Here is a 61,202-nt window from a genome sequence, read left to right as displayed (position 1 = left end):
AATCATTTCTCTGTACTGTGGAATTGGCTCTTCTCTGGGTTCTCCATTTCTTTGAATAATATTATCATTATGCCTGAGACTAAGATTCAAAATCCAAACATCACTTTGACGCTGTCTTTCCTCACCTACATTAAATGGGATAGGAACCAATGAAAATACTGACCCCTAAGTGCCTCTGCCAACACCTTTCTCTGTTTCCTTCCACCTGTAGTCTCACACTTCGGATCCAAGAAATCACATCCTTGCAGCATAACAATGTCCCCCTAATAAACATCATGCCTTTGTTTCACTCTCTATCTGGAGTACGGCCAATATTTTTAAATGGCAAATCTAAAACTGGCACTGTTCTGATAAGAAATATTGAACGCTCCCTCCTTACCCAAGGGTAAATCCAAACTCACTAGCCTAGAAAGAAGGGCCCTCTAGGATCAGTACTAAATCAATATTTCTGACCTCAATTCTCAAAATTTCCTCACTTATACCTCAAATGCCCAGGTTGTTCTACCTGTTGTTACTCAAACATGAACTACAACTCCCCAAGAACCAGAGATGCCCAGAATGTGTGAGCATACAAACGCAATCCATCTTCCAGGGCCCAGGTTCAAGGCTGCCTTCCTCCGTGAAAACTTGACTGGTCACTGCCAGAGGAAGTAACCTCTCTCCTCTCCCACCATTCCTGCTGCTATAGGCCAACATCTTCCTGGGCACCTGTTTCTCTGCCTGTTCTCTAGCATACCTTCCTGTCGTGCAGCTGGAACAATCCCTACAGAACTGTGAACCCTACCTTTCTTCCTGACTCACCTGCTCCAAGAACTCCACTCTGACTCAGTCATTGGTTTAGCCCCACTGTGCCCAGTGCAAGGCCTGGCACCAGAGATACATTCAGTAAGTCACAGATCCCTTCCAGGCTTTTATTCTCCTTGCTGTAAATTAGAGATGCTAAGAAACTCTGCTAATGAGGTTGTGAAGATTCAAGAGTGAACCGCTGTGCAAACTCTTAAGATGTAAAGCTTTACAGCCTCTGAGTTCTAAACCCTCACCTGCAGCCTTCAATCTGCTTTGTTCCTCCGCCAGCCTCTGGATGCCTCTATCCTTTCTTCTCAGGATGCACTTTTTCTCTCTTCTGTATTCAGAGAATCTATTTGTTTTCCTTATCCGAAAGCTCTCCCTAAACATTTCTGTTTGCCTGTGGGTGCATTATGCAGACAGCCTCGGTTTTGAATCTTTTAGCACGAAATAGGGTCTTGCAAAGAGCTTCCAAAGGAGCCAGTGTTTTTACAACCCTTACACCAGTTTATGCTCAGCAAAGTTTGGGGGTGCTTATTGACACCAAGGCATCTGCCTCCAAACTACAGCCGGATGAGATACCCCTGCTGAGACAATAATGTCGGAAGCAGAGAGCCTGGCAGGGAGGCAGAGAACAAGTGTACCACATGGAAAATGTAGAACTGGTAAATGACAAAGGTGAAAAACAATGCAAGGAAAAGCAAACAAACAAACAAAAAACCTGACTCCAATTAGAGCCAGCCTTTCCTTCTTCAGATTATGATGTTGTAAACTCAAGACTTCTTAGCTGGGGCTGAGTGTCTTAGGGCCAGAGTCTGGAGTGTCTGCTCTTCCAATGTACCTACCTGAGAACACTCTATGCACGGAGGTGCAGAGGAAGGAAGAGCGGAAGTGGGGGCCCTGTGTGCTCTGCTCATAGCCCCCCATTATCTCTGCCAACTCCCTGGCCTGCGCAATATAAGGCTGCATCCAAGAAGCCTCTTGAGTATTTATCAGCTCAAGAGCTCATGAACTGCTGGGAATATAGAGCAGCTACAGTGTTCCACCCTCTCTGACTTAATATTTCATTGCTCATGGGAATATGCAGGAGTAAGAATGATCAGAACGGGAAGGGACCTGCGAGAATGTTGTGTCTAATCCCTCATTTTATGGAAGAGGTCACTGTAGTCTAGAAAGGAAAAGGGACATCCCAGAACATTTATATTAGCTTGTTAGTGGCAAGATATTTAAACCTAGGTCTTCTATTATTGTAGGCAAGAACCTCTCCGATACCTAGTCTTTGTCTGAGACTAACTGGGCTGAAAATGCATCAGCTTGTCGTGTACCTGTCACGCCGCATGACTTAGTGTGTCACCTGATTTACTTCGAGTCACCCTGAGAGTCATGAAAAAGGTTGGGAAATCACCCAAGCCCTGGTCAAGAGGCATGGATTTATTTGAACTCTCTGTCTGTTGTTCCTTTTTCAGAAGTATTTTTTTTTTTTTAGTTTTCTCAAATGAAAAAAAGATACTGTATTTTCATTTATAACAAAGTCTCAATCCCTACCCTAAAGGTCTGTGGTGTGAGGTGTATGTTAACAAAGTATCTGTAATTCATTCCTGTAGCATTAGGCATGAATTTGTTCATGGTAAGGTATAGAAGAGTAAGTATGAAAATTCATAGTCTCGTTTGCAAGACTCCTAAGGAGTAGCTCAGTGAACACAGTGAGAATAGATGCAAGGAGGGTTTTTAGGGCAGAACAAAGGGCGGGAATTGGAATATTCTAGGACAGTCAGAGGAGATTTCCAGGTACATGGACTATCACTCTTGATTCTCAAAGAATGAGCAAAGGTCACTGAAGTGAATGCAGTAGGACGAATGTCCCCCCCTGCAAAGATGTCCATGTTTGGGACTGCTAAGTATGTGCCTTTCCTGGCAAGAGGGACTTTGAAGATGAAATTCAAGCGATGGGTCTTAAAGATCTTTTTTTTCCATTTGGATCATCCAGGTGGCCTCAATCTACTCACACGAGCCCTGAAAAGCACAGAACTTTCTCAGACTGGAATCAGAAACATGCAGCAGCAGGAGACGTCAGAGAGGTTTAGAGCATGGGAGCCACTCAACCCACCACTAGTGGAGGGAACCAAATGAAAAGGCAGAGAAATAATGGGGACGGCTTTTCGGAGCGAACATCAGTCCCTGGCTACCAACCAGCAAAGAAAATGAAACTTGAGTGCCACGTGCACAAGGAACTGAATTCAACCAAGAACTGAAGTGGGCCTGGAGGCAGGTTATCCCCCAGAGCCTTCGTGAAGAAATGCCCTGCCAGAACCTTGATTTCAGCCTTCGGAGACCCTAAACATCTAGGGTATCAGGAATTCTGACCTACAGAAAGGTGAGATAAGAGATATTTGTTGTTTTCAGCTGCTACGTTTGTGATAATGTTATAGGAGCAACAGAAAATCAACACAGTGAGCCTCAGGCAGAAGGGAGAGGAAAGGGAAAGAACAAAGAAGGGTCATTGCTGGCAGATGAGGAAACCCGAACGCAAGTGCGAGGGCGTAGAAGGAAATACTGGAGGAGGAGAATGGGTGTGGAATGAGCAGAATTGTGTGGCTCTGTCTTCAAAAGGGTAAAAGGTCGAGTAACCCCAACAGGACCCAGATCCAATTCACTAATCGCTCCTATACCCTCCTCTCCTCCAATCTTGTAGGTGCAGAAGGTTCTCCACACACCAGCACCCACGTGAAACATGGCTTCTCTTTCGGTCCCCTAAAGTGTGTATCTTGGCATCTGCTGGCAGCAGCTCAAGCAGACACACAGACTGGATGGACACTGGACCCACTTCTAGCCTGAAACAGGTGGGTGACCCTACTCTCGCTTAAAGGAACTAGGTGGAATTCATTCCATAGTTCTACAGGAATGGAATATGAAACCAATAAGACTACACGAACAGTGGAGGCTGCATCCCAGGAAGAGGTTAGAGAAGCCAAGAGCTCAGATCAGATGTGTCTGATGATCTGGACACCCAGAGTCCTGCAATGGTGAGAGTATGGCTGGAACCACGGTTCTCATCAGTGAACTAGGGACAGAGTCTCAGCTTTATCTCCGTGTTGGCAAATTACAGATACAGGCAGAGCCATGAATTTTCTCTTTAATGGGATGAATGGAGGAAGACTGTCACCAGCAATTCGCTGATCCTCTTTTAGACCGGACATCTGTGTGAGGCCAGGAGCAGGATACTGAGCATCCCAATTTATCGAATGTGATGTGGAAAATAGCAGCCCGGAAGTTCCCAGGCACATAAATGAGCCAAATTGTTGCTTCAAAGTCCTTCAGACTTAGAGAAGCAAGAAAAAGTACTGTCACGGAAAGGATATTGTCCACTATTAGGGCAGTAACTGCCTTGTGTCATATTTGTAGCAGAATCCAAATCATTCAACGCCAACATTCTTTCAAAAAATATTTAAGTACCTATTAAAGATCAGGCAGAGTACTTGCATTCTATTGAAATTGCTCTGGGTAAACACCGTAGTATATACAGTCTGAGCAGTGTCAATACATATGTATATACGGTACATCTGTGGCCTGTTTGAAACTTTTATTTACAACTCATTTTTTGGTCACTGTGGTCAGATCTCTAGTGCCTACGCTATTTAGATAATAAACACTAATACATGAGTTCATCTTAGCCACCAGCTCAGATCTCGGGTATAACCTGGCCCCTTCCTCTGTACCCCCACCCCCATCCAGGGCTTGCATCTGCTTTATGGAGAGTGTCGCATAGATAAATGGGGCTCAGGCGGTTGAACGTTTACGTTTCAATGATTACATGATTCGGTGATGTTTAAAAACCGTACGATTCATGTATAAAATGCATAGCATAACGTTCAGTTTTAGGTGTTCAATTCAGTGTTCTTGCGGACATTTGCAAAGTTGTGCAACGGTCACCAATCTCTAATTCCAGAACGTTTTTGTCAGTCTCAATGAAACACCACTCCCATTAGCATTCACCCCCGTCTTCATGTACTCCAGGCCCTGAGAAGAACCACTTTACTCTCTGCGTTTGTGGACGTGCCTGTTCCGAACCGTCCCTATAAATGTCATAATGAAAAACATGGCTTATTGTGTCGGTCTTATCTCACTTATAATGTTTTCAAGATTCATTATATATCCATACTTCATGCCTGAGATAATGTTCCATGGCATAAATACATCGGACTTTGTTTTTTTTTTTGTCTTTTTTGTTGTTGTTGTTGTTATTGTTGCTATTTCTTGGGCCGCTCCCGCGGCGTATGGAGGTTCCCAGGCTAGGGGTTGAATCGGAGCTGTAGCCACCGGCCTACGCCAGAGCCACAGCAACTCGGGATCCGAGCCGCGTCTGCAACCTACACCACAGCTACGGCAACGCCGGATCGTTAACCCACTGAGCAAGGGCAGGGACCGAACCCGCAACCTCATGGTTCCTAGTCGGATTCGTTAACCACTGCGCCACGACAGGAACTCCGGACTTTGTTTGTTTATTAATCCGTTGGTTACTATCGCTACTGTTCTCTTTTTTTTTTTTTTTTGCTCTTAGAAATAAGGCTTCCTGAAGTATTTTACACAGGCTTTTGTGTGAAAATACGTTTTTAGGTTTTTTAGGATATTTACCTAGGAGTGAAATTGCTGGGACTTTTGATACCTCTAAGTAGAACTATATGAAGAACAACTGAACTGTTTTCCAAAGTAGCTTTACCTATTTGCATTCCCACCAGCAATGCATAAGGATTCCAATATTTTTACATCTTTCCTAAAATTGGTTATTGTCTATTTTTTCTTTTGTTTTTGTTTATAACCTTTCTAGCAAGTACAGAGTGGTATCTCATTTGATTTACACTTTCCAAAACACTAATAAATGGAACGTCTTTTTTCTTCTCTTTCTTTTGTCTTTTTGCCTTTTCTAGGGCTGCACCTGCAGCATATGGAGGTTCCCAGGCCAGGGGTCAAATCAGAGCTGTAGCCACCGGCCTACACCACAGCCACAGCAACGCGGGATCCGCGCCAAGTCTTTGACTGACACCACAGCTCACGGCAACGCCGGATCCTTAACCCACAGAGCAAGGCCATGGATCGAATCTGCAACCTCATGGCTCCTAGTCGGATTCATTAACTACTGAGCCACAGCGGGAACTCCTGAACATCTTTTTGTGGGTTTTTTGGCTATTTGTGTATTTCTTTCTTTTTGTAGAAATTTCTCTCCAAATCACTTGTCCATTTTTAATTTATTTGTCTTCTTGTTGTTGAGCTGTAAGAGCTTTTTATGTATTTTTGGATATAAAATGATCAGATATATGATTTGCACATATTTTCTGCCGTTCTGTGGGTTGTCTTTTCACTTCTTGACCCTGTCCCTAGAAGTGAAAAATGTTTATTATTTGTAAAGTCCAATTTCAACTTATCTATTTTTTCCTTTTGATCCCTTGTGATTGTGGTGTGTCATATCACAAGACCGTGGTCTAACACAGGGACCCAAAAATTTATACCTAAGCATTTTTTTTCCTAAAGGTGTTACAGATTTTTTTTTAACATTTATATGTTTGACTCATATTGAGTTAATTTTTGTATATAGTTTGAGAGGGATGTCCAATTTCAGTCTTTAGTATGTGCGTATCCAATTATCTCTGCTTCTGTCAAATCCCCAGAGCAGGTCCCCTGGGTTTTCATATCAGAGTATCACAGAGAGCTGATAAATAACCACACTTACCTGGTCCATTGACCCAACGAGGCTGAAACCCAGAGCTAAACTGGAGACATTCGCTGAGCACAAAACTGAGAGCAGATCGGACATTTCAGGTGGAACACTGAGAATCTCTCCCTCTCTAAAGGATACCCATGTAACCTGTACAGAACTGCAACTTCCATGTCTCAAAGCCAGACATTACATCCAAGGGCACTTCACCTGGACAAACCTGCTGTTCCACCGCACACCGGCCCACGTAACCTCGCACCCACAGAGGACACATCAGAGGGCTCCAGCCTCAACGCGCTCAACTCGGGATGCGTGTCAGCCACACAGGTACGTCCTTGAAATCGGGTTTCCCAAAAGACGATGTTCAGAGAAAGAAAATCTTGCTGATACCCATTCTTCCTGGTCCTAACATCCACAGGCGCTCCGAGTAGCAGCTTGATGCCGTAACTGGTTTGAAACCATCCTTTGTGAGCACAAGAGGCTGGTGAGTACAGAGGAGAAGAGAAGAGAGTGACGCCAGCTCTCAACCACACAAGCGTCTTCCCTTTAGTCTGGGGCCATCTGTGAGAGTCTCCAGGAAAGTCAGAGGGGCTTTCCACTTTCACCTGTCTCTTTGGGGGCCAGATAATGATCAGAAAATTGGTAACTGTACTGTACGAATACATACTGACACTAGGACACCTTGAAAGAAAAAAGACAGGAATTAAAGTGTTGGCCCTGTAAAGAGACAGTGAGGTGAGGGGAAAACGTTGAATCCACGGACGGGAGGCCTAAGTTCAGCTGTGACAGCACATGCTTTGTGACTTGAATTTACATCATTTCATTCCTCTGAACCTGGATTTCCTTTTGCTAAGACAGAGGCAGAACAATTAGTGCATCTCATGCCGCTCTGTGGCCGTGGGACCAAGTGATTTAAAAAGTGGGAAGAATGTTATTTGGGGTGTCCAAATTTTTAATCCCATGTCTTTGTATTCTGTCTCATCTACGGAAAATTAAGTCACATTTTCCATTTCCAATTTATAACTGAGAAAATTGAGTCTCAAAAAGTCGTGGGATTTATCCAGTGCTAAACAGTGAACAGGAAGAAAAGCTGAGGCTACAATTCCTCAACTGTTGCTTTTTATAAATTGAGACTTCCCAGACAAAGGAAAGGATTTTCTCAAGGTCGTAACAACACTCTTGTGACAGACTCGGAACTAAAGTTCAGAAATCCAGGTATGCTACAGAGGATTCTTTTAGGTGGACAATGTTCCTGCATTCTACAACAAAAGAACACACTCTTCCGGGATGCCCACTGTTGGAGCTCAAGGCCACCCCGCTCCCTCCCTCAATCTCCCCCTATCCGCTGTGATCTGGTCTATAGGCGCAACCATTATACTGGTGGGAACACTGGATTCTGAGCCGGCTTGGCCATCGTTAGGAAAGCGCTGTCTCCCCAACCAGCATGCCCGATGCATCTCTTGCTTTCTTCCGTTGCACCTGCATGTGTGCCCAAAACACTGTAGACATTCAATTCTGGGGAATTTGAGTATACTCAGGTTGCCTAACCTCTTTATAGGCACTTCAGGAGAGACATAGAAATAAGTCATTGGGCGTATATTCGGGCAGTTGGCTTACAAACACAGAGTAAGTAAAAAAAAGCATTATAGCACAGAGGCAAGAGGTCAATACTATGTTACTAAGAGTGATCAGGATTGAGTCTCTTAGGAAATACTGATCAAACTTTCCAGGTCCAGGCACAGTCAGCTTGTGTGGAGGCTGCAATTTTATAAAGACATCGTTCAGCTCAATAGGATTTTGGAACAACAACAAAATTTAAAAAAAAAAAAACAGAAAGAAAACTAAGACCTAGGTTAGAGAGGAAAGGCTTCTGGAAGGCAGAGTCACTTGCCCAGATGTTTGAAAACTAGAGAGAAAGGAAATAAAGGGGGAAGGCTCCTTGGGCAAATAGGATATCATAGACTTGGAAAAAAAAAGAAAAGAGGCAAGAAGTGTCCCCAGACTTACACGAGGGACAGAAGATGAGGGAATGATGTACAGAAGGTCGTGAGAGGAGAGTCGGGAAGGTCAGACAGCACTCAGATTCTCAGCTTATATTCTGAGCTTGATGCCTGAACACAGAACTCAAAATAAGACCGATGAGGATGGGCAGTAGCAGAAGGGGGAGCAAGCACATTAGATGTGGTAGAGCATTTTAAGCAAGTGGATAACAAAGTTTTTCCCCCAGCCTCAGAAAGATGGCTTCACAGACAGCCCGGGATCTTATGTGAAGGAAGCCAGTCTCTCTGTCGCAGGACAGGTGACCCCCCCGCAGCCCTTGGACACAGCCCTCTGTTTGCCGAGCACCATGCCAGCTTCCAACAGCAGTGAGCCCGGGCTCCCGGCCGCCCTCCGCCTGACGGGGGTCCCAGGGCTGGAGTGGGCCCACCCCTGGATCGCCCTCCCCTTCTGTGCTTTGTATCTGGTGGCGCTGGCTGGGAACGCCGCCCTCGTCCTGGTCATAGTGACGGACAGGGCCCTGCACGCCCCCATGTACCTCTTCCTTTGCCTTCTCTCGCTCACCGACGTGGCTCTCAGCTCCACCACTGTGCCCAAGACGCTGGCCATTCTGTGGCTGCAAGCGGGCGAGATGTCCTCTGCTGGGTGCCTGGCCCAGATGTTCTGTGTCCATTCTATCTACGCTCTCGAGTCCTCGGTGCTTCTCGCCATGGCCTTTGACCGCTATGTGGCTGTCTGCCACCCACTGAGATACACGACCATTCTCAACCACGCCGTCATAGGCAGAATTGGCCTTTTGGGGATATGCCGGAGTATAACTGTTGTCTCCCCTTTAATCTTCTTGCTGAGGCGACTGCCATACTGTGGTCACCGTGTCATGGCACACACCTACTGTGAGCACATGGGCATTGCTCGACTGGCCTGTGCCGACATCACTGTCAATATTGTCTATGGCCTGACCATGGCCCTTCTGGCTGTGGGTCTGGATTCCATCCTCATTGCCGTCTCCTATGGCTTCATCCTCCGTGCTGTCTTCTGCCTTCCATCCCGTGATGCCCAGCACAAGGCTCTGAGTACCTGTGGCTCCCACCTGGGGGTCATCGCGGCCTTCTACGTGCCTGCCTTCTTCTCCTTCCTCACCCATCGCTTTGGCCAACACCAGGTCCCCAGGCATGTGCACATCCTTCTGGCTAATCTCTATGTGCTGGTCCCTCCTGTGCTCAACCCCATCATCTATGGGGCCAGGACCACGGAGATTCGGAGTCGACTTCTTAGACTGCCTCGTTTGTGGAAGATCTCCGCCTGATTTCTTGCAGAGGTTGGAGGTGGGAAATGAAGATACATGGGAAGGATAATTGTCTAGATAAAGTTACATAAATGAAAGCCTATGATGTGAGAGAGATGGTATGACATGGGAGGAAGTGCTTGAAGGAACAAGACTGGTCGGATAAATTGGACTTTTCAGAGACACATTGAATACGCTCCTTGAGCAGCTCCTAAGTGCTCAGGACAGGGCAGGCTTTTTCTTCTGTTATCTCAGAAGGGGCTGTTACTTGCCAAGAAGCTACACAGTCTTGTTCTGGAGTGGATCCTGCAGCTCATGGTGGGTTATTCTAATGGGAGGTCATTTGAAGTGAAAACCAAACCAAACCAAAATGGAACCTTTGGAGTGAATTTGAAACTGAAATCCAGATCTGTGGACGGTGGTTCAGTGCACAAGATAAAATCAGCCTTGTTTTGAAGGCTTGCTCCCCTGCTCACGGATTTTGTGTTTCGAGCGTGTTACTGAACATTTCTTTGTCTATTTTAGTGAATTGTAAAATGAAGACAATGATTATATCTAGCGTTGGGGGTTATGTTGAGAATGCAATAAATTACTGAATGTATGTAGAAAACAGTGCATGAAACGTAAAATACCCAATAAATTAAAATCCAAAGTTATGTAACCTCTCTAAACTTTTGCATTTCAGTTTTATAACTTATCTAAGATGATTTTGCGTTATCTTACTTCACATAATGGTTGAAACTATATTATATAAGCACTCCGTTTAAGTTAGACTGTACTTGGGATATGATTAGTGCTCCATCGGTATTTTTTTAGCATCCCTTTCTACTCCTCTACTTTTGTGGTTCAGTTGCTTTTCATCTTAAATGTATCCCTGCTGGCATTCCCCTTTGGTGCGGTGGGTTCAGAACCCTGCATTGTCATTACAGCAGCTTGGGTCATGGCTGTGGCACGGGTTCAATCCCTGGCCCATGGAACTTCCACATGCCATGGGTACGGCCAAAAAAAAAAAGTATCATTCATTGAAGATTTAGAGAAACCTCTTTGTTTAGAACCCAAGATCCCTTCTGCATGGTCCCTTGATTACTTCCATTACTAAGTGTATTTTTTAACGTTTATCCTACTTGGAATCTCTTGAGCTTCTTGGGTCTACAAATAAAAGTTTTCATCAGATTTGGACAGTTTTTGGATGTATTTCTTCAAGTAGTCTTTCTTCTTCTTCCTCTCTCCTCTCCACCTGAGACTTCCATGCATGTAATACTGGTATCCTTCATGCTGTCTCAAAGGTCTCTCCAGCTCTATTCAGTTCCTTGTATCCTTCTTCCTTTGTTACTCAGTCCGGATAATCTCCATTGACCAATCTGCAAATTTGCTCTTTTTTTCTTTTTGTCTTGTCAAAAATACTGTTGAGGAGTTCCCGCTGTGGCACAGTGGTTAATGAATCCAACTAGGTAGGAACCATGAGGTTGCGGGTTCCATCCCTGGCCTTGCTCAGTGGGTTAAGAATCCGGCGTTGCCGTGAGCTGTGGTGTAGGTTGCAGACACGGCTCGGATCCCGTGTTGCTGTGGCTCTGGCGTAGGCCGGTGGCTACAGCTCCGATTCGACTCCTAGCCTGGGAACCTCCATATGCTGCAGGAGCGGCCCCAGAAAAGGCAAAAAAAAAGACCAAAAAAAAATACTGTTGAGCCTTTATCATGAAATTTTATTTCAGCTATTATACTTTTTAACTCCATAATTTATATGTAATTTTTATAAATAAGTTCTGTTTTACAGAGTCCACCAACTCAAATGCTAATTTCATCCAGATTAACTCTCACAAACATACCTAGAAAAGTGTTTAGCCAACTATGCAGAATCCTGTGATCCAACCAGGTTGACATAAAATTAACCATCACACTAACTAAACCAAAAACATAGGTATCTTTCTGCATATATTGCTCTTATTAATTCCCTATATCCATGTAAGTAGTTACCAGATCCTAAACACTCTGCAAATATATCAGGGGGCAAACATGTTTGAAAAGGAACTTGAGGAGTTCCCGTCGTGGCGCAGTGGTTAACGAATCCGACTAGGAACCATGAGGTTGCGGGTTCGGTCCCTGCCCTTGCTCAGTGGGTTAACGATCCGGTGTTGCCGTGAGCTGTGGTGTAGGTTGCAGACGCGGCTCGGATCCCGCGTTGCTGTGGCTCTGGTGTAGGCCGGTGGCTACAGCTCCGATTGGACCCCTAGCCTGGGAACCTCCATATGCCGAGGGAGCGGCCCAAGAAATAGCAACAACAACAACAACAACAACAACAACAAAAAAGGAACTTGAGGGGGGTTATAGAGGGAAGTAACCATAGCAAGCAGAGTAATTGCTGGGTAAAGCTAAGGTTTAAGGCCATGGGGATTACATTATGTTAATCTGTGGATATTTATGATTTTTATCAAGAGTATGTGTTATTCCAAATTTACATGTCAAAGCCCTAACCTCCAATATAACGATATTTGTAGACAGGATTTTTAGGAGGTACATAAGATTAAATGAGGTCATAGCGGTGGAGCCCTGAGTTGACATGGTCAGTGTGTCCTTATCAAAAGAGACCTCAGGAGTTCCCGTCGTGGCCCAGCAGAAAAGAATCTGACTAGTAACCATGAGGATGCAGGTTTGATCCCTGGCCTTGCTCAGTGGGTCAAGGACCTATCGGCTTTGCCATGAGCTGTGGTGTAGGTCACAGAGGTGGGTCACATCGGGATTGCTGTGGCTGTGGTGTAGGCAAGCGGCTACAGCTCCACATCGACCCCTATGTTGTGGGGGCTGGGCCCTAAAAAACAAAACAAAGGAAAAAAGAGAGAGAGACATGGGAGAAACTCTTTCTGTCCCTGCAAAGGAGGAAAGGTCAAATGATGACAGAAGTGTTTTCTGCAAGCCAGGAAGAAAGCTCTCACTAAAATTATATCCTATGAAATCTAGAGCTTGGAAAGTCCAAGCTCCAGAAGTATGAGAAACTGTGGCTATTGTTTAAGCCACTCAACATATGGAATTTTGTCTTGGCAGCCTTATTCTATTAATATAATATTCAACAGTAGGTGAGATAGGACCCTAGGAGCTAGGTAGTAAGATTTATCCAGGCTGGGATCCAAAGAGCTCCTACAAAGGAATAACAAAGTCTAAATAACCATATAAACAACCTGGGCAGGAAGAAATCCGTTTTTATCATTCTTGCCTTGTCAGGATATGACCACAAACACTGTTGTAAAAAGTCTGCGATCTTAAGAAGTTTTTTATGTTGCAATTCTCATCGGGCCCATTGCTTCTCCTAGGCTACAAGCAAAGGGACAATTCCAGTTTCTGATTCAATGGATCAAAACTGGATGGGGGTGAACATGCTACAATATATTCAGAAGCGGAAATATAATATTGTACCTATGAAACATATTGTGTTATAAGTCAGTGAATTCAATTTAAAAAGCAAAATTTTGACATTGAGCTATTGTTATAGGAAATAAAATAATTCCAATATATATAAATATCATTGTTACAAGAATAAAAGTTATCACAAGATATTCAAGCAAAAATATGTGTGGGACAATGGAGAAACTTCAAGGAGATAAGGCAGTATGTTAAATTTCTGACAGTCAGGAAAAATTTGCTCACTTATTTTTACATAAATAATGATGCGCTGAAAATTCTAGCACATAAAGAGATTCCATAGGATACATTTTAAATTGCCATGTGGGAATCTGATTATTAAATATCAATAGCCATGATGCTGGAAATTGCACCCATTTCTATTCTTTAAACTTTTAATGATCATTTTTAGATGTCAACTTAAAGCTTTAAAGGGGCGTGTGATGTTTAGAAAATTCTTCTAGAAAATCCCCACGGGAAAATTTTGAAGACTGTAAGTGTGAAGTAATTAGAGAGAGATGTCTTACAAGGACAGAGAGAGTACAGTGCTCTGAAGTCACGCGGGTGACGTTAATGCGTCCTGGAAGGGGCTTTGATGGAAGTAACCCTTGAGGCAAGAGCTTGATGGCTGGTTGGTGTCGAGGGGTCCTAGGGGATCCACCTGCAGAACCGATGTCCTTTCCTGCCAGGACTGGTTTCCTGGGCACACGCCCTGGGCAACTGCACAGCATTCGTGCTCGGAAGGGCCTCCTGCTTTCCGTGGTATTTCGCTATCATCGTAACAAAATTCTTGATCATTTTTTGTTTGAACTTGTGTTTTGCAGTGACGTCTGACGGTCCAGTGACGTGTGCACATGTCCACCGCCATGACTCGCTGCCCCATTCGCATGAAGGTCCCGCCACGCCTCGTGAGCACAGGGTGCTTGTGGGCTTACAGTGGGTGGGAGCTCAAGAAGACACAGAGAAATAAAGCGAAGAAGAGAGAGTGACGAGACCAGAAAAAAGTAAGAACTGAGGAGAGAGGGTAAATACTGAACAGCAGTCCCTGGGTGTTCACTTTCCATCCTTTTTTGAAAAGGCGTGAAGGGAAACTTCCCTTCTTATTTCTCCCTCATTTTGTCCACCCTCCCCCTCTTTCTCTGTCTCCAGATGTGCACCAGAGATCAAATCCCTAGAGGAGGCCAGTCTGGTTTTCACACCTGAGCATCATAGGGAGAATCAATAAATAACCTTGCTTCCCAAGCCCATTGACCAGAGGAGTCTGGAACAACAAGCTGAGCTGAAGACATTTCCTGAGCCTGGAAAACTGAGATCAGATAAAACATCAGCGCTTTCAGCCCAGAGTACACATTCAGACCCGTGAGCTGGCAGTCCACCGCTCTGTCCATACAGCCTCACACTCACAGCACACGTGCTCAGAGAACTCCAGCCTCAGCGTGTTCCACCTGCAAATGCATGCCTACCACAAGGTACGTTCCTTTTCTTTCTTTTTTTTTTTTTGTCTTTTCGCCTTTTTTTCTAGGGCCACACATGTGGCATATGGAGGTTCCCAGGCTAGGGGTCGAATCGGAGCTGTAGCCACCGACCTACACCACAGCCACAGCAACGCGAGATCCGAGCTGTGTCTGCGACCTACACCGCAGCTCACAGCAATGCTGGATCTTTAACCCACTGAGCGAGGCCAGGGATGGAACCCACAATCTCGTGATTCCTAGTCGGATTCATTAACCCCTGAGCCACGACAGGAACTCCATATGTGGATTTTCATTGCTCAGATCCCTCTCCCCCTTCCCCCAGTTATTTAAATGTCAAACGTAGGCTGCTAGGAGAGGGTGTTTGTAATCCCAGTGAGGCTTCGACAGCAAAAATAGATTCTCTTTCCGGGACGTCTTTACTGTTAACAACCTCAGGACCCTAGATTTCACCCCTTAATCTGCCTCTACTAAATGCTTGGCATTCCGATCTAACCGTAGCATTTAGCCATCACACGGGTGGCTGTGCAAGACTCTGGCTGGTTTTGCTACGGTAGGAAGTGCTGACCTGACTCCCCAGCTGGCATGTCTGATACCGCGCGTGCTTTCCTCTGTTACACCCTCTTGAATACTCCATCACTGTAGATATTCAATCTTGAGTTCGCTGAGAATATCCACATGGCCTAGCTTTTTCCGGGCTCTTCAGGTGAGATGTACACAGAAGTTTTGGGGTGTATATCTGGGAAGTTACATTATGAGAACACGCACGCAATACAATGAATATGTTATTATACGGTCAAGTTAAGAAGTCGATGGTATGTTATGAAGCGTCATCAGAACTGAGTCTTTAGTGAACATTGATCAAAATGACGAGGTACAGAGACAGTCGTGGTCAGTGGGGAAGTGAAATAGCCACACAGTCTCCGCCAATGAGGTTTTTGTATAGTAGGGGGAAATGGGGAGAAAAATGAAGGATCACTATGGACCTGAAAAGGGAAAAGGCTTCTGGCAGACAGGGAAACTTTCACTGATGCTTTAAAAATAGACATGGGGGAGTTCCCGTGGTGGCGCAGTGGTTAACAAACCTGACTAGGAACCATGAGGTTACGGGTTCGGTCCCTGCCCTTGCTCAGTGGGTTAACGATCCGGTGTTGCCGTGAGCTGTGGTGTAGGTTGCAGACACGGCTCGGATCCCGTGTTGCTGTGGCTCTGGCATAGGCCAGTGGCTACAGCTCCGATTCAACCCCTAGCCTGGAAACCTCCATATGCCGCGGGAGCGGCCCAAGAAATAGCAAAAAGACAAAAAAAAAAATAGACATGGGGAAAAGAAAGAAAACTCCATGGGCTTAGGAAAAGGCCTGAATGAAGAAAGAAAGACAAGGACTCACCCTCCCTGGGGGTTAACTAAAGGTTAGTGAATTATGGGCAGAATGTGTAACAGATAACTCTTGAAGCATCCGATTGGACAGATGCTTAAATACTTAGCTTGGTGCTTGGAACACAGAACTCAAAATAAGACTGATGAGGATGGGCAGTAGCAGAAGGGGGAGCAAGCACATTAGATGTGGTAGAGCATTTTAAACAAGTGGATAACAAAGTTTTTCCCCCAGCCTCAGAAAGATGGCTTCACAGACAGCCCGGGATCTTATGTGAAGGAAGCCAGTCTCTCTGTCGCAGGACAGGTGACCCCCCCGCAGCCCTTGGACACAGCCCTCTGTTTGCCGAGCACCATGCCAGCTTCCAACAGCAGTGAGCCCGGGCTCCCGGCCGCCCTCCGCCTGACGGGGGTCCCAGGGCTGGAGTGGGCCCACCCCTGGATCGCCCTCCCCTTCTGTGCTTTGTATCTGGTGGCGCTGGCTGGGAACGCCGCCCTCGTCCTGGTCATAGTGACGGACAGGGCCCTGCACGCCCCCATGTACCTCTTCCTTTGCCTTCTCTCGCTCACCGACGTGGCTCTCAGCTCCACCACTGTGCCCAAGACGCTGGCCATTCTGTGGCTGCAAGCGGGCGAGATGTCCTCTGCTGGGTGCCTGGCCCAGATGTTCTGTGTCCATTCTATCTACGCTCTCGAGTCCTCGGTGCTTCTCGCCATGGCCTTTGACCGCTATGTGGCTGTCTGCCACCCACTGAGATACACGACCATTCTCAACCACGCCGTCATAGGCAGAATTGGCCTTTTGGGGATATGCCGGAGTGTGGCCATCGTCTCCCCTTTCATCCTCTTGCTGAGGCGACTGCCATACTGTGGTCACCGTGTCATGGCACACACCTACTGTGAGCACATGGGCATTGCTCGACTGGCCTGTGCCGACATCACTGTCAATATTGTCTATGGGCTGACTGTGGCTCTTCTGGCCATGGGTCTGGATTCCATCCTCATTGCCGTCTCCTATGGCTTCATCCTCCGTGCTGTCTTCTGCCTTCCATCCCGTGATGCCCAGCACAAGGCTCTGAGTACCTGTGGCTCCCACCTGGGGGTCATCGCGGCCTTCTACGTGCCTGCCTTCTTCTCCTTCCTCACCCATCGCTTTGGCCAACACCGGGTCCCCAGGCATGTGCACATCCTTCTGGCTAATCTCTATGTGCTGGTCCCTCCTGTGCTCAACCCCATCATCTATGGGGCCAGGACCACGGAGATTCGGAGTCGACTTCCAAGATTGCTTCACTTGGGGAAAATTTTGGTATGAATTCTGATCTGAGGTTGGAAATGAGAAAAACAAATATGGATTCGTTTTCATGAGTGGAGTTTCCTCTTATGAGAGGAATGTGTTTCCTTGGGAGGACTAGAAGGATACGGAAAGGTCAGAGACCCTGGCATTACCAATAAGCACATTGAATATACCTTATTTCTGAGGCTCCTTGAGCAATTCTGAACAGCCCAGAAAGATGATATTTTTACTCCTGGAAATAATTTTCAAAGAGCAATAACTGTACCTTCAGTAAACTTCACTGGCTATGATACTGCCAACGCACAAAGCTCCTAATATAGTAAAAACCAAGTCAGTGACTGTTACTGAAAGGAGTCTGGGTGCCACGGTGGGAACGGCCTTCCGCGAGTGCAGGTAGCAGAGGACAAGAACACCAGAAGTACATCTAGTCTGAATCCAGGACTTTGGGCAGTGATAAAAGCACAAGGTCTAAGGTCAGAGCACCTGGGTTCGAATCCCGGTTCCTCCACTTCCTAGTTTTTGGAGCATTGAGAATGTTCCTAATCCATCTCTGCCTCAGTTTGGCCAGTTGCTAAATGGAGGTGTAACGTTAATGTCTAACTCTTAACATTGTGGTGGGAAAAAAAAATCATTGAGTGTAGACAAGAGAAGACCCTCCCTGACATGAAAATGCTGAGTCAGTAAGGATGAGAAAGCTGCGCGCTCTCTAAACATCGTTAGCCAAGGCGAAACAGATTTGGGATTGTTTTATATGACATTCTACAGGGTTACTGTGACAACAGTGTTATATAACAACTTTAAAGTATGTGGACAGTCCTTGGGATATGAGTAGGGCTGATTAAAAGTCTCTTTTTCTCAAAATCAGCAGCCAAGGGGAAGGTATAGCACAAGACTCTTACTCTCCATAGTTCTTCTTGCTGACCAAAGTTCAGCTTGCACATATCACACGTAGCAGACAAACGGAAGATGTTGCAGCCCCGGCTGCAAACTCTACTTCTTAAAGCTCTTTTAGGAATTTTGGGGGGCTCTCTTATCATCCTAAAGCTAGAATGCAATAGTTCCCAGAGAAAGAAAGTCATTTGTAGAAGCCAGTAGCTGCTATCAAACTGGAGGTAGTAGGGTTTGGCCCCCAGGAATACAGCTAATAAGACTGACAAGGTCTCTTACTCCACGGAGATATCTGCCCACTGACCCTGCAGGATGGAGGAGGGTAAAGCATTTTTCTTTCTTTTCTTTTCTTTTTTTTTTTTTTGTCTTTTCTAGAGCCGCTCCTGCGGCATATGGTGGTCCTACTGCAGAGCACAGGGAACTATATCCAATCTCCTGGAACAGACCCTGATGGAAGAGAATAGAAAAAAAAAAAAATAGAGAGATAGATAGGTAACTGAGTCATTTTGCTGTACAGCAGAAATTTGCACAGCATTTTAAAGCAACTATACTTAAATGAAAATGTTTTAAAAAAGAATTTGCCTACAGTTGCAGGCAAATTATGATACACCATGGTGAGGAGTTCCCGTCATGGCTCAGTGGTTAAGGAATCTGACTAGGAACCATAAGGTTGCCATGGGAGCGGCCCTAGAAAAGACAAAATAAATAAAAAACCATAGTGAGATCACAGGTATGTGTATACATTCAAACCCACATATACTCTGTAGTGTCAACTACAAATCCCTATTCTGGACATAGGATATCTGAAGAATAAATGTATCCGAGAAGTTTTGTTAAAAAGCCCGTGTTCATTAGCACCTAATTAGCACCCAATAATTATATCAATTTTGAGATGGCAGCTCTGCATTTTGAGAAAATCTCACATCAGCTTCTTCCGTAAGCCTTTGTAAATGAAGATTGACAGGAAAAATTAAAAACACACCCAAAATACCACTAGAGTAGAATGTTTTCCAATAATTTATACCAGAGGTTCAGCTCTTCAAAAGGGATTTTATTATGTACTCACTGTGTACTACAGGATGCTAAGATGTAGAATTGCCAACCTCTTAAGAAAGATCTTTTTTGTATTTTCAAATAAGTTAAGGAGGAGGGGATTAAGATGGCAGAATAGAAGGACTGGAGCTCCACTTCTCTCCTAAAATCAACAAAATTCACAACTAAAGGCTGAGCACTCTTCACCCAAATGGACCAGAAACCTTAAAAAAGATACCCTACTCCAGAAGAAAAAGAGGAGGCCACATCAAGAGGTAGGAGGGCCGATTTTGTGATATAAACAACCCCATACCTCCTGGGTGGGAAGCCCCACAGACTGGAAAGTAACTGGTTCACAGAGACTCACCTACAGGAGTGAGAGTTCTGAGCCCCACATCAAACCCTCACGTGCGGGGATCTGGCCCTGGGAGAAAGAGCCCCTGGGGCATCTGGCATTGAAGGCCAGTGGGGCTTGTGCACAGGAGTGCCACAGGACTGGGGGACGTGGAGACCCCATTCTTAAAAGGCGCACACAGACTTTCATGTGCACTGGGTCCCAGGGCAAAGCAAAGTCTCCACAGGAATGTGGGTCAAACCTGACTGCAGTTCTTGGAGGACATCCTGGGAAAACAGGGGTGTACGCGGTTTGTTGTGAGGGAGGGACATGGAAGGCAAAGCTCTCGGGAATATTCAGCAGCTGCCTTTCTCTGGAGGGGGCCACGTGGGGAAAATCTGGCCCCACCCGTCAGCCAGCTGCTGAGAAGCCCCAGGGCAAACAACAATCCAGGTGGGATCACAGCCCTGCCCCTCAGGAAACCAGCTGCCTAAAGACCCCTCAGGCACACAGCTGCCTCTAATCCCATGCGGAGACTAAGCCCCACCCAGCAGAGGGGTTAGAATCAGCTCCTCCTACCAGGGGGCAGGCATCAGCCCCTCCCATCAGGAAGCCTACAGCAAGCCCCCCTACCGACGTCAGCCACATGGGGGGCAGACACCACAGGGAAGAGAAGCTACAACTCTATTGTCTGTAAAAAGGTCAAGTAAAAAGGTCAAATAAGAAGTACAACAATAAAATAGCATCACTGCCAATTTGTTTGTTTGTTTTTTGTGTTTTTTTGGTCTTTTTGTCTGTTCTATGGCCACACCTGTGGCACATGGAGGTTCCCAGGCTAGGGGTCAAATCAGAACTGTAGCCGCCAGCCTACACCACAGCCACAGCAATGTGGGATCCGAGCCGCGTCTGCGATGCACACCACAGCTCACAGCAACGCTGGATCCTTAACCCACTGAGCGAGGCCAGGGATCAAACCCGCAACCCCATGGTTTCTAGTCAGATTCGTTAACCACTGTGCCACGATGGGAAGTCCCGGATGGTTTTTTTTAAAAAACGGGGGTCAGTGTATCAAGTTCCATAGATAAATTTTGGAAGATTAGGAATGAGCAACGATTTTGAGAAAGCTTCCACTCTGGACTGGGGACACGTCTCCGACTGCAGGGGATGGTGAAACACGGCCCCTGGGAGGGGAGGCAGACACTGCAAAGAAACTCAGAGACAAAAGGAAATATTAAATTCTGTAGCTGATAAGGCAGCAGAGTCCCACATTTTGCAGCATGAAGAAACGCCTGCATAGGAGCAGAGGATGGAGCTTCCGAAGTAGCAGAAGTCACCCACCTGAGAGCAGGACCCTGGCGTGGGTCGCTAGCAAAGGAAGAGCCCTGAAAGGGAAGTTAAACTTATCTTTTCTGCAATATCAAGAGACTGGACCTCAAGAAGAAAAACATGGTCAGACAGGGAGTGGCATTCTAAGACTCCAAAGAAACTCACGGCTTCCCAGGGCAGCAAAAGCCAGGGTTCCTTCACCCCAGAGTTGTACCAGGGGTGGGCTCTAGTGACGATAGAAGAATTGCTAGGGAACCGGGCTGCCAACTGGGCAGGAATCAAGATACTACAAAAACAAACAAAACAAAAATACTCTATTTCCCTACCTCTTGTTCACATTTGGAAAATACTCTGAGATTATGGGTGTGAGAATGGGTGAACCCAGACCCAAGACCATGGAACAGGATCAATCCCCGCCCCCCCACCAAACAACATTCTCTGTGCCCACCTGCCCCCCAAAGGGACACACCACGCACAAGACCCAAGCAATCTTTTTTAATGCAGAACAGGCTTGGGCTGTGAGAGGCGGCTCTGCGAGGGTGCACGTGATCTGCGCAGGAGGCATTCCCAAAATAAGCTCCTCCCCTTCCTCCCCTCCCCCTTCCTCTCCTCCCTGCCCTCCAGGGGTTGGTGCCTTGTGGGCATCAGCTGGGGGGCCCTAGGCCTCTGGTACCCCCAGCAGCCTCTCAACGGCAGCATGGATGTCTCCGCCTGCGGCCACGAGGGCCTGAAGATTGGCATCACGGTTGGCAAAACCCATGGCCTTCAGATGCTCCAGTTCTTGCTGGTAGGGCCCTTCAGTGAGGGGGCGTGAGGACGGGGTGGACTGGGAGCAGGCACTGGCCAGAGCGTGGAGGAGCTGGAGAACGGCCAAGGTGGGCTGCCCTCTAGGACCCTGCCCTCCGGCCCTGGGTTCAGAAGCGCTTGTAGCCCCACGTGGCCTGCCGGGACCCCATAAACAAGGTCCCAACCCGGGCACCTCCTGGGACAGTATCTGCAGGCCCTTTTCTATCTGTATCAATGCCTGCAGTGCCCGTGGGTTGGTGAGTATGGGAAGGGGTGGCATCTGATGTCGAAGGGGGCTGTCCGGGGCCAGCTGCTGGAGCAATGCTGGGTTCCGCTGCAGGACGTGGAAGGCTCTGCGCAAGGCAGTGGGGGGCGGGCTCAGCTGACTGGCGGGAGGGGCTTTCTCGATGGGCCGCTGGCTCCCCTGGGCCGAGTACAAGTCTGACGCTCCGCTCCTGCATCCGGAACTGGCCTGGTTTGACACCAGGCCCCTGGCCTGGGCAGCTACGCCTGCACTGACTTCCTGTGCCAACGGCCTGGCAGGTGCAGAGGCTGTGGTGTTAGCAACGCTGTGAGGACTGGCTCCCCCTCCGCAAGCCTCTGAACCTGGGCTGTGGCCTTTGGAAGCGACCAGTGGGGCCAGAGTGGAGAGCATGAGGTGCTGGATGTCAGAGCAGACCAGGTGCATGGCATTGTCACCACCTGGCACTGCCTTCAAGGCCTCCAGCCCCTGCCTGTCTGCTGGCAGGGCTTCCTGTTGCTGGGCCGGCTCCTGCCGGTCTCCCAGGGCTTTCAGAACTGGCCCCGGTTTCTGTACTGGCCTCGAAGACGCAGGGACAGGGCCGGCATTGGCTGGTTTCTCATTGGCCAGGCCTTGGACCATAGGGTCTTCCAAGAGATGCCCCGCAGACTCAGGCATAGCCGTCAGGAGCTGAGCCAGCTGGCCAAGGAAGTTGGCCAGGTCGGGAGAGCTCCGGGCCAGGCGGCACAGCCTCTCCCAGGGGGACGGTTCGGCACGGGGAGCGCAGCAGAGGGTGGGGCCCGGCAGGGTGCCAGGAGCGGGCAGAGTCCCTCTCCCATGGGTCCTCACCACCAAGTGGACCGTCGTGCCATCGAGGATGCCTCGCTGGCTCAGTAGATCTTGGTCCCGGAGGATCTTTCCGGAGAAGATGAGCACCAGTCTGTCCGCGTCACACTGAAGGCGGTTGGAGATCTGTTTCTTAAAGTGGCGGATGCTGCTATTTTCTGCCAGCATGAATTCCTGGCAGTCTTGTGGGCTCTTGACAGACACTCTGATGATGCGTGATCGTGGCTCCCGTCCAGACACCAGCCGACTGTCCCCGGCTTCTTCCCCAGCCCGTGCCATCTTTCCTGGAGAGCAGACAGCAGGCCGGGCTCCCTAGGACCTGAAGAAGCCTAGATGCAGCGCCGAGCACCCCAAGCGCAGGGACCGGTAGATGTCCAGTGATGGCCTGTCACCCACGTCCTGTGGACGCTGCCTCCCAGCGTAGCCCTGCAGCCACCTGGCTCTCGTGGGGTTGGCAGCTGCCCTTCTCCAGCAGATGATGTCAGCGATGAGGTCACAGTTGGGAGGCAGACTCGAGTGGGGGAAGGGCAGGGTCTGTACCACTTGCCTGAGGTGGCCTTTTTTAAGATTTTTTTTTCTTTTTAGGACCACTCCCGCAGCATACGGAAGTTTCCAGGCAGAGCTGCAGCTGCCTGACCGCCTCACAGCCACGGCAACGCCAGATCCGAGTCCAGTCTGCAACCTAGGCCACCGCTCATGGCAACACCAGACCCTTAACTCACTGAGAGGCCAAGGATCAAACTCTCATCTTCATGGATACCAGTTGGGTTCGTTTCCGTTGAGCCACGATGGGAACTCTGACTCTCTTTAAGATTTGATTTATTTTTATTTAGTTAGTTTGTCTTTTTGCCTTTTCTAGGGCCGCTCCTGCAGCATATGAAGGTTCCCAGGCTAGGGGCTGAATCAGAGCTGTAGCCGCCAGCCTACACCACAGCCACAGCAACGTGGGATCCGAGCCACATCTGACCTACACCACAGCTCACGGCAATGCCGATCCTTAACCCACTGAGCAAGGGCAGGGATTGAACCCACAACCTTATGGTTCCTAGTCGGATTCATTAACCACTGAGCCACGATGGGAACTCCTAAAATTTGATTTAAATAAGAATTGAAAAATAAATGCATCTGTCTAGAAATAAGCTTTGCACCAGGCTATTACACCATTGAAAATCATACCACTTCCACCAAGGACCTGGCGTAGAGCAGAGACCTGTACCCGATATGCTGTGATAATTGATGTGGGAAAGGAATCCGAAAGGGACTGTGTTGTGTACGTGTGTAACTGCATCCCTTTCTTGTGCAGCAGAAATTATCACAGCATCGTAAATTAAATATACTTCAATAAAACTTAAAACTGGGAAAAAAAAAAAGAAACCGCTTTGTACAGGAGGAGAAATTTTACTTAAAAGATATGCATGTCCAATCAGATAGTATCATATACTCTAAATCAAGGGTTGGCAAACATTAGCCTCCAGGGGCCCAATCCAGCCTCCTTCCTGTTTTTGTAAATAAAGTTTTATTAGGACCTAGGGAAAAAAAGAAAATCATACCTCTTGAGTTTGACTGATGAATACGGCTCAGCAGAAAAGCTTCTAATGGAAGAATTAGCTCATGCTAGTCACCCATCTTCTGCTAAATTGTGGACCAATCATGGCCCAGTCAAGGCCTCAAGTTACTATTTCCATATGAAAGAATAGAGACGCGTAACTGGTCCAGCAGCCTCACTGGGGTCTTGAGGCAGCTTGGGTCTCTGAGGCTCTCCAGGCGGGTAACTTACCTACCTGGTTCTGAGAAATACAGCATCATCTGTGCCAGGACCTTGGAAACGACGTTGCTCCCCGAGTGAGAAACTGCGATCTGAGTTCCCAGAGGGTCAGAGCTGAGCCAAGAAAAACTAATAAAGAAATATCAATTTGGCTTTAGGTCTTTTTGACTTCAATATTAGATTTAAGGTGTATTTGCAGAGGGGAATGGCCACTTGGCAGGGAGATTATCTCTAAAAGCAGATAAAAAATCGTGACGCCCCAGAGCACTGCTTTGACGGCTCCAAGCAGATGAAGCCCAAGGGTAAAGTCTGGCTTACCCCTGACATAATTACATTTTTTTTTTTACTGCGAAGAATACATCAGGCTGGCTTAGACTTTTGCCGTCGAATACGTGAGCCATTTTTCTGATTCAAGAATTTCAAAGGACTGTGAAAGTAGGATGTGGTTGCCTAGGATGCCACCTCCAGAATATTCTGCCAGATGTGGCAACATGAACATCTAGGTCCTTCTACAGCTACATGGTTTGTGGTAGGTTAATATGTGTTCTTAAATTCCAGTGAGTTTGAATGAATGTCTTCCACGTCTGACCGCTATCGAGACCCTGAGTTCAAAAGCCCTTTCATCCTCCTGGCTGGCCAGCAGCCAGCAGCTTTGTGGGCCTCTTCTGGTAATGTCCAGGCTTCAGGACAACCTCTGTGGTGCAAACACTAGTAGCAGGACCAGTTCCCACTGGGGAGTCCATTTGGGTTGCCCACAGATGACTCAAATATTCAAATGATTGTTTCTGGCTTTTGCTTGGCTAGCATAGCCAGTACATCGAAGTGGAGCAGAGGCTGAAGGGCATTCCAAGCAGCAATGGTCCAGAATCACCTTTGCCTGTCTATGGTTCCAGGCATTTTTCCCCTCCTAGGCTTTGAGATGAACCATCCTTGCCATCTTCTCCCCTACAGGCGCTACTGTCAGTGCCTAAATGTTACCTGCCCAAGCGCATGGCCTTTCCCAGTCTGTTTATACACCTGTGTCTGAAGGCGGGAGTCCTGACCACTCAGGCCACTGAGTTCTTCAGCAAAAGAACCATGCTTTACCCATCATTTGCATATTTTATATTGTACGCATATTCCTTTTATAAAGTGCAACAATCTATTTACTATTTATTTAATCCATTTAAACTTTACCATTTAGGGGAAAAAAGGAGCTGGGAGTCTCTAGGGTCAAATAGCCCTGGTTTAAATTCCACAGTCACTATTTCATAAACTTTGACAAGCCATTTACCATTTTAAGACTTTTTAAAAAATCATATTTAATATGTTAGTTTTTCACAGATTTGTTGTCAAGGTTCAAGGAGATAATATTTATGTATATATGTTTTTCTTCTTTTTTTCTTTTTATGGCCGCACCTGTGGCATATGGAAGTTCCTGCGCCAGGGGTCAAATCGGAGAGCAGCTGAGACCTACACCACATCCACAGCCACTGGGGATGCGAGCCTTGTCTGTGACCTACACCACAGCCTGCAGCAAAACCAGATCCTTAATTCCCTGAGTGAGACCAGGGATCAAACCCACATCCTCACAGAGGCAACATCAGGTCCTTAAACCACTGAGTCACAAGAGGAATTCCAGAAATAATACCTACAAAATTCAATCCACAATACGTGGCACAGAGCAGACACTTATTAAATATTGCATGTTATATAAATACTGCTGTCAAAGCCAAATTTGGCGCATTCAGATTGGATTGGAAGGTGCAAAGAACAGATGGGCCTGTCAGGGTGGACCAAATGCCTAGAAACATATTCAACAGCAGATAACAGAGGCAACTCCAAGCACCCTGGTGAAGGAGGCGTGGTATCCAGAAAAGCCCTGTCAGACCTAGGGCTCCAAACAGATGCAGGAAAACCCAGACTGTATGTATTTGACCTGAAGTTTACTGCATTTAAGACCTAACTTCTAGAAAATATTTTGCATTCCCATATTTTGCACAGAGAGTGGTTCAAGTTTTCCCATCTTCATTACATTTTCATTAGATGTATCAAACTGTATGAAAAGATTTCAGGATCCTAGGAACCATGAGGTTGCAGGTTCGATCCCTGGCCTTGCTCAGTGGGTTGAGGATCCGGCATTGCCGTGAGCTGTGGTACAGGTTGTAGACGCGGCTTGGATCCTGCGTTGCTGTGGCTGTGGCATAGGCTGGTGGCTACAGCTCCGATTCGACCCCTAGCCTGGGAATCTCCATATGCCATGGAAGCGGCCCTAGAAAAGGCGAAAAGACACACACACACACATAAATAAAAAAAGGTCAGGATCTTATGCAGTTTCAGTGTTTGTCAGAATTTTGCTTCAGAAAAACCTGATGATAGTTTAATTTTTTTTTAACATGGAATTGCTCTCTGGAAGAAGCTGGCTCTTGGGGGACTAAGCTAACTGATGCAGCACTGCTATAAGGACCCCCACGCAATGAGAAGTGCCTACTTCTGCCCAGCTGGCGAGCTGTGTTTCCCTTCCTGAATACTCTGAGTAGATCTGTGTCAAGTGTGGCTTAGAATAATATGTTTAATTAAGCCTGAGAAGCTCCCCTGAAGGGCGTAGCAAGGGCTGTCTTTAGAAGAGCACCTTTAGGAGTTTCCATCGTGGCTCAGTGGTTAACGAATCCAACTAGGAAGCATGAGGTTGCGGGTTCGATCCCTGGCCTCGCTCAGTGGGTTAAAGATCTAGTTGCCGTGAGCTGTGGTGGAGGTCACAGACGGGGCTTGGATCTGGTGTTGCTGTGCAGAGGCTACAGCTCCGATTAGACCACTAGCCTGGGAATCTCCATATGCCACAGGTGTGACCCTAGAAAAGACAAAAAAAAAAAAAAAAGGCACCGTTAGAATAAACCCCAAACTCCTTGTCTAGCTACAGAGCCTTCCCTGGTTGGATTCTCACTTGTTTCCTTGACTTTCTGACCTTGATGTTCCCCTTTCCTACAAAACTTGGCCACACTGGCCTCCCTGCTGTATCTGGAACGGGCCAAGCACCTTCCCAAACTTGAGGTCATTGCATCAGCTGATGCCTAAACCTTTAATGCATGACCCCTCGTCTTACCCAAAGTCACCTTCACATCTCTTCCTAAAGGTCTTTTCAACCATTCACTGTCTTAGTCTGTTTCAGTTATCTGCATACAGCTTATGATTATGTCCTATTTCTTCGGCAGCTATTTTATTTTATTTTCCTGTCTCTTGAATACAAGCTCCATGAGAACAAGGAACTTGGCTTCTTTGCAACTGTAACCCCACTGCGGGCAGATACTAGATACAATGTATACAGGAAAGAAGAAAGGAGAGGTGGGCGGGGAGGAGGGGGAGGCAAGGAGAGAAAAGGGGAGACTGAGTTAAAGACACAGGCAATGATTTACTATCATGGGAGAGCAAGATGATCTGCTCCCTAAACACCAAACCATAGGATGGTCAGGGAGGAAGGAAACTTCCTCTCCCCTTCTAGGTTCTTCTGGCTGGTCTAAGAATTAAATTGGCATGAGGCAGATGAACAGGATAAAATTAACTACAAGTTTAATAACACATGTACGTGGGAGAGACCCAGGAAAACTGAGCAGCTCCCCAAAATGGCCAAAAGAAGTTGCAGAGAACAGGAAACCCTCCTACACGGTTGGTGGACATGAAAATTGGAAAATTACTATGGAGAACAGTATGGGGGTTCCTCAAAAAACTAAAAATGGAACTACCATGCAAAGTGTTATATTCAGAATGGATAAATGGTAAGGCTCCACTGTTTAGCACAGGGAACTATATCCAGTCTCCTGGGATATATATGTATAACTGAGTCACTTGACAGCAGAAATTGGCACAGTGTTGTAAGCCAACTATAGTTGAATTTTTAAAAATGTAATTATTGGAGTTCCCCTCGTAGCTCAGCAGTTAACACACCGGACTAGTATCCATGAGGATGCATGTTCCATCCCTGGCCTCACTCAATGGGTTAAGGAGCTGGTGTTGCAGTGAGCTGTGGTGTAGGTCACAGATGCGGCTCAGATCCCATGTTGCTGTGGCTCTGGTGTAGGTTGGCAGCTACAGCTCTGATTTGACCCCCTAGGCTGGGTACCTCCATATGCCGCTGGTGTGGCCCTAAAAAGACAAAAAAAATTTTTTTTGAATAAATAAAAATAACTTTTAAAAAATTTAAGTAATTATTTACCACGTGGGAAAAAAATATGACCCCTGTGATCCAGCAAACCCACGTCTGGACATGTATCCCAAGAAAACCATAATTCAAAAAGATACATGCACCCCAATGTTCATTGCAGCACTGTTTACAATAGCTGAGACACGGAAGCAACCTAAATGTCCATCAACAGAGGAATAGATAAAGAAAATGTGGCACATATATACAATGGAATACTACTCAGCCATAAAAAAGAATTAAATAATGTCATTTGCAGCAACATGGATGGACCTAGAGATTATCATGCCAAGTGAAATAACTCAGAGAAAGACAAACAGCATATGCAATCACGTACATGTGGAATCTTTAAAAAAAAAGATACAAATGAGCTTATTTACAAAACGGAAAGAGACAGACTTCAAAAACAAACTTAAGGCTATCAAGGCAGACAGGTGGGGGGAGGGATGGATTGGGGGTCTGGGATTGGCATATGCACACTATTGCATATGGAGTAGATTCAGCATAGGGAACTCTACCCAATATTCCCCAATATTCTCCTACAGCCTACATGGGACAAGAATCTGAAAGAGAACAGATATGTATCCATACATAACTCAATCACTTTGTTGTGCAGCAAAGATTATCCTGACGTAGTACATCAACCATCCTTCAAAAAACTTTTTAAAAAATGGAAAAAAATACCATCTTGCACCAAAGACAAAAGCGTTGAAGGTAATGCTTTGGGGCTTCAAAGGGGAAGAAGACAACTCACAGGGAGATGAAAAGCCAGTGTTCGGTGGGGGAATGTGTCCTGGCCTCTGCTGAGACAGAGGGACTGAGGCCTTTTCTCATCAGGCCTTGCTGAGTTTCCCCCGTTTACCACACCCAGTTCATGTTGTACTGTGGTTATCTATGCGGATAGTTCTTCTTTCTGGAACAGGTCTTTAATGTCCATTATTTTGAGTGATTCAGGGGGAGGTAACAGGAACAACTTCCTGAGTCTCCTGGCTCTTAAAAATAATCAGCCTAAATTCATTCTCATGTTAAAGAGACACAGTTTGGGGGTGCAAATTTTGCTCCCCTTCAGGGTAATCAAGGAGCTGGCCTATATTAGAAGCATTTGCTGTCATGAAAGGAGGAACCAAATAGAATAGTGAATGGACTCCTGCCTCTAAAAGGAAAGAAATAACAGCAATTGCAGCAACGCGGATGGACCTAGAAATTACCATGCTAAGCGAAGTCGGTCAGACAATGAGACACCAACATCAAATGCTGTCACTGACACGTGGAATCTAAGAAAAGGACACAATGAACTTCTTTGCACGACAGATTCGGACGCAGACTCTGAAAAACTTCTGGTTTCTAAATGAGACAGGCTGGGGGATGGGGGCACGTGCTGAGGGTTTGGGATGGAAATGCCTTAAAATTTGTTTGTGATGATTGTTGTACACCTATAAATGTAATAAAATTCATTAAGTAATTAAAAGAAAAAAAAAAAAAAACCTGTTTCTCTCCATCTTTCCCACATCAGCTAATTTTATAACCAAGACGGTTAATGTCAGAACAGAATCTCAAACCTGCCATCTCTTCCTGTCTCCGGCCTGCTTCTGATAAATTATCACTCCTCCTGTTGTCCAGGCCCTCAAATCGGGAATCACCCTTGATTCCTCTCTTTTCACATCTAATTTATCAGCAAGTATTATGGGCTTTTTTTTTTTTTTTTTTTTCTCACAGTAGATCCTGAGTCGGATGGCCTTAATACTTTCGATACCACAAGGGCCTCCTTGATGGGTTCCCTCCTTCCTCTCCCGGCCCAGTCACGAATCCACTAATTCCCACAGTCGTGGTTTGTGCTGGACTCAATCTCTCCATCACCAACGTTGTAGCTGGAACAGGTCAATTCTTATGATGATCAAAAGATGCTCTCAGCAAAAATTTCAGCGAACTTTGGAAGAGACAAGTTTTCTTACAAGTTCTGGGAGCTACAGGACACACCTGGGGCCACACAGCGAGGTTGGGAGAATGTGGACCTGGGCTCTGTTTTTGGGGGGTCAAGGGTGGGGACCTAGGGGTTCACAGGTTCACTCTTTGTGTGTGGATTTAAAATATAAGAACAGAAATTTGAATTGCAGGAAGGGAAAAAACAGATGACTCCTCCGGTCAGGGATGGAAATGAATGTTGATCTGCAAGACAAAGGAGCTAGCAGAGCGGTGCAGCCGGGCTCCTTAGTCCTTACGTGGTCCGGTAATGCGATTTCAGGAGAAAGCTGTCTTTGATTTGGGTGCCTGGGTAATCAAAGTCAGGCACTGGCTCCAAAAAAAAAAAAAAAGGAAAAGAAAATGCACAACTGTCAGGACTTACACAAGCAGCCAAAGAGATTTAAAAATAAAGAGCTATTAACCTCACCATTTTATCCCAAACCACCCCGAAGGTTTTCCTGCTCCCCTGAATGCAATCTAGGGAGTTCTGGTTGTGGCTCAGTAGTAATGAACCTGACTAGTATCCATGAGGATGCAGATTTGATCCCTGGCGCTGCCGCTCAGTGGGTTCAGGATCTGGCATTGCTGTGAGCTGCAGTGTAGGTCGCAGACGTGGCTCGGATCCTCTGTTTCTGTGGCTGAGGCATAGGCCAGTAGCTGTAGCTCTGATTCAGCCCCTGGCCTGGGAACTTCCCTATGCCACATGTGTTTCCCTAAAAAAAAAAAAAAGAAAAAAGAAAAAAATCTAAATACCTTCCCAAGACTAAAATACCCTAAGCATTCGGCCCACGCCTGTCTCCCTGGCCCCCCCTTTGAACGCCCTGCTTCTTGTATTCCTGGAACATGTCAAGCTCCTGCCTGCTTTTCACAGGATGTCCCTGTTGCCTGGCAACCCTGCTCTGGTTAACTCACATCTCTGCTCACAGGCTCTCTTGAGGGATGTTCTCCCTAATTAAATTCCAAAATAGTCCATCTGTCCATCCTTCTCTTCACCCTCTATTTCTTCTCGGCCTCTCCCTTTGCCTGAAATTCTGTGAATTGATTACTTGGTGCCTGTCCCCTGCCTGTTGGCTTCATGAAGGCAGGGCCTTGTGGTCTAGAACACCTGTCTCCAGGACCGAGGGCAGAGCCTGGCATAGAGAGGGTGTCAGTGACTGGTGGCCGAATAAATAAATGACTCCTCGATTTCTCCCTTTCCTTAACCCGCACATGCCGTCTCATCAGACAGGTTTACACATTTGGTCTCCGACATATATTTTCAGTTGTCCATGTCCTGCCCTCTGCCCTAATGGAGACCCCGAGTCTGCGCCAAAACCATGTCTCACCTGAATGACGGCAGGGGGTCTTCTGCCCTGACTCAGTGGCCACCTGAGCCACCCTCTCAATCACGCTGCACATAAGATGGTAAAAAAATCCGCACTTGCAGCAAAGCCCAGCTCGATCTTGCGCACTCGCCTCTTTCCCTCCTCAACTCGAGTGCTCTCCTCATTCTCTGTCTCTGGACACGCCGGCCTGTTTTCCTTCTCCTTCAACCTTATGGAGCTCTAATCAAGCTCTGGGAACTCTTGTATACCTTCCCCGCTGCCCAAAACGTTCTGCCCCCCACTCTCTGAATGTCTGACTTCCTCCTGCCCTTGGGGCCTCTGCATACACACTCCCTCCAGAGATACCTTCTCACCCCCCCATACACTCTAGCAAAATGCCTTGTTTATTCCCTGCACGAAATAATAGCTTCATTATTTAACAGAAAATGATGTAGAATCATGGGTTTTGACTCGCGACACACTGCCTCAATCCCAGCTCCAGCTCTTTCATTTACTGGTGGTGCCGCCTTGAAGGAAACGCATCTAGCTACCCCTTGCTCCACTCGTCTGTTACATAGGTTTCATAATAGCACTCATCTCATAGTGTTGTTTTGAGAATTAAATGAGTTAATAGGAATAAAGCCTATACATCAGTGCATAGTTCTCACTGAGTGCTCTGCATTAGCTATTACTTTTCTTTCTTTCTTTCTTTCTTTTTCTTTTTTTTTTTTTTTTGGTCTTTCTAGCGCTGCACCTGCAGCACATGGAGGTTCCCGGGCTAGGGGTCTAATCGGAACTGTTGCTGCTGGCCTATGCCACAGCCACAGCAACACCAGGGCCGAGCTGTGTCTGCGACCTACACCACAGCTCACAGCAACGCCGGATCCTTAACCCACTGAGTGAGGCCAGGGATCGAACCCGCAACCTCATGGTTCCTGGTCAGATTCATTTCCACTGCACCACGGCGGGAACTCCTCTTTCTTTCTTTCCTTCTTTCTTTCAGTCTGTCTATCTTTTCACTATACCATAAACTTCTTAAAGCAGGAGACACATGTATCTTGTTCACAATTATATTCTTAACATCAAGCACAGTTTTGGGCATATACATGTTCAGGAATTATTTCTTAAACTAATGAGTTCCAGAAGGCTACTTAGTAACTTGGAAAGAGAGTACCATGACACATTATCATGTTGAAATGGCAGGTTATAAAGTTCATGTTTAATATAATTACAGTTTTGTAAAAGAAGAAAGACCAACCATCATGGTATTAGCAGTGTTATCCAGTAGTGAAATGATTGATGTTTTTTAATATTTTACTTATTTATATTATCTAATATATATATTATGCATTATGTATATATTATATATACATATATTATCATATATACATATATAGCTTTTAAACTGAGAACATAAGTCATGTTTTTAGAAAAGAGGTTTAACTATCAGAAGAGAGTAAGTTTTATGAGAGTTTTTCAAGGATGCATACGTTTGCTTGCATGCAAATCAATAACAACAGAAAAACCCCCAAAGAATTCATAGTGTAATTGGTGACAGCACAGCAATATCCATTCTGAAAATATAATTCAAAAAATTTCAATCGAAATAACCCCCAAAACATAATGCTAAACCCTAGTGTGTAAGACTTATGTAAAGAAATGACAGTTCTTGACAGGGAAACAAATGAAATTTGAATGGTAACATTGACTATTTTAAAAGGACAGAGTGTCTATTGCACTTTCCTCACTTCTTCTTTAATTTATGAATGTAATGGAAAGCCAGTTAAGAACCCCTTTGGCCTTTTCTGAAATTTGGCATCTGCTATAAAGTATATTCAGAAAAATAAAAGTAAACTGGCATTTTGCAAAGGAATGATGAGTCAACTATTATTATTGCAGAGGAATAATGAGTCACCTAGTTATAGTCATAAACCATTTCCAGTTTAGGGGAGCTCCCGTCGTGGAGCAGTGGAAACAAATCTGACTAGCACCCATGAGGACGCAAGTTTGATCCCCGGCCTCACTCAGTATGTTAAGGATCTGGCGTTTCCGTGAGCTGTGGGGTAGGCTGGCAGCTGTAGCTCTGATTCCACCCCTAGCCTGGGAACCTCCATATGCCATGGGTGCGACCCTAAAAAGACTAAATAAATGAATAAAATATTTCCAAGTTAAAGTAACTGAAGACGTGTGGAACTAATAGATTGAAATAAAAAAAAAAAACCATAAATACACATGTACACCTCTGTAGGAAATGGTAAAGAAAATGTTACAATCCAGTGTTATATTTCCAAGAGCCAGAGGTGCAAAAATTCCAATTAAATGTCACAAAACCCTACCCCTTTTCACTTTCTATGGGTGAAGATTCAAGCACTAACTTGGTTTTGTGCCATGTTTAAGAGTGTAGGCTCTGGCAATAACCTAATTTCAACTCCTGGCTCTATTAAGCAGGGGGTGTGTTAATTCAAGCGATGTACTTCTTCTCTCCCTATGCCTCAGTTTGCTTCATCTGAAGTTAGGGATAATAATACTTAAAAGATAAAAAACGTGGATTCCGATGTAAAGTGCTTAGAACAGGGCTGGCTAGAGGAAAGTTTCAATAAATTGTGGACCACAAGCCTTCTCTAAGGAGATAAAACTCAAAAAGCCAAAGGCGGAGGATGAACTTATCATCCACCTGTCTCACTGTAATTGCTACAATGTTCCTCAGGCCCTCCCCACCCCAGCAACCGGCCGACTCCTCCCACCCCTACTAGGAAAGGTATGTGGCCCCCTCCTTCCCTCCCCCCCCCATCAACCTGGCCGACTCCTTCCTGCCCCCCACCTGGAAAAGGTATGTAGCCCACTCCTTCCCCTTCTGCTACAGGGCAACAAATGCCCCCAACCAACCAGCAAGTGGATCCAAAGACCCCACCCTTCCCCAACCAACCAGCAAGTGCATCAGAAGATCGCATCCTTGCCCAATCAACCAGCAGGCCAACAGGCATATGGCAAGACCACTCCTCACACTCCTTTGTCTTTGGGCCATAAAAACAGATACGACCAGATACCCAGAGTCAACGCTCCCTGATTATCAGGAGGAAGGCAGCCCACTGAATTAACAATGTCTCTTGCACCAATAAACTTGTTCTTTTCTAGACCTTGCTTTAAATCCAGAAAAGTCTTTTTCCACCCCCGTGCAGAGACCATAGCATAAGTGTTAGCTTTTTTTTTTTAATTAAGTAATAAAACACTAAACTATCTAGAAAAAAATACATGTTTGTATTTATGACAGATATTTGGAACATATCGAACAATAACACAGATGCGGAAAAGCATTTTCTGTTGCTTAGATAATACCTTTCTCTGAAATGGCTGTCCACTCACCTGCTGGCGCTTCACGATGCAAATGAGCGTTGTAAGCATCTCTGTTGTTCTGCTTTCTAGTAACTCTCTTGGTCTGAAGAAAGGGCACGTTTTCTTTGGGAGGAGCCAGGCTCAGGGCTCAGTCAGACGGAAACTGTGATTCTGCTTCTCTTTCCCACCCACACAACCGGCTACAGCAGGGTCCTTCCAAGGCCCACGTAAGTGACCTGGACCAGCCCTGACACAGTGTGAGTCAGAGCAGGGACAGCAAATGGGACATCTCGGGAGGTCTGCTCTTTCAGTAACTGAAACCAAGCAGGGTCCTGTGGGCTCCTGGGCACGCAAGCCATTCTGTGTCCCCCATGTCTTGTTTTTAGGGAATAAACTTCAGCCTCCAGGACCTCCCCTGAGTTCCAAAGGGCAGGTTCAAACTGTTGCCAGTTGGGGAAGGGAGGGGACGCAGAGACTGCAGGGGAGCAATTAGCAAACAATAGTGCAGCTCTGGGGCAGGGGCGTGGTTCCTCCTCAAGGAATAGAGATCAAAGCTTCTTTGTGTTCTTCTGCAGAAGTAAACCCCCAACACATGGAAGGGGTTAATGAAGCATTTTTTTATTCCGGAAAGAAGACCACCAGACTGCAGAGCACCAGCTTTGAAAACAATGCAAGCTTGCCTCTGCCCTGATCCTTATCTGTGGCCCTGTGTTCCACTCCCTAAACTATAAAACCACCTCCCAATCTCCCCTAAGGGAGGCACAGTCTTTGAGGCATTAGCCTGCTGTGACCCTCCTTTGCCTAACAAAGCAAAAAAACCTTTTTTCTCCTTTGCCCAAAACTCTGTCTCCTGTTGAGCACCCAGGGAGCAGAGGCCAAGTTCAGGCCACAGGATCTCCTCCTCCCCAAACTCCAAAGGTCTTTATTTCCCCAAGCCCAAGCCCTGGACCTGCCAGGGCCTCGATTTTGCTTGGAATCCACCTCGTTTTCTCAGCCACTCTCGCATCTGGCCACTCGTTTCTTCACTCATCATTCAGCATTCACTGAGTCAATCAATTATGAATGGTTTCCACATGCCAGGTCCTAGGTCAGCTGCTGGGTGGAGGGACTGCGACCTTTCTTCCGTTGCTGAGGAGGCTGGAACAAAGATTCTCCCGCACCCAATCAAAGGTAGAGGGCTCTCAATAGGAAAAGACCAGAAAATAGTCTGAAAAGGGAGCACTCACCTTCCTACCCAGGATTTTTAAACCTGGACTCCCACCCATCATCTGCCCTGTAAGCTGAAGTTTACATCAGATGAAGACTTCAGGCTTTTCCTGGCCAGTATGGAAGGCAGATAATAGCAACATATCTTTCCCTGAGTTTCTCCAACCTGCCTGGCCTTCCAAGGATTGAAAGGAGAGCTTTCCTTTCACAGCTTGGGCCGGCAGGAGCAGCCCCAGAGCCTTCTTTGTTGCAAGAAATGAAGAGGCAAGACTTTGCTCTGCATTTCCGCTCACACCACCGTGAACAAGAACCTCCCCCACCCCCACTGATGGGTGTGCAGAAGGGTAAACGGAGGCAGAAGGGGGCGCCCCACCCTGAGATGGAAACCTGAAACAATGGGAGAAAGCTCCGCCAGAGCTCGTCTCATCTCTAAGCCACATGCTGGTAGCTAAAAGCTCAAGGCAGGTTGGTGCCCATATCCCAGGTTCCAGAGGGAGCTTCTGTTTCTCCCAGTTCCCAAGGGGCCCCCAACACACACCTATGGCCCCTTTCACCTTAGTGGTATCCTCCTTCAAAGACTCCATTCTTTCCTTGGTAGGAACGCAGCCCTATTTTTTTTTTCAAGTAGACATCCCCGTCTATGATAAAACTGTGTTTTCCGTGTGCGCTGGTACACGGGTACAGAAACGTGTCTGTGTGAAGATGCGTTCACGCGGGAATGTGTGTTTCGTGGCCGTGCCTTCCTCCACAGTGGGTTTCCGTGGGAGCCCAGGCACATTTATGTGCTGGAAGCCATGGTTCATGCACTTGATCTCTGAACTGTAACCCTTCTGTGCTAGAAGTGCATGAGAAATGGGAAAGGCTCCTGAGTGCAAGAGAGAATTTAGTGTGAGTTGCCCCGGGTACCTCTCGGGCGCTGTGCACTCCTTCCCCCGGTGCCTTTGCACAGAGGGATCTTCTTCTGGAAGACACTTCCTTCCCTGCTCAAATCACCTACCTCACTCGGACCGCCTTTCAGATTTTAGCTTGGTGTACATGGTCATAGCGGGCTTCCCTGTGGCCCCAGACTAGAAGAGCCTCCGTCGCGCCAGTCACAGCTCCCTGTTTTCTATAGTACTCTCCCTAGTGTGTGATGATACATGAGTAGTGTCTGAATACTCACAGTTGGAGCGGTTCCAGCTCCCATCACAAACTCACAAGGGCAGGATCATGTCTCCTCTTCACACTGAATTCCTGACCCCTGGCAGAATGCTGAGCAGGAGGCAGGCACTCAGTCTGTGAGCAAGACATCGCAGGCACTCAGTCTGTGAGCAAGACATCGCAAGAGAGACAAAACCCAGGACAAGCTGAGTCCACAGCAGCGGAATCAAGCCTCTCAGTCTGGCTGCCAAGGGCAGGAACTTTGTAAACTTGGTGAGATCAGGGAAGCGCAGGACTCAGCCTGAATCCTGTCCCATTGCTGTCCACTCAGGGATCAGGATGGACTCCAAAAAGTGAGAGCTGAAGTTCCCATTGTGGCTCAGCGGTAATGAGCCCGATTAGTATCCATGAGGATGCAGGTTCCATCCCTGGCCTCGCTCAGTGGGTTAAGGAGCCGCCAGCATTGGCATGAGCTGTGGTGTACGTTGCAGACCCAGCTCGGATCCCGTGTTGCTGTGGCTGTGGCGTAGGCTGGCAACTGCAGCTCTGATTCAACCCCTAGTCTGGGAACTTCCATATGGCATGGGTGTGGCCCTAAAAAGTACACACACAGTAAAAAGTGAGAGCCAGCTGTGGGAGAGTCTTCAAGGGCAGTACAGATAAGAAGGGGTGCCCAGTATCAGTTCAGCTGGTGGTAGAGAGACCCAAGGAACAGAGAATGCATAGTGGCAGCTCCTATAAGATGCACAGTCTGGGGGGGCGTTTGGAGGGACACCAGGAAAGCTGCTGTCCTCAGCTCACTCTCCTCTGTTCTCTATGCCTCTGAATCTTCTAGCTTCAAATATTTCGGTTTTTCCCCCCAAGCCCTCCCATCTATGTAGAGACAGTTCTTCTCCTATCTGCCCCCTCCCTTTCGCTTAGCCCACAAAGAATCAGACTCAGGCAGCAAATGACACTGGAGAGTGGATGTAATTGCATCTCAAGCTAGGCATTCGCAGAGCTCCGACGGGGCCCACGGTGAAAGAGTGGCGGGGGTGGTTGGGTCCCTCACGGCACCCCACCCTGTCCTGCCTCTCCTTCTTCTGGAACAACAGTCTCTGCAGTAAAGAGCATCATAGAACATTTGGTTCATAGCGCTGCTGCATTCAAGATTGGGGGAGTTCGGGTAGCAGGATACGGGGGAAGGTGCAGAGGAAAATCCGATACGGTCTGAACAACGAGGGCTCCTACAGCTGCCTCAGCTTCTCCACAGCAGCATCCACATCACCCCCAGTGGCAATGAGGGCCTGGAGATTGGCTTCAGGATTCAGAAAGCCCATGGCCCGCAGCCGCTCTAGCTGTACCCGGAAGGGAGTCTCGGGCGGCAGCTGCTGGGAATTGGCACCAGCTAGGGCTTGCAATATCTGGAGGAAGGGAGTGGGGTGGAGGCCCAGCTCTGTGTCCTGTGTTGAGGACACCCCAGGAGCTGCAGGTGTGGGGGGATCATCCGGCGGAAGGGTGCCCTCTCTAGGCTCTGCACCTCCTGCCATACTTCCCAGCCCTGCTAGGCAAGGCATGAACCAGAGTAGGAGGTGTGGGGCTTCGGTAGCCAGGATCTGCAGCCCCTGCTCAATCTGCAGCAGGGCATGCATGGCACGAGGGTTGGCCATGGCCGCTTGAAGGTGGAGCAGCAGCGGCAGCTGCCAGTGCATCTCGTCCTGCAACTGTGGGACCTGACTCATGCTGTCTGGCCTCAGCGATCTTGGATAAGCTGGCGGCGGCCACCAGGCGTGCGCAGGGATTCCAGCGGTAGCTGCCATGGGGGAAGGTGGTGAAGGAACACACGGGGCCCTGTTGGCAGCACGCCCCAGCCCGGAGACAAGATCAGGCAGGGTGGAGCCATTCCCTGCGCCATTGCAGCCTTCGTCCTTTCTAGGACCCCTCTCTGGGGGGTATCTCAGGAACCCGGGGCAGGTGGGCTTTCCCTTGACTGCTAGTGACTCCCTGGGGGGAGCTTTGCCTGACCCAGGTTCCTGGGATGAGGGCGAAGTTGGAGGAAGTTGGCTTCCTTGCGGCGGCAGTGGTGGTTCTTGACTTGGGCTGAGGGCGGATGCCATCCCCTGCAGACAGGTTCCCAGGGACAGGGGCGTCTCGTGTAATTGCTGGAGATGGTCACAGAGCCCTAGATTTCCTAGGATGTTGGGAACCCTAGTTCTAGGTTCAGATACGTCCCGGTCCTCAGGCCTCCCGCCTCGCCTGCCCCCTGAGCCTGCACAGGTGGAAGCCCAGGGGTTGGGGAGAGGGTCCCGGTTCTCTGTCCTTGAAGGCTGGCTGCTGCTGGTGGTAGCCTTAGCCACAGTGGTGGGGGCAAAGGGATTGGCACTGAACTGCTCCTGCATGGCATTGAGCATGGGGTCCATGACGTCCGTGTACATGGTCCGGAGCACGTTGTAGCCACCAGGGAGGCTCTCCAGGTTGCTGAGCGCCCGGTCCTGGCTACGCATCATCTCTTGCATCATGGCGGGGTTGCGTAGAAACTCCAGAGTCTGCCTCATGATTTCGGGGTTGTTGAGGATATGCCCAATCTCAGGGTTGTGCTGGATCAGCTGCTGCACGTGGGGATTGTCAAGAACCAGCTGGTGCACCAGGCCTGTGTTGGACAGCAGTCCCTGGATGAAGGGGTCGTCAGTGATCTGAGCCACAAACCCAGGCATGGACACCTGCTGCCACGTCAGTGAGCTCGGCTGGTCGGGGAAACTACCGGAGGTCAGGCCTAGCCCCTGGAGGCCTGCAAGGACACCTAAGCTAAAGATGGGTGGCCCATCTCCCGGGTAAATGGAGCTTGGCTGAGGGAGCGGTCCAGGGCTGGGGGCTGCTGGGCTGGGGGCGGAAGCAGCCGGGCACTCCGCGCCCACGGGGCGACGCTGCATCTTGATGACCAGGTGGACAGTGAGGCCATCTCGGACCCCACACTGTGCCAGGGAGTCGGGGTCCTTGAGGATTTTACCAGCAAAGATTAAGATCAGCTGGTCAGGGTGGGCCTTAAAGCGCTGGGATACCTCTTTCTTCAGCTGCCGGATGGTGCAGGTGTCAGTGACTGAGAAGTCCTCCTTGTCCTTGGGCGTCTTCACCGTCACCTTGATGAGGTGGGGATCCGGGACTGGCGCTGGGCTGCCCTGTGGCAGGGCCTCTCCACTTCTGGCCATGGTGGGCTGCAGGAGGCCCAGGTCTGTGGGGACACAGCTGGGGGGATGGGCACGAGAGACTCAGATCATCCTTGGGGCAGGGGTCAAAGTGGGACAGGTGAGCAGGAAGAGGACCTGGGATCTCCAGGTGGGGGAGCTGGAGGGTCACGTGGAAGGGGCGATGAGGTCCCTGGGATAGGATGCTTTGGGGGGGGATTGGGGGTTTGAGAGATGCTGGGGGTCATGCGAGGGAAACCCGAGGCGCAGGAAAGGGGTCTGTCGTTGATGAGTGAGGTGGCACGGGCGGCATGAGGGACCGGGTTTGGGGACTACGCACCCGTCAGCTGTGGCCCCGTCCCTCCTTTTAGACAGGGCTCCAGACCGCCCGCATCTTGCTACGCAGCCACCCCTGAAGTCTTCTAAGCTGGAAGCCACTCCATCAGGCCACCTCTGTGACCTCAGCACTGACATCACAGCCTCATACGATGGATTTCTGAGACCTCCCCAAGGTGCTCTAGATCCCGGGGGGCTTCATCTCCCCCACCCTTCAACCCCTTCAACGCTCCTGCTTCCTTCGTCTCAGTTGCCTTCTTGGTAGAGATGGGGCTGGGAGCAGCCTTCCTCCTCGAGCCAAGAGTCTGGCTTTCACACAACCTGGTGTGTGGTACGTGGAGACTCCGACTGGGATTGGACACTTAGGAAAGGCTCCTTAATCCTGGGGGTCCCCGTGACCACCCCAATTTGGCTGCTCCCCAGTAGAGCCTCTTCCGGCATCGTTGCTCTGGTCCTCTCTCTGATTCAGTGTTCGCCATGAATTCTTTCTATATATATTTCAAAGGGTTGACTTGCTGATGGGCAGGATCTAGAGCATGACAGAGGGGTTAGGGCGTAAGGAACTTTTTAGTTTACTTTTTCTCCCCTTTACTATTATCCTCCAGAAAAAAAAATTTCAAAGAATGGATTGGCTATTTTTGTGGAGGTCAAAAAGACCAGAGATGTTAAACAGAAAATGAAAAGTTCGGTTTCCCATATATTTGAAATGCCTATTTCACATCTGAATGGAAATGTAGAAAGTTCCATGTTGTGAGTCTGGAGTTGTTTAGCAGAACTAATTATTACAGAGTCATTAGAATTATGTGATGAGTGAGCACAGTAACAGGATGGAGAGAAAAATACCGAATCACGGACCGTACAATACTTAGAAGTCTGGAAGAGGAGATGAATTCGGCCAAAGAAATTGAGACAAAATAAACATTAAGAAAAATGAATACCATGTGATATCACTTATAACTGGAATCTAATACCCAGCACAAATGAACATTTCCACAGAAAAGAAAATCATGGACTTGGAGAATAGACTTGTGGCTGCCCGGGGCGGGGGGAGAGGGAGGGAGTGGGAGGGATCGGGAGCTTGGGCTTTATGGATGCAAACTCTTGCTCTTGGAATGGATTCACATGAGATCTTGCTGTGTAGCATTGAGAGCTATGTCTAGCTACTTACATCACTACACGACAATGGGAGAAAAAATAGGTATACATGTACGTATAACTTGGTCCCCATGCTGTACAGTGGAAAAAAAAATTACAAATGACTTTAAAATTTGGTTAAAAAAAAGAAAGAAAAATGAATATGAGAGAGAGAAAGAGGCCAAATGAAGAAAGAGTTTCGAAAAAGGAGAGAGTAACTAACTCTGTCAAATGATGCTGGGAGGTCAGGAAGAGGAGGATGAAGAATTGGCCAATATTTGAGCAAGAGAGACCAATGGCGTTAGGGGCCGTGATGAAAACCAGCTTCATACATAAAGGGTATTTGCTTTGTCCCTGCTGTTTCTTTAAGGCCTAAAGCAATATTTAACTTGTCATGGCAAGAGCTTATTAAATTTATTTAGTAATTGAATAATGAAACCATAGTGGTTTACATATTAATTGGCTGGGATACGCTTGATGCAGCAGGGGGAAGAGGAGATGGGCATTGGCTCACTGTAGAAATCAGTCGTGTGAATGTAGACATGCCGAAGGGCAGCCTATTCTCAGAAGGCGCCGTGCTCCCCGGAGACCTGGCTGTGCAGTGACAGGGGTGTGCAGTGGGGGTGACAGCGGCTGTAACTCTGTGCTAGGATTGTCACTGGCCAGCCAAACCCGATGCTCGTGACAATGACGATTAGTAAGAGACACCTGCGTGGATAAATGCTTATTAAGACCTGGCTGATCGTGCATTTTTCCCACTCTGGCCCCTCAGGACATGCTCCCCCACCCCATTCAAACTTGAACCATTTGGACTTGAGAAATCAACGTCGTTATGACTAAATATCTGGGTTTATGGGTGTAGTATAGTATTTCCCCTCTCAACGGGCATGTTGAGAATGCCTCCCCTACGTGGGGGTCCTTTTGGGTCTCAGGTATTTGTGTGCTGCTCTGTGTGCACATGGTGTGCACGGTGTGTTGACTGACTGGACGTGCCTTTGGATGTGAATCTGTGGCTGCGTGTGTCATGCATGCGCGCCTCCCTGAGGCGCTATGTGCACGTTCTTGGTACGGAAGCACGGTATTATATCTGTGCCTGGGGTTCTAGGTGTGCAAATAGGATCATCTATTCATATATGCGTGTGGTATGTGTGTGTTCATGAGTGCGTGGGAGGTGAGGCGAGGATACTATACAGAGACTGTTGCTATTTTTGGGGGGGAAAAAAAAAAAGCCAAACCTGCCACGGGAGCAAGTTGGTGTAGCCATTTTATTGACGGATCTTTCAGCCACGCCCACGGTCTGTTATGCAGTCGAGGAAGCCTCGGAAGAGATGGGAGAGGCAGACGAGGTGATCAAGTGGGTCAGCAGGCAGGTAGCAAGCAAGGAGGTGGGCATGTTGGTTAGAACGCCTGGGGTCTCCTGAGCCTAAGGATGGCAGCGCTGCTGTCGCCCTCAGTGGCAATGAGGGCCTGCAAATTGGCATGCTGGTTCCCAAAGCCCATGGCCCGGAGAGATTCCATCTGCTTGCTGAAACGAATCTCAGGGGCTTGTAGAAGGTGGGCGGGGTCTCCAGCTAGGGACTGTAGCCTCTGCAGGACTGTTCCAGATTTGTGGCAGGCCTCGGGCCCGTTGGGCTCAGCCATGTCTGGCGTGTCCCAGGCCCAGGGCACTGTGTCTGGGTAGCTGCAACTGGGTGCAGGCAGCCACCCCAGGCCCCACAGGTAGGGTGCAACCCAGGGCAGAAGAACAGGTGCCTCGGTGGCCAACAGCTGCAGACCCTGCTCAATCTGCAATATTGCTTGCGATGCTTTAGGGTTGCCAAGAGCTATGAGCGTCTCGGAGAGCTGTGTCTGCTGCAGAAATGCCAGCAGCTGCTGCCGCCACTGTTGGCTCAGCTGGGGCATACTCACGCCCAGCATCATCTGGGCTGCCAGCGAGGGGTTGTTCAAAAGCAGCTGCATCAGGCTTGCTGTGATGGGGGAGCTGCTCGGCTCATCTGACAGCTGGAGAGCATCTTCTAATTTCTGGCCAGAGCTATCTAGAGAGATGGCGGCATCTTTTTCTTCTGCCTGGGGCTGCTGGGTGACCTCTACGCTCGGTAAGACTGGTATCCCAGCTGGCTTCTCTACGGTACCAGTGTGACTCCAGCTGTTGGTGGAGTTCGTGGAAGTAAAGGCCCTGGAAGTGTGGTGACTCTTATCTGGGGTGCTGCTGGCTGGGGTGATGGAGGAGAAGGCACAAGAGCTAGCATAGATGACTCTGGTTGTAGGGAGCTGGGGGAGCTGCTCCCCCCATTCCTGGGGTGGTGGAGATGGGGGTGAGGACTGGACTTGTCCTGGCACTTGTCCTCCCAGGAGAGCTGTGAAAGGGTTGCCCCCAAATGGATCCTGCGATGGGTTGAGCATCTCATCGCTGAAATCAGCAGAGCCTTGCCCGGGGGAGTTCTGTACCCTTGGGATGGACTCTGAGCCCACACGTGACTGTGGGTTCCGAGGGTGTTCACGATTTGGTGCGGGTTGCTGGATCTGCATGATCTCTTGAATCACAGCAAGGTTCCTGGCCAGTTCCAGCGTCTGCCACAGGAGCTCAGAACTGTCAAGGATGTGTGAGACCTCGGGGTTCTGCTGCATCAGTTGTTGCATGTCCGGGTGTTCTGAGATGAACTGTCTCATGAGGTCTGTGTTGGACAGAAGCCTCTGAGTGCTAGCGTCCTCCAGGATCTGAGTTAGGTGCTCGGGACGACCTACTTCCTGGTCCCGGGTATGTGCTTTAGGCACATCAGGCTCTACTGAGAGAGCAGGTTCCACTGGGCTGTGACCCACACTGGCAGGCTGGTCCACCCCCGTGCTGTTTCCTTGCCTGGTTCTGTCCTGGTGGCTGGGGTCTTTGGTGGACGGGTTCCGGGTGGGATGAGCTAGGGATCTGGAGCCGTGTTTGGACTTGATGACCACGTGGATGGTGTGTCCATCCAGGACACCCCTTCGGCTCAGTGTGTCGTGGTCTTTGAGAAGCCGGCCCATGAAGACCAGCACTAGCTGGTCCACTTGGCACTTAAAGTGAGCCGACAGCTTCTCCTTGAACTGCCTCACCGAGGTGTCATCGGCTATGGTAAAGTCTTCCTGCTTGCCTGGTGTTTTGATGATCACTTGAGTGACACTTGAAGAGGTGCTCTTATCTGCAGGCAGACGCGCAGGACGCCCGCCCTGGGCCATCCTGGGTGTTCGAGTGATGACATGCGGCATGGAACTTAGCAGGGGCAGAAGGGGTGAGGGCAGACGGGTATTTCTGCGGGTCTCAGGTGTCGTGTTCTCAGGCCACAGGCTGGCTTCCTGGTTGCCCCCAGCGGGATGTGTGACCGGACTGGGGCCAGGTCCCCTGTGATGTTGTACCCTCACCCCAGTTCTCCAGATACGGCCCAGCTGAGGCCCGTCGTGGCTACTGATTCATACTTGATACAAGGTAGGCGGAGTGAGATGACGCATCCCAGGGCCGCCCCTCCCCTGGCCCCGCCCACCAAAAGCATAACCTCTTCAGAAATGGGATATTATGATGTCGGCTCAAAGCTTCACAGTATCTGCCTGAACAGGCTGGGGCGGGGCGGGGGGGGTGGGGGGAGAGACAAATCTGGGGCGTCCAGGTCTCCATAATAAAATAAAATAAGACCATTTTCCAGGAAACTGGGGACAAGGTTCCCAGGATGGTAGTATTCAGAAATGAAAATTAAAAAAAACATATCAGGGAGTCCCCTGTGTGGCTCCGTGGAAATGAACCCAACTGGTATCCATGATGACATGGGTTCAATCCCTGACCTCACTCAGTGGGTTAAGGACTCAGTGTTGCTGCGAGCTGTGGTGTAGGTTACAGACTTGGCCCAGATCCTGCATTGGTTTGGCTGCGGTGTAGGCCGGCAGCCGCAGCTCTGATCCTCCGACTGTCCCCTAGACTGGGAACTTCCATATGCTTGCTGCACATGCAGCCCTAAAAAGCAAAAAACAAACAAACAAACAAACGAAAAAAGCAGATCACTTCGTGGGATGCGTGTTTGTCTTTGGTGCTATGTGTGGATCTCTGTAGGGACATCAGGCTTGCTGTACAAAAAGCTGAGTCTCCTGAAGCTGTAGGTTAAATCACTTATCTCCCATAAGAAAGCAATTTCTCCCATAGGAAGGAATTTATTACTTTCGTTAGTGAGCTGGAAAAAGTGAAGTCTTAGGAAGGAAAGTGGAGCGAGAATAAAGTTTTTTTGTTTCTTTGGTTTTTTTTTGCCTTTTCTAGGGCTGCTCCCATGGCATATGGAGGTTCCCAGGCTAGGGGTCCAATCAGAGCTGCAGCCACTGGCCTATGCCAGAGCCACGGCAATGCCAGATCTGAGCCACATCTGCAACCTACACCACAGCTCATGGCAATGCCGGATCCTTAACCCACTGAGCAAGGCCAGGGATCAAACCTGAAACCTCATGGTTCCTCGTCAGATTTGTTAACCACCGCGCCACGACGGGAACCCCCCAAGAATAAAGTTCTTAAGCAGATGAAGAGGCTGTGATTTTTGGGGGGGGGTAATATTTGGGGATTCCAGACTTCACCCAGAGTATTCCCATGTGATGGGAACAAGACTTCCTTTATCCTAGAAGCAGCCGCAGGGCCAGCCGGGAGGGTTGCTCCCGGAGGCATTACAATCTAAAGGGGTAGGGATCATTCCTCGCAACGTATTTTTTATTCACCTGTCCCTTGGCCTTTTCCTCATGGCATTATCGCAGAACCTTTGAAATGATTTGTTTCAATGTCCTGGCCCCGTCGTGAGCGCCTACCTTTGTGTCCCAGCATTTGGGGGAGAGGCGGCTGTTAACCAAGAGGTGAGTGTGGAAGTGGTTAGCAGTGAAATTCCTAAGAGGGCAGGTTTAGGCATCTAAAAAGCCAACTTGTCCACGCCATGCAAAGTGGGCAGATGGAGTTCAGCTTGTATTCGGTTAGCAGGGGAATGTCCTCTTAGTGGCTATCTTAAAATAGATGGGTTGATATTTGAGTATAAATGGAAATGCTGTATACGGAAGAGTGAGAACGCACCTCTAGAGGGATGCATATTTGTGAGTGTGTGCGTGTGTGTGAACGTGTGAGTCTGAGGGAGCGTGTGTGAAGTTTTCTGGCATCCTCTGTGTGGCTGCGGGGATGTTAGGGTCTGAAACCTGCATGAATGAGCTCCACCTTACAGATAGAGAAGTGACAAGCCAAGAATCTGTGTCTATATGTTCTCGGGGTGCTGAAAGTGAGCCAAGAAACTCCAGAGAGTTGAGAGCTGGCCAGGAGTCTTGCTGTTATTGTACCAAAGGATTATTTATTTAGAAGGAATCATTTTTGTTGTACAGCAGAAATTATACAGCATTGTAAATCAACTATGCTTCATGAAAACTTTTTGTCTTTTTAGGGCTGCACCTGCGGCATATGGGATTTCCTGGGTTAGGGGTCAAATCACAGGTGCAGCTGCTGGCCTGGACCACAGCCATAGCAACGCAGGATCCAAGTCGCATCTGTAGCTTATACCTGCAGCTTGTGACAATGCTGGATACTTAACCCACTGAGCAAGGTGGAGCCTCCACCTGCCCTTCTTAGGAAAGGATCCCAGAGCTTTGGTGAACATATAGCTCCAGGAAGACACACCCAGGGCTCTGCCGGGCAACCCTTAATGGGAGCTCATACTCCCATCTCACTTCACAGAGTTCCACCCTGACTCCCTGCCCAAGGCCGTTCTCCATCAGCTCCCCTGGTCTGGCCCTGCTGTAAGCACAGGGCCCAGAGGAATCACACAGGACCGAGAGATGAAGAGAGCAACAGGTTACAGAACTGAAGCTGCACCGAGTGGGAAACCTACCCAGAATCAGTGTCCCGGCGGATGCTCATGGAACTTTAGGGGGGACAGAAGGAAAGGCAGAGCTTGAAACATGACACCTTTTACTGGGGTCATTTTCCTATATTTTGCCAACAAAAGCTAATGAGTAGTATTAGTTGGAAGAGCTGGAGAAGGCTCTGAGCAAGGAGGGGAACTAGCCTAGGGAGGCAATGCAGCACTGGCCACTCTCTTCCCTCCCAGAGCCAAAAGGTCTTCCAAGATATAGTTGGGAATCACCCACGTCAGAAACCATGTCAGCGTCCAGCCCTGTGCTCTATTTTATTCCAACTGTGACATCTTCCCAGCGCCTCCTGCCTTACCCCTTCCGCAAACGCGGAGTTCTCGCTCAGGGTCACATCCAGTAACACACCCCCATTCGGAGCCGCTTCTCCGCTCCTCTGGTTCTGGCTGGACGGAGCGCTGAGGAAAGACAAGATCCTGATACCCTGGTTGGGCCCTGGGCTTCCCTGTCCGCCCCAGTCTAGACCCAGTGTGCGTGAGCATCTGTGGAGCTCAGTACAGAGTTAGAAAGAGGACGAGTCTCCCGCCAGGCTGGGAGAGATGCCCTCAGCGCCCGTGGTGGGACTGGGACTGAAGTGAGCACAGTGCCACCTAGTGGCAGGTTATGGAGATGCCTTGGCGAGAGCTCTGCCCCCATGGGTCCTGCAGCCTGGCTTGACCCCAGGAAGCGTGCTGGAGAAAGCAGGGTGTTCATTCATTCCCGGGGGCAGGCCCTCTCAGGCCCCACGCCCCCCACTGCCCCCGCCCAGCAGAACCGAAGCAAGTGCCTGAGCCTCTGAGCAATCTGCTGGGTCCGCGCCCGGTAGACCATGGGGTTGAGGGCAGGGGGCACCACCACGTAGAGGTTAGCCAGCAGGATGTGGATGTGGCCGGGCACCGTGTGGCAGCTGAAATGGTGAGCCAGGAAGGAGAAGAGGGCTGGTGTGGAGAAGAGAGTGATGACACTGGCATGGGCCCCGCAGGTGCCCAGGGCCTTGCAGCGGGCCCCATGGGATGGCAGGCGACAGACAGCCCGGAGGATGAGGGCGTAGGAAGCACCTATGAGCCCTAGATCCAGGGCTGGAGAGAGCAACGTGGTGGCCAGTCCGTACCAGACGTTGGGGCGCGTGTCGCCACATGCCAGCCGAGCCACGCCCATGTGTTCCCAGTGGGTGTGCGGCAGCGCCCGCCGCCCACAGAAGGACAGTCTCTAGAGCAAGGCCACCGGGGGCGCCACGATACAGGCATCCCGGGTCACAGCAGCCACCACCACGATGCCCACCACACGCTGGGTGAGCAGCGCCCCGTAGCGCAGAGGCTGGTGAATGGCCACATAGCGGTCCACAGCCATGGTCAGCAGCACTGAGGACTCAGCAGTGAAGGCTACGTGGGTGACGAAGAGCTGGGTTAGGCAGGCCCCAAAGGAGATCTCACCTGACAGGCCCCAGAGCACAGCCAGAGCTTCGGGCACCGTGGATGTGGCCAGAACCGAGTGGGCAGCTTCCAGAAGCCCCAGCAATTGGTACATGGGTGCCTGAAGTGCTTTGTCCGCTGCCACCAGCCCCAGGAGAAGGACATTCCCTGCCAGAGCTGCCATGTACAGCAGGCACATGGGCAGAGAAAGCCAAACCTGCAAGCTGTCCATTCCTGGCACCACCATTAGGACAAAGGGCCCCGGCTCGGAGACCAGCACAGTCTGGTTGACAGCAGGCAGAGAGGGGTCCATCGCCATCTCCCAGTCCCTCCTGGCTCTGTCCCTGCGGGGAATGGATGGGGCCTGAGAGAGGCAGTCACCAGGTCTACAGAAAGGTTAGGTAGGCGGGGCTGAGGATCCGGGCTGAGGATGCTACGGCCTTTGCTGAGAGACCTCTTTGTATCAGGCACTGGTCCAGGGATCCGGCATACACTGACCTATAAATTCCCTGACCTATAAGTACCTACAAATGTCTGTGGGTCTGCGCATGCTCCCTGCCATAAGACGGCCCAAGGGCTTGGTTTCCAAGAGGCTGACAGACTTACCTGAAGTCATACGTCTGGTAGAACTAGGGTCTGAGTCAAAACTCCTCTGACTAAAGACCCTCGTGTTCTGAATATCCTCTCTGGATGGAATGTCACCTCATCGGGCCAGGCTCATTGGAGGTTGCTTCTCCTGATGGCCAGTCCCAGAGGAAGTCACTCCTGTTCTCTAGCCCTAATCCCTTCAATTTGAACTGGTGTTAGAGGGATGAGGCATCCATGCTCCCTCCACCTTAGGGAAGACGCAAATGAGAAGGCAGGAACCAGGGAATGGCTATTTTCTGCTCCATTCCCTGACAAATGCTCTGGCAAAACTCCTCTTCCAAGATCCTTTTCCAGAAGACCCTTTATTAGCTCAAATATCGCTCTGCCGAAATATCACATTCCTCCCATTCTTTTCCCAGCCCCCGCCCGCCCCGTGACCTTGGCGTCCTTCTCCAGCTCTGATCCATCACAGCTTTAGGTACCTGAATCCTGGAAGTTAGTGTCTTCTGGGACCAGTGCAGACTTTCATCCGCTGACTCAGCTTTGTGACTCTTCTTTCTTCTGTCCTTTGTCCACGGGGGCGCCCTCTGGGTTCTATGGCAACTCAGTCTGAGTAAGTTCTGATCCTACCGAGGACATAACAGAGCATCAAGGTTGGGTTGCAGAGGAAGAGGCTGGGGTCAGGTGCCACAGTGCAACTGGCGATGGCTACAGTGGTGCAGGCGGGACCAGCCCGGAAGAAGGATCTGAGCTAAGGTGGGCTTTGCACGTTCCACCCGAGGGCAAGACTTATGTCCTTGGACTTCATGAGAGATAGCACCTGGAACCTTAACCTGGTCCTGGGGACTGAGCAGCCTGGGTCAGGTGAGCAGAGAACCGGGCTTGGCCCCGGGCCAAGCTGTCAAGCTCAGCGCCATTCGTGTCTGCTCCCCCTTTCTCTGCAGCACCGCCTCTTGGACCTTCTCCGGCACCCCCGCACCAGCTCCTGCAGAGGAGAGACAGGTCATAAACCAGACTTAACTTTCCCACACGGAAGTCTTGATGGTTTAGAAACCAGAGCTTGCTTCCGAAGAGCGAGGCTTTGCCAAGTCGTGGGGCCTCGTTCTGTGGCTCACCGTGGGGGGCCCTGCAAGCTCCTTGAGATCCTAGGAAACGTGTGCCAGGACCCACTTGTGCCAGGACCCACAAGAGGGGAAAGCTGTCAATCCCTTCAAGGCCTGGGAACCTCTCTCTTGAAACCACAGGGCAAGTGCAACTCATGCCCACAGAGGGGCCCCATCAGAAAGTCCGGTACCCAGCGTGTGTGGGTGCTACTGCCTCACTTCCTCGAGGTAAAATTCCAAAGGCAACACCACCATTTTCCCCATGTCTACAGCCTGCACTTCGGCCCTCTTGTCTCCTTCCGAACTTGGGGTGGGGATTAACACCTTGTGTTTAAGCCGCAACGAAAAGCAATTCATGGATTCACCCCAAATCCTGTAACAAATAGACTAAGTGAAGGGGAGGAGGAGGGAGCCGGGACCCCTCCAGCCTCAGCTGCTCTGTGTCGCCGTCTCCGCAGGCACAGCTGCACACTTCTCACCCTCCACCTGCCAAGTCCTGCTCCTCATCCCCAAATTATGGTACAAGATCTTCCCTCCAGAGAAAGAGCAGGACATCAGAAACCGGGTTCGATGCAGCTGGAAGCATGAAGAAGAAAAGAAGGCAGAATGGAAAGCGTTCAAGATGTTGCAGCTCTGCCTGACTCTGGGTTTCGGCTCCCAGCCTGGGTGTCCTCACTCTGACTCCATCCTGACACGCGTGCTCATGCCCACAGAGCTTGGCTTCCTCTGCAAGTCAGCAGCTCAGCTGGGAGCACGTTGAGGGAGAAGTGAGCGAGGTGGGTGCTCAGCCTGAGCTCCCGGCACAGCACCGGGCGGCAAAGCTCCCTCTCACCTTCTCTTGTGCCCCTTTCTAGCCTCAGGAAACCGACGCACAGGAAGGATGGGGTCCCGGAGAGCTGGGATTTAGCACCAGATCTCCGGGATCCATGTCCAGCACTGCTGCTCGCCTGGATTTTTTGCCATCTTCCTCACTCGGCAGCAATATCCGTGGCGGAAAAGCTTCCTCTGCTATTCGCAGCGGTTCTGCAGCTCAACACCACCCTGGCTTTCCACGTCTACTCTGAGGGTCGCCTCGTTCTGCCTCCATCCGCACACACCCTCCTTTTCACGGCATCCCCGGGGGCACTGGTGCTGAGAAACGCGCAGGAACCAGCTGCAGACAGACGTGCCTCCCACCCCCTGCAACTCCTCCTCCTGGGCTTCCCAGCCCAGAGCATCCGCTCTCTTCTTTTCTGCTGCTCCTTCTCAGGGGGCCTCTGGCTTCTCAGAGCCATTCTCCCTAGAGTGGATCACACACTGCATCCTGCTTCCCAGGCTGGAGGGACGAGGTCGTCTCTCCAGGGACCATCAAAGAAGATACTGCCTGCATCTGGAAGCCTTACCGGAAAGGAGGGCAGAGGGCAGAGAGTCCAGGGAACAAACTCAGGTACCAGATGCTCAGCCTCAGGTTTGTAGGAGGATTTGGGGTGAATCGATGAATTGCTCCCAGTTGGGGTTTAAACAGAATATGTGGTACCCGCCCCGAGTTTGGAAGAGGTGCGAATGAGAGGGCAGTGTGGCAGAGAGTATCACTTTGTTCTTGTTTCTATTTATTCACACTTTAGCCCAGTGGTTCAAATCCAGAGCCGGCTCTGAGACCGGATCACCCAGTTTCAGATCCTTGTGCTGCCACAAATAAGCTGTGTGAGTTTGGCCAAGATCCTCAGCTTCTCTGTGCTTCGATTTCCTTATCTCTAAATTGTGGATAATAATAAATGCACCTGCTTTACAGGAATATTGTAAAGAGAAAAAAAAATAACATGTGGAAAGCAATTACACAGGGTACAACATTGCCTGAAACACACCAAATGCCCAGCACGTTCAATAGAACTACTGTTATTATCCTCAGCCTCTTATGACTCTTGGAATTCATTCCTCTCGTGGTCTTTTCCTCTGCTTTCTTAGTTCTCAATTTCACAGTCTGTTAAAAAAAAAAAAAAAGTCCTTTATTAAAATAAGGCGAGTCAGGGACTAAACCAAGGTGATTTAAAGCAGAATGGTCTTGAGTCTGAAAAAAAACAAAAAAGTCTAAAAGGAGAATGAAAGATTCAGATGGGATCTGATCGGATCAAAGAAAGAACATTGTTTGCCAAGAGACCCAAGCAAAGGAGGTTGAACGCAAAACTCTTTCCAAATAAAATGAGGAATTTGGTGGCATTGTCTTCTAATGCCTCTGCTATGTGGCTTTGAACCCTTTGCTTAACGCTTCTGACTCCAGTGTCCAGTGACAAGTGGTATGACTCCCCATAAAGGCGGTTGTGCAGATTCGGGTAACACGTGCAAATCACCTGTAAGGATGAGAGTCACCCAGAAAAGTCACGATGTTCTCAAGGCTGTGCAACTTGGAACAAGTCAGCCTGAGGACACCCTCTGGCTTTCCAAGACCCACACGCGGTAGTCTTTGGACCTTAACAGTAGATATTATTATTTTCATAACATTCTCCCTCCTCAAAAAATGCACCCCCTTCCACGTGGAGGTACATAGTAGAATGTAGCAGCGACAGATATTTCACCATGTGTCACCTATAGGTTGTATCTGTTTTTATATTTTTAGAAGAATTTATTTTCTTTTTTCACCGTATTTCTTTTTTAAAAATTAGTATAGTTGATTTACAATGTTGTGTCCGCTTCTGCGGTACCGCGTGGTGACCCAGTCATACCTACATTCATTTTCTCCCATCATCCCCCATCGTGCTCTATCCAAGAGACTGGACACTGTTCCCTGTGCTATACAGTGGCATTATGTATATATTTGTAGTCTGCAGTTGGAATAAAATTATTTTGCGCTTACATCACTATAGAACAAATTCACGGTTTACCATAAGTAAAAAATATTCTTATGCTGTTGTAAATGCGTTCTTTCAATATTCCTGAATAGTCCAATAACCCCCTTTTATGTTGGACCTGTTCCTTGAGGAGCGTGTGTGTAGACACTCTAAGCTAGAGGGTCTGGCAGCAGTTACCGAGGCAGGGCCCAGAGACTCTCAACAGCAAGCCTGCTGTGCAAGTGAGACAGTTTATTCTAAGGGCTCTGAGAGAGGAATCCCAACTCACTCCTTCTTGTGAGAGCACCTGCCCTAAGCAGGTTGCCCCTTTTCCAACACAACGTAACTGCATATTTCAAGGCTACTTAATGATATGGCAGTCCAACTCACAGGACACATAAAGTGGGCAGAGTTCCTTTTTTTTTGTCTTTTTTTGCTTTTTAGAGCTGCACCCGTAGCATTTGGAAGTTCCCAGGCTAGGGGTCGAATTGGAGCTGTAGCCTGCCTACACCACAGTCACAGCCGTGCCAGATCCAAACCGCATCTGCAACCTACACCACAGCTCACAAGAATGCCAGATCCTTAACCCACTGAGCAAGGCCAGGGATGGAACCCGTGTCCTCATGGATACTTGTCATAGTTGTTTCCCCTGAGCCACAACGGGAACTCCTGAAATTCCTGTTTTTGATCAGCTTCCCGGCTATCACACAGTAAAGAAAATAACCTTGAATTTTACACATTAAATTGTATACAATTCCCCACTCTTACTATTGCAGTAAACACATCATTCAGTTAAGCTTTTATTTTCCAGAGCACGTCTTTAGGTAAACGTTCTGATGTAAGCTCTTTAATCTTGCTGGCTGCTCCTGTGTCTTTACCTGTAGCCATCACTGTTCCATCCGAACCTTCCTTTATACCAAACTTAAACCCTAAGCTACATGTGTTCCTATTGTATCCTGCATAGTTTTATATGCAGTTCAGAGTTAGTCAGGAATGTTAGCAAGAACGTAAAAAAAAAAAATATTTCTTCACATCCCTTTCATGTTCAAATCTCACATACAAAAAAAATAACAATCATGCTACTAACTTCTGTACATTCAAGTTGCAGTTAAAAAAAGAAAGAAGAGGAGTTCCCGTCGTGGCGCAGTGGTTAACGAATCCGACTAGGAACCATGAGGTTGCGGGTTCGGTCCCTGCCCTTGCTCAGTGGGTTAAGGATCCGGCGTTGCCGTGAGCTGTGGTGTAGGTTGCAGACGCGGCTCGGATCCCGCGTTGCTGTGGCTCTGGCGTAGGCCGGCGGCTACAGCTCCGATTCGACCCCTAGCCTGGGAACCTCCATATGCCGTGGGAGCGGCCCGAGAAATAGCTAAAAATAAATAAATAAATAAAAAAAGAAAGAAGAAACATTGGAGTTCCCTAAAAAGACCAAAAAACAAAACAAAACAAACAAAAAAAAAACTCAGGAATTTCTGCCAGATAAAGAATGATGGTTATTGCATGGAAAAGTTCTACTAAGGTGTTTGAACTATAGAATAAACTTTGAGGCATTCCTGTCATGGTGCAGCGGAAATGAATCTGACCAGGAACCATGAGGTTGCGGGTTCGAACCCTGGCCTAGTGGGTTAAGGCTTCGGTATTGCCCTGAGCTGTGGTGTAGGTTGCAGATTAGACGTTGCTGTGAGCTGTGGTGTAGGCTGGCAGCTGTAGCTCTGATTCGACCCCTAGCCTGGGAACCTCCATATGCCATGGGTGTGGCCCTAAAAAGACAAAGGACAAAAAATAAATAAGTAAATAAGCTTTTAGTGTGTCTCCAAAATAAGAAAACTTTTCATTTCTTAAGAATGTTTATTAGATGGTCAGATTGTCTTATTTCAACATTTTGGTAAAATCTTAACAGTCTTTACACTTTTATGCAACATATTTTCCAACAGTGGATAAACTGTGGAGGCAGATAGAAAAGAAATTTGGAAGATCAGAGTTTCTATAGACTGTTATGACAAATTCCATAAAATAATAATAATTTTCGATAAGTAATGAGCTACTTTTTTGCACATCTGCGGAAGTTATCATTGAATACCTTACGAATTTAATGTGTGTTTTAAATTCTATTTTCCCTCAAAACAAAATCCACACATAGCAAATTCAAGGATTTGGAATTATTCCTTTCACAGAAGTATCATTTGAATGAAACTATAAGTGTACATGATAACTTGTTGACCCTGAATACTAATAAAGCACTGAAGATAAAACAATAAAATACAGCATTGTATTTGCCTAATTTTGAAAAAAAATAAAAACAAATGTCCTTGTAATGATGAACTTGTTTCAAAATCATTTCTTCAATTTCTGTTCATAAACCCTTGTCAGGTTTCCCGAGTCCTCATGTTAGCAAAGCAAAACCTAACAAAAGAAACTCACAAGAAATGGTTGAAACACAACGCGTTGCCTACAAAGAACATCATCAATGCAGCCTGTTTGGATACATGAACGAAGACAATGCAAGCTCACTTGATATATTAAAACGTTTAAATATTTCTATCCATGATACTACTTCAAAAGGTAAACAAAGGCTTTTAATGTGAAGTTTTCACTCTCCACTCATAACTTTTGGTTTAATTGCCGAATGACAAAACCTCGCAGTGTAATATAACTTCTCTGCATTAATTACCTATAGGCACTCTTTCAGGCAACAGTGTGTACAATTTCTGGAAGGCTTTTATTTTTTTTCCTACTTTTATTCTGGTTAAACCTATTGTAATATATGCTCTGCCTTTTGAATACAATAAGAGAAACAAGATGTGCATTTGATGTTTATTTTTTAATTTTATTTTTATAATAATTAGTTTAGTACTTTACGAAAGTGTTAATCTACAGTTTGGGGAGATTAAAAAAAATGTGGTGACTCCTCATCCGTAGTTTTTGAAGAACGGATCTAGAGGCATTTCTCTATGTGTGTCCACATCCATATCCGATTCAGTGCTCTCCTTCTGCAGCTGCATCATCTAGTTTTATTATTCTGTGCATTTGAGCTCACTCTTGGGCGTGTCCTCCCAAGTTTAAACTTGGAAAGAAAATAGTAAAAGCCAATCTAAATATATAATCATATCACATTCTTGAATTCAACACTACCAGAAATAATACTCATTGCCTTTTTGACTTTTTTTTTTTTTTTTTACGGCCACACTCATGGCATATGGAAGTTCCTGGGCTATGGGTTTAATCAGAGCTGTAGCCGCCAGCCTACACCACAGCCACAGCCACAGCTACCCCAGATCCGAGCCGCATCTGTGACCCTACACCGCAGCTCCCAGCAACACGGGATCCTTGACTCACTGAGCGAGGACAGGGATCGAACCCATGTCCTCGTGGATACCAGTCAGTTTCGTTTCTGCTGAGACATGATGGGAACGCCAAAATTCATATTTTTATGTCCATCTGACTCCTATGCTTCCCTCTCAATTAAGGTGCAAAAGGAAGTAGAGGATGTGTGATTAATTATCAACTTTTATTTATTCATTTATTTTTAATGATTGACTTTTAAATGCCAATAATAGCATCAAGCTGCAGGACTATTTTTTAATTTTATTTATTTATTTATTTTTTATTTTATTTTATTTTTTTGTCGTTGTTGTTGTTGCTATTTCTTGGGCCGCACCCGCGGCATATGGAGGTTCCCAGGCCAGGGGTCGAATCGGAGCTGTAGCCGCCGGCCTACGCCAGAGCCACAGCAACGCGGGATCCGAGCCGCGTCTGCAACCTACACCACAGCTCACGGCAACGCCGGATCCTTAACCCACTGAGCAAGGGCAGGGACTGAACCCGCAACCTCATGGTTCCTAGTCGGATTCGTTAACCACTGCGCCACAACGGGAACTCCTGCAGGACTATTTACAAACCTCCTGTGCTGATATTTCAATCAGCTCCCTGCAGCCACTGACGACCAGGTTATGAGCTCCCGCGTTTTTTCCTGCCCAGCCCCCCAGCCCCTCTGAGCAAAGCGTCATCACGAGGGACCATCCTCCATCCACCTAGGCCGGCAGAACTTTGTAGCACATGGGTTCCCACCCAGACTCCGGCAATCTCTGCTGTCAGGCAGCTCCCATTCCCCTCTTCTTCTTTTTTTTAAAAATGATTTTTATTTTTTCCATTTTAGTGGGTTCGCAGTGTTCTGTCACAGCAAAGTGACCCAGTCTCTCTCTCACACACACACACCTATATACACATTCTTTTATGCAATATATAATACATATTCTTTTATATAATATATATTCTTTCATATAATATATTGTGTTATATATATACACACACATTCTTTTTCTCACATTATTGTCCATCATGCTCCATCGCACATGACCAGATAGAGTTCCCTGGGCTACACAGCAGGATCTCATTGCTGATCCACTCCAAATGTGGTAATTTGCATCTATTAACCCCAAGCTCCCCATCCATCCCACTCCCTCTCCCTCCCCCTTGGCAACTGCAAGTCTATTCTCCAAGTCCATAATTTTCTTTTCTGTGGAAAGGTTCCTTGTGCCAAATATTTAGATTCCAGATGTAAATGATATCATATGGTATCGTCTTTCTCTTTCTGACTTATTTCACTTAGGATGAGAGTCTCTAGTTCCATCCATGTTGCTGCAAATGGCATTATTTTGTTCTTTTTATGGCTGAGTAGCATTCCATTGTGTATATACACCACATCTTCTTAATCCATTCATCTGTCGATGGACATTTAGGTTGTTTCCATGTCTTGGCTATTGTGAATAGTGCCGCAATGAACATATGGGTGCGTGTATCTTTTTCAAGGTAAGTTTTGTCCAGATATATGCCCAAGAGCGCCATTCCCCTTGTTCTTGAGGCTCAGCTTCTTTGTGTTCTTTAAGACAATCAGGGAAACGAACTCTTCCAGGAAGCTTTCTTTGCCTCCAAGGAAGGATCGAATATGCTTCCTTCGTGCTTCCCTAACGCCTACCCCAGTCGTTGGGATACACGATCTGAGTAAATTACCTGCCTGGTGACTTACCCCTTGGCCAGGTTATAAACTTCTTGATTGTAAGCAGGGTGTGTTCTCGCTCCACGTCTCTACTCCTAGTCTGTATGCATTGTCTTTCATTGCGGCTGCTATTGGACTGGGATCATGACATAGGTCACTTATAAATTTACTTAATAATGTAAGTTCAAAATGGTAGATGCAGGACAAGACCTCCAACTTGCTCCTTGCTTCCAAGGCAGATGCTGTAAATTTGCACTATTATTCATTTTTAGTAAGCCCTGCATCAGTCTTCTGAATACAGTAATTACATGCAACTGCCATTGGCATATGACGTAGACTGTTTACGTAGGTGGTCTACATACTTAGGGCAAGTGCCTGGCTGAGGTCGAAGCAAATGCGATGGTGAAGTGAGTAGGGCTAAGAAGCAACAGAAATGGAATCACAAAGACCTAAAGAAAGGTTATACATGGAAAGTCTTAGGGACGCATTTCTTGATCCCTACTCTTTGTACAATACAGATCTAAATTCTGAGTTTGGGAAGATAAAATAAGTCAATTCCCCTATTGATAATCTTAATGACTAATATCTAACATAAGATATGGGAATTTGCAAAGAAAGAATAGATGTTGGATGAAACAATGTATGTGTGTGACAGGTTTTTTTTTTTTCAGTGTTTCCTGCTGATGTTTTTTATAATCATTTTCTTTTGATCCAACCAGAACATGTAATTTCATTCCTGGTCTGACAATAGAACAGAATATTTGCAACTAGTCTCACCAGGAAGACCCACTGGCAGCTAGGACAATAAATTTAAACTTGAGGGAAGAGCAAATAGAGGTTAAGCTGTTTTCTCCACCTGTAAATAGTGAAGCGGTGGGAGGATTTTAAATGACAATGATGAGTGCAAGTCTGAACATGCTGAGTCTGACATGAGACAATCGGTGATAATTAGTGAAAACGCTAACATGAAAGCTCATATCAGAACAGTGTTTGCAGTCTGCAAGCACATTCGACTGCCTTCCGCTTGTGATACTAGCACTGACCCGTATGAGGGAGGAGAGCAGACACTGAAATTTACCAGGAAGGTCACACATAAAAACTAAGGTATAGACTTACCAGCAAAGAAGCCGCAAAGCCATGGAAATAAAGGACCTCTCCTGAGAAGTGTAAAAAAAAAAAAAACAAAACAAAAAAAAAACAGATAACTGACTCAAAGATAGAAGGTGGGAGAAGGAAATGGAGACAGTGCAGGGGATAATCCCTTTCTTGTTTTTCTGGGTCACTAAGCTTCCGAAAGAGCCATTCATGGGTGTCAGCAAATAACCATGGCTTTGAGGTCCCACCAGGATGAAAGGAGTGTGTACTTTTTTTTTTTTTTTTTTTTGCTTTCTGTTTTTTGACCAGGCCCTCAGCACGGGGAAGTTTCTGGGCCAGAGATGGAACTTGTGTCATAATAGTGACCTGAGCTGCACCACTGACAACGCCAAGTCCTTAACCTGCTGAGCCACACGGGAACTCCAGAAGAAGTATGTACTTTTAAGTGACCTCAGCTCAGGCTCCATTTACTTACTATTCTTTTAGTAAACTTTCAAAAATATCAGCTCTTAGTCCACATTCTCAGCAAGATTTAAACCATGGGAAAGAGAATGAGATCATGCCCTCTGACATCCGAGGGCATTTTTAGCAAAAGGTGGCACAGAAAGCAGGTCCCGCTCCTCCTCATCTCTCACCTCCTGGGCCCCCTCACTCTGCGCCGGCCACACTGGCCTCATTTCTGGCCTCAGCTCATGTCAAGCTATTTCCAGCCCCAGGGCCTTTGCATGTGCTATTCTTCCCATCATCTTCCTCATCCAGGTTTAGTCCATCATTTTATTTAGCTTTGTTTTTCTATTGCTTATGTTACATTTCGAAAGAAATGTATTTATTTCTTTACTTGCCTCTTGTTTGTCACTCTCCTTGAAAAGTAAGTTCCATGGAAGCAAGGCTGAACCTTTTCCATATTATTAATCTTCATATCCTAAAAGGTTAGAGTATACTATAGCCCAGATATGTAGTATAGCATGTATTCAATAATTTCCAGATGAATAACTTTCAGAAAATTATTGGGAGAACTCTACATTTTTCTTTGACTCCAGCGT

The 61,202-nt window shown here is 47.8% G+C and overlaps 6 protein-coding genes across 6 annotated transcripts; 2 read left to right on the top strand and 4 right to left on the bottom strand.

Moving 5' to 3' along the window:
* Positions 1–8,843: 8,843 nt before the first annotated feature.
* LOC125111395 (olfactory receptor 52D1-like) lies at positions 8,844–9,800 on the top strand. Its single transcript, XM_047753342.1, has one exon. The coding sequence runs from the start codon at positions 8,844–8,846 to the stop codon at positions 9,798–9,800; it is 957 nt and encodes a 318-aa protein (XP_047609298.1).
* Positions 9,801–16,374: 6,574 nt separating this feature from the next.
* Positions 16,375–17,331, top strand: LOC125111731 (olfactory receptor 52D1). The gene has a single exon (XM_047753787.1). It carries the CDS (start codon positions 16,375–16,377, stop codon positions 17,329–17,331), a length of 957 nt encoding a protein of 318 aa, XP_047609743.1.
* Positions 17,332–21,551: 4,220 nt separating this feature from the next.
* On the bottom strand, positions 21,552–23,060 carry LOC125110503 (ubiquilin-3-like). Its single transcript, XM_047751773.1, has one exon. It carries the CDS (start codon positions 23,043–23,045, stop codon positions 21,552–21,554), a length of 1,494 nt encoding a protein of 497 aa, XP_047607729.1. The 5' UTR covers positions 23,046–23,060.
* A 15,977-nt stretch (positions 23,061–39,037) lies between these two features.
* Positions 39,038–40,835, bottom strand: UBQLN3 (ubiquilin 3). Its single transcript, XM_047754082.1, is given in 2 exon segments — positions 39,038–39,064; positions 39,066–40,835. Coding segments are annotated over 2 exon segments (1,797 nt in total).
* Positions 40,836–43,679: 2,844 nt separating this feature from the next.
* UBQLNL (ubiquilin like) lies at positions 43,680–45,521 on the bottom strand. The gene has a single exon (XM_047753340.1). It carries the CDS (start codon positions 45,519–45,521, stop codon positions 43,680–43,682), a length of 1,842 nt encoding a protein of 613 aa, XP_047609296.1.
* A 3,852-nt stretch (positions 45,522–49,373) lies between these two features.
* Positions 49,374–49,895, bottom strand: LOC125111877 (olfactory receptor 52B2-like). The gene has a single exon (XM_047754012.1). It carries the CDS (start codon positions 49,893–49,895, stop codon positions 49,374–49,376), a length of 522 nt encoding a protein of 173 aa, XP_047609968.1.
* Between the last annotated feature and the right edge of the window lie 11,307 nt (positions 49,896–61,202).

The sequence above is a fragment of the Phacochoerus africanus genome, chromosome 11, assembly GCF_016906955.1.
Source record: "Phacochoerus africanus isolate WHEZ1 chromosome 11, ROS_Pafr_v1, whole genome shotgun sequence".
Taxonomy (NCBI): domain Eukaryota; kingdom Metazoa; phylum Chordata; class Mammalia; order Artiodactyla; family Suidae; genus Phacochoerus; species Phacochoerus africanus.
This window is presented reverse-complemented; position numbering and strand designations above follow the sequence as displayed.

What these genes read in the sequence shown, in the direction of transcription:
- LOC125111395 (XM_047753342.1), top strand. Translation starts at nt 8,844, where the DNA reads ATGCCAGCTTCCAACAGCAGTGAGCCCGGGCTCCCGGCCGCCCTCCGC.
- LOC125111731 (XM_047753787.1), top strand. Translation starts at nt 16,375, where the DNA reads ATGCCAGCTTCCAACAGCAGTGAGCCCGGGCTCCCGGCCGCCCTCCGC.
- LOC125110503 (XM_047751773.1), bottom strand. Translation starts at nt 23,045, where the DNA reads ATGGCACGGGCTGGGGAAGAAGCCGGGGACAGTCGGCTGGTGTCTGGA.
- UBQLNL (XM_047753340.1), bottom strand. Translation starts at nt 45,521, where the DNA reads ATGCCGCATGTCATCACTCGAACACCCAGGATGGCCCAGGGCGGGCGT.
- LOC125111877 (XM_047754012.1), bottom strand. Translation starts at nt 49,895, where the DNA reads ATGGCGATGGACCCCTCTCTGCCTGCTGTCAACCAGACTGTGCTGGTC.